This window comes from Cibotium barometz, chromosome 6 (assembly GCF_041138505.1).
Source record: "Cibotium barometz isolate CiBa-2024 chromosome 6, ASM4113850v1, whole genome shotgun sequence".
Taxonomy (NCBI): Eukaryota; Viridiplantae; Streptophyta; class Polypodiopsida; order Cyatheales; family Cibotiaceae; genus Cibotium; species Cibotium barometz.
In genome coordinates, this window is record NC_141051.1 from 57240935 (window position 1) to 57313023 (window position 72089).

Consider the following 72089-nt stretch of genomic DNA (forward strand, 5'->3'; position numbering starts at 1 on the left):
TTCTTTTCTCTCTTGTTTTTAATTATTTTTAATTATTTTTATTATTTTATTGTTTTCTTTTTTTTATTTTTATCTTTATTTTTTTATTTTTTATTTTTTTTTAAAAATACAAAGAACATGAAAATTAACAAAAAAAATAAAAATAAAAAATAAAAAAAATACTAACCTTATCTTTTTGCCACCTCCGGATCGTGCGCCGTTCGCTCCTCCTTCACGTGCCTCCTTATCTGCTGCGCTTTCTTCTGCCAGCCAGCTGTCCTTCACCGCCAGCTGCCCCTCTTCCTTCGCTTTCACACAGCCTGCCTTGCTCTCCTTCGCCAGCTCCTTCACCTCCTCACGGAGGCGGTGCTGAAACCGGCCCTGCAGACGTCGTGAGTTGTGCACCTACCCGCAAGCTGGGGCAGAGGGCTGCCGCCCGCGGACGTGACCCTGTAGCGCCACTTCTGCCTGCAGAGATGGCCCTCTGTGTCGCCCCTGCCTTTTGCGCATCCGCAGCCAGTGAGCTTCGCCGGTCACCTCCTCCGTCACGATCTTGAACAGGACTGCAGATCGGTTTTGACCTGCTCCCTCCACCCTTCTTTCGTCTGCTGCTGCTCTGTGGGTGAAGCTTCACCTTGTCTTTAGGCCTCTGCTTCTTCGTCTGCTGTGCTGCTGCTGCTGCAAGTGAAGCTTCACCTTGTCTTTAGGCCTCTGCTTCTTCGTCTGCTGCTGCAGTCTCAAGCCTCGCCGGCCTTCGCTTTTCACTTTCTCTTCAGCCTTCGCCAGCTGTGCAGCAGCCAGCTTTGCTTACTTGCGGCCAGTCAGCCAGCCTCCACGCCGGCCAGCCCCTCACAGCTGTGCAACTTCGCCTTTTGCTTCTCTTGCAGTGTATTGAGCTTAATGTATTATTCAAATTTTCGTTTCTAATCTATGAGAACAAAAAATGAACACAATGATGAAAACAACCATGGAAAGCATATACATGAATGAGAAAACAATAGCGGGAGTAGATCTCAACCGCACAAGTAAGTACTAATCTATTTTTTTTCTTCTAATCACTAGCTCCGAGATTCCACACTCATGCTAACCCTAAACCTAAAAACAAAAAGAAAGAGTGGTAGTAATGCAAGCTTCTCAACCGGTTTTGAGTCTTCTTCCCGGTAGCGGCGCCAATGGAGAGACGAAAAACTCTCTCACTTGTAGCAAGAGTAGCAGACCATGTGTAGCTCAATCCAATGGGATTTGCATCCCTTTCAGAGCTAGTGATTCAACCCGTACCGGTGCACAAAAGCTTATCCACAAATGGAGAGAATGCTTATGGCTACCATCACATGACACTAGACTAAGCACACACACAAGCTCAACTTGTCCTCATTCCTACACACCCATTCATTCACAAATACAAGCAAGAGGAACACAATCACTATGCACACAAGCAAAGAGAAAGACCTCACTCCACTCCTATCTTCCTACAAGGATGCACACACTCAAGCATCAAGCTTCCATGAAACCTTCAAATCAGCCCACATACTCAAAAACGAAATACTAAAAGCATGCATAAGAGTAAAATGATTAGAGAAGAGGATGAGAAAAACTCATGACATTGCTATTGATTCAATGAAGAGATTTATCTCATACAAAGATGTAGATGGGGTGAGAGAAGAGTCTTCACCTCTATGGAGAAGAGGGAGAGTAGCTCTCTCAAAGGAGCTCTTGCATGAACTTAGCCCAAAGTGTACCTAAGCTCTCAAATGAGCCACTTTTTATACAAAAACTCTAAAACTCCCAAAACTTCCCATGTGGGATTATTCTTAAGCCCACTCCCACACTCATCTACAACTTGGAACTCTTTACAAGAGCCCTAAATAAGAATGTCACTTGTTTTCCTGCTTGCATCTTTTTGTTGCATTCTCTTTAATGAGTTTTCATAGCTTTTTGTTCACAAGAAGATACTTCATTTGTGCAGCCCAATTATGGAACCCTTCCCTAGTAAACTCTCAATTTGACTCATTGTGCTTAACACCGTTTGTGAAGGGTCTTACCCAAGTTTACATTGAGGCAATGCATCTAGTAGCTTACAATGTGGTGAATTATGCTTAAATGCTTCCCAACAACATCCCAAATTCCAAATGATGAGATTTTATTCTTATATAAGGCTAATATAACCCAAAGGTTTCAATTTTCAAGCTCATTTTCCTTAATTTTTGCTAATAATATCTTAATAATTATGATTAGTAGTTCAAAATAGTGACTAAAAATCATGGAATTTGAAGGCTCAAATTGAGCTCATAGAAGATAAAATTGAAGGGGCTTTTACTATGGCCTTGAAGCACTTGATGAGTGGCCTTGGATGAAGCCTAGACAACCAACTCAAAAACCACCCAAATCGATGTATATCGTTAGATCTCAGTGACTAGTTTTTTGCTCTCCTGGCTTGCCTACTACTATTGAACTAAATACTTTAAGTTTTGTTTTCTGGATATCTCATAGTATAGCTAAAACACCCCTAAGAGGGTTTGGGCTGATTAAGAGCAAGGAGGAAAAACAAGCCGAAAGACGAGTCAGGATGGAAGAGAAGCATCAGGGCAGGCTCATCTCTACCCTCAAAGGGATCTGGTATGGTGCTCCCTTTAAAGAATTAATCACACAACTACGAATGCCCTCAATTAAGAGTAAGGCCGCTACTCTAGTGTGTTCATTGTGTGAAATTAGGAAACCATGACACTTCTATGTGTAGGTATCCGAGGTTCCAAACCGTAGCACAACTGTCGACACCCAGAGTGCCATTAGCCTTAACAGCACCACTCGTGCAAACCAACGCTGCTGTAAGGCAGTCAAACCCATCCTACTTACCAAGAGAGATGTTTCGGTTATAGGACATGTCACCCCTGCCACCACCTGCTCGACCGCCACAACCACCACATGCCAAAATCAACTAAGTATTGATTGAGGAGCCATTGTATGAGGATGAGATGGTGCATGAGGTAGAAATTAATAATGATTATTATGAGAAGGCCGCGGAGATTGCACTAGAGTTTTATGTCTTACCAAATAACACGCCAGTGCCAGTGTTTCAAACCACGGTACAATAAAGAGGTAAAGATGTGAACTCAAGTATGAGAAGCGGGCCACTACAATGTTTTGGTTGTGGTGGGCCCCATGTCCTAACAAGAATGTGGTCCATGCGCATCAAACTCAGCCAATGACAGCACCGCCTAATGACATGCCAACACTTACTTCTGTTAAGTGTGGGGTTGATCATTTGATCAAGACGACCTATCCATATCACGCTAGTAGTTCCGTTTCCACTTCTAACCAGGCCACTATCCGGACCATAAGTGTGCAACCTAGGAACATCACGCCACTAAATGTCCTAACATGAGCTCAAGCCAAACAAGAGGACAAAGGAAAGAGACCGACAGGTGCTACAACCTGTAGAACTGGAAGAAGGAGGAGAGTGAAAAAAGTAGGTGAGGGTGACACTATGGTCACAATCCAGGATGAGTCCAAAGAAGATACTATTGACACCGGATCCACCTAATCAAAGGAAGGTAGTGAAAGAGTGCCAAAACCAGATGAGTGTACCCAAGAGGTATAAAGAGAGAGACCAGCAACCCCTAAGGGGACTGGCAAATACCCAAATGCTGAGGAAGAGATAAGAAATCTTGAAGAAGCTAAGGCCCTAGTGGAGGAGTGCCAACAAATTCATGAAGCCAAATTAAGGGCTAACAGGGCAAGGGATACATTATATCCAAGAAATGAGCTAATAAGGGAAAGAAAATTGGATGTGCTGCATACTCCAATTCCAAAAGATTTTGAGGGAGGGACACACACTGATTTCATGGCAAGATTGTTTGAGGAGGCAGAGCAAGATATGACCAATCATTCATTCCCCAGGGGTGAATATGAGACAAACACATGGAAGGAGTGCTCATTTGCCAAGGAGTCAAAAGACATAGGCAGTCTCGTAGTCGTACTGTCTACACAGTTCAAATGCCCTTAAGACCATTGTTACACAATTCACCGACGCAGCGTGGGCAAATATAAAAGATTCGGTAGAAGGAAGATTAAACCCAATGACCACTACAGAGGAGACCCGGTCATCTCTAGCAAAAAAAGACCTTAAGCATGCAAAGGTGAGAACCCCCAGATTTGAAAAAATATCGGTCAATCAACTAGGTTGATATTATGAGAGTTATGACACACATGCTACAATCCTAATTTATCATAACAGGTACCAAGCATTGGATGGAGGAGTGGGAGTGAGCATCATTACTAAACGATGTTGGGAGAATTGGAAAAAACCAGATTTGGAAAGAGCAAATCTAATTGTCAAAATGGTAGACGGATCATCGTCAAGACCTATGGGGTTGTTAAAGAATGTACGACTCAAACGCTTTTCATTTCGCTACCATCATAGATTTGTTATAATGGACTTCCTGCACCAACCAAATTCATATGATATCATCTTGGGTATACCTTTCATGAGGGAATCCAAATTGGTGCATGATTGGACATTAGATCATGTTCGAAGGGACTCACAAATCCTAAAGATAGATCTACGAATGTGGAAAGCACATCCAATGGAAGAGCGATTGTTTGGCAAATGATTTGGTCACCACTGAGCAAATTGCACCCTTACAAGTCTGCCAACCAATGGTAGAATTTTCAAAGGAGGAGGAAGAAACTACAATGTATGTGTCACTCCCCCCTCTTGAATTCAGTGAAAATTGGATGCATGTGCTAGGCCACTATACATGTTTTGCAACCCAAAGGAACCCAATTTGTTGAATCAAGAAACTACTAAATTTGCAACAATGTGATGAGCTACGGTGGATCAAATGCTAGAATAAACATCATTAACAAAGAGATTAGATGATACTTAAGACGTGATTAGTGATGAGCAATTAACTGAGCAATTAATACGTGATTAGTGAGCAATTAACTGATAGCTTAATGTAGGCATGGATACTCAAAAACCAGCAAATTCTCATTAGGCCAATGCCTCAATTTATAGAGTTTACATATCCAAGCATCTAATCCCACTGATTTCTCCTTGATTCACTCCACCTCTTTTGCTTGATTCTCTCCACCTCTTTTGCTTGATTCTCTCTATCTCTCCTAGAATATCTCCACACCTCCTAAATCTCCTCATGCTAACCTTTATTCTCTCCCAGTAGATACTTCTCACCTTTTCATAGTAGCAAAGAGGTAAAAATCTTAATTAAATACTAATCCTAATTAGCCAAGTGATTAGCAAGATAATGGGCTCACAAATTAATGGATTCTAGGCTAGGCTCTGATACCATGGTAAATTTGCAGCAATGTGATGAGCTATGGTGGATCAAATGCTAGAATCAATATCATTAACAAAGAGATTAGATGATAATTAAAATGTGATTAGTGAGCAATTAACTGATAGCTTAATGTAGGCATGGATAATCAAAAACTAGCAAATTCTCATTAGGCCAATGCCTCAATTTATAGATTTTACACCCAAGCATCTAATCCCACTGATTTCTCCTTGATTCACTCCACCTCTTTTGCTTGATTCTCTCCACCTCTCCCAGAATATCTCCACACCTCCTAAATCTCCTCATGCTACCCTTTATTCTCTCCCAATAGATGCTTCTCACCTTTTCACAATAGATACTTCTCACCTTTTCACAGCTTCTCTCATATTTACAGATTCTCTTTTATAGCCTCTTGCCAAGGGCTTATTCCTGCACACACCCTATTCACTTGTATATTTCAAGAGAAACATCTTGACCACCTCAGTGTGCATGGTAAATGTGCAACCAAGAGGATACGGAGGATGAAGCCCCCAGCACGGAAGGGGGCTAGATCATAAAGTCGCACCAGTGCCCAATGACTCAGAAGATGGTGGCTAAAACAGAAGAGGTGTATCGCTTGACGAAATGCCATGTTACGAAGTAAACCCACGAATGCCCAGTGGTGGCTGAGATATCTCGAAGCTACTAAGGTGCATGAGGAGTTCTCTAAGAATTGGGGTGAGGAGTTGATTATGATATCCCTAGAAGGAAAAAATAATGAGGAGATCATCCCTCAAGAGCTGAAAACGCCTAAGCTCACCAAATCAAGATGCCAAAAACGAAACAAGGCTCTGGTTGAAGCCGAGTGTGAGGCTAAGAAGGTGATGGCATAGACAAAAAGAGGACGAAGATAAACCAAACCTACTCTCAGTGCTGGACCATTTCAAAACATACACCATTGACAAATGAAAAGTGGTCCAATTGATGGCTAAAAGAATGAAGGAAGATGGTCTATCCACATCATACAATGGTCCAGCTAAGGCTAAGGAAGTGGATATTGCAAAGTCGGGGAAGGAAAACAAACCTATCTATATCGCTAAGGATTGGACTCCAGCTCTGCAAAAGGAAAGAGGAATCTCAAACACTGGTTTAAAGTTCTCATCCAAAATTTGTATGTTCGGTGTCATCTCCACCACTTAGACTCCATCACCCTTACGGAGTTCATGCAGTAAAGGCATGGAGACTTTGCATTGGCCCCTTTGCTGCACTTGAGAGTCTTCAAATCACCCGCAAGATGCCATAGGACTTGAAATTTTCTCTACATGGAGCATCTTGTTTGCGTTCATCTATTCTTTGATGAGATTGGGGATATGTGTCTAATGAAATACCCAAAACAAGGATTCATGGTCCTCTTTCTTGACCTCAAATGAACCCAGCCACCAGATGTTCGTCTCAAACTGCACACTAAAATACTTTGAATCATCCCTACTGTAATTACAAAAAGCCCTATTCATAAGTGTTATTGTGACCCTTTTCGCCTTTTTCTCCTTGATAATCTTGCACTCATCAAGCTTGATGACAAACTGAAGTACACCTCCTACCTCCTCAAATGTAATATCATAGAACTCCACCATTCTCTTTTGCAAGAGCTCCAAGTCCATGAATATATTGTTGTGTTCATTGTAGAATATGCTGCCACCTCTCCCTTAAACTCTCCTACAATGTGGTATGAGTGACCAACATAGTGAAGCTATTCTGTGTTTAATTCCTCCCTATGTCTCCAAACTTTTGAAGGTGTGGGAAGTAGCTTTGCTTTAATGCCTTTGGCCTCAAGGAGGGATGACATTGACTTCTGGATGGCACTTTAACCCTTACGACTAACTCCACTTGAATCCATGGTGTATTGACTGAAACTATATTGTTGGTCACAAATTCATCAACTATATCTCGTTGAACCACCTTGAACTTCTTCTCTTTTATCATTTCTCTTGCCATTCTTGATGTCACGAATGGTTTTAGTTGCTTTGTTGGATTGAGATTGGGATTAATATTCTCTTTGTCAGGATGTATGACAACCCTACAAATACATCACTACTCATTTTACTAATATAGAGAACATGTAAATCCCAAAGAAGCCCATCAAATAAAATAATATTGATTGCTAACACAAAAGACATGTGAATGGGAATGCATTCAGTGCAATCTTACCTTATGGCTTGGATTCTCTTCTTCAGGCCTCCAGAACCGAGCCTCAAGTTCTCGACGTTTTTGAGCTTTCTTTTTCGTATATGTGCCGTCCAATGATTGTGTCTTTTTCTCTATATTTGCAGAGGTCACTTCTTAGTTTATTAATTTGACATTCTTGTTCTTCCAATCTAACTTTCTGTGTCTTGCATTCCCGAGACAAGCTAAGAAGCTCATTTGCTAAATGTTGTGAATAATGCCTTTCTCTTTTGTATGTAAGAAATTGACTTGTAATATCCTAGTAAGCCTATGGTGCCATCACCTACAAAACGTAAGAGAGTTGTGGGATTTGAAAAGGGAGGATGTGAAGCAGTACACGGGTCAATAGGATAGATGGAGCCATCACACCAAGGTCTATGTGTTGCTTCCCCGACAACCTCATATGATCTTTAACATGTGATGAGAGCAATAATTGTCCACTTCTGCGTTTTTGAATGGACACATACGTACTATCTAGATCGATGTACAGATGGTAATTTCTGTTAATGCTTTCATGATTGGACTCTTCAATATAATGAGTGTGTACATGGTTGTTCGCCATTGGAGTGTTCTAGGAATGAGTAAGTATACTATATGATGTAGAGTGAAAGAATAGGACTAGTTATGGTGAAAGAATAGGACTAGTTATGGTGAGAGAAGGCTTGTATTTGTCTTTTGAAATTGGAGATAAAGGTTCTAATTCCCTCCAAACTATCTTCCGTGTAATAATTCCTGAACTAACCTTATTCTTAAAGTTTCAAATGTATCATTTCAAAGAAGGTTCTAACAAACTTTAAGACGGCTGCCTGGGAGAAAATTCACCTCTCTAGCTCAGAGACTACACTTTTATGACTTTTACATTCTCTTTATTTTAATATTTCAAGATTTTTTCTAGAGAGAGAAAATAAGAATCGACCATTTTCTTACAAGGCCCTACGAATGACCTCCAAAATGTCCTAATGTACTCTTGGAATTCGACTTCACAGTCACAGTAAGAAAAGAAACACATGTGTTAGCTGAACAAATGTCTAGAATTCCAAATGGGGAACCTAAACTGGTGTTGATGATGATCTCCCATATGCTTTTTTGTTCAAACTAGACATGGTGCCTGAATGGAGTCAGGAGATCTGACTATCTAGCTTATGGTTTTCCGCAAGAACGACCTTTGAACAAGGATAAAATGCATCGGTTTATTAAGTTGGCTTCACCTTATCAATTAATTGTTGGGGAATTGTACAAGCTAGGTAAGGACAATATCTTAAGAAGATGTATGTAGGAAAATGAATTTGTTCACAATACTAGATGAAGCACACTCAAGAATAGCCGGAGGACATTTCACTGAGGAAATTATAGCTCGCAACAAGGTGCTTCAAGCAAGACTATGGTGGCCCACGTTATTCGAGGATGCCATGGAGTTTGTAAAAAGATGCGAAGAGTGTAAAATATTCGCTATTCCACAACAAAGAGATAGGATGCCAATCACCCCTATGATTGTAAGACAACCTTTAGGGTATTGATTTTGTTGGACCCATTAGTCTAATTGGGCATCTGTCACAACAAGCCCGATATGTGATCGTGACCACAGACTATTTCACAAAATGGGCAGCAGAGGCAAGAGCCTCTAAGCGAGCTGATGCACGAACAACAGGTAAGTTGTTATATGAACAAATCATTTCTAGATCCAGCTACCCATTGGAATTAGTCAGCGATCAAGATTCACATTTCATTAATGAGGTGATTGATCACGTAAATGTCAGATTCCTTGTGGTCCAAAAGTCATCACCTTATTATCCACAACAAATGGTCAAGCAGAGAGAACAAATAAGATTTTATGTACTATCTTGAGACGAAAACATTAGAAGCCAGCCCCCCACATGGATTGGGAATATAAGCTGACTGCAACTTTATGGGCATATCTAACATCGCGTATAAGGTAGCAATAGGATATACTCCCTTTCGTCTAGCTTATGGCATTGAGGCAGTGATGCCTATGGAGTACTTAGTTCCAAGCTTATAAATTTCATTGTACAAAAGGTTAACTGAAAATGCATTAGCCAAAATATTAATTGACTTAGAGAAACTTGATGAAACCCGACTAATTGTATCACATGGCTTATGGTCGAGAAATTTCAAAGAAAGCGTTGGTTTGACCATAACACCTGAAACAAAAGGAAGTGGAAATAGGGGACTTAGTCCTCATGTATGGTGTTGGAAGCATGAGAAAAAAAAAATTAAATATAGAGGGTTAAGACCATTTAGAGTGTTCGAAATCACCCCTCAAGGGTTGGTCCAAATTGAAACTATCGCGGGTGTGCAAATGGAAGGGTACATTAATGGAAGAAAACTTAAGAAATATTACAGACCACTGACCCAAGAGGTTCATGCAAGAGCATCTACTGAAATAAAAGAAAGATCTGGCCAAGGAAAAAATCAAGCAAGCTCAAGATGAAACCAAGGCAAAACAGAGACTCCAGGAGAGAAGATTACATGTGAACATAGCTTCAGTAACCCTCCTTGATGAGGATTACCTGGATATTAAGCCGGCATGGCTCAGTGTAAAAGCCTCTACGACGGAAAGTCATGCAATGAGCATTGCATTAATTGATACGGGATCAAGGCATAACTTGATCTCTCATGAAACATGGAAAGCACTAGACAAACCTCACCTTGAGGCCACCAATGCACAAGTCCGAAGTGTGCATTTGTCAACTACCAAAGCTGTGGGATTTTTAAATGTTAATATTTTCATAAAAAATAATCCCTTGGTTGGAAAGGTATTTGTCATGCCTATAGGATCTATGGAAGAAGAGATGATCATTGGACAATCTTAGATTTGCACGAGCACTTGTAATATCCAATGGGAAAAGAGGGCAGCACAACTCAATGAGAGCAAGGAGACCATTACCATGCCATTATGGAGTCCCTTAAATAAAGGGAAACATGCAAAGATGAATGACACGAAACCGCCAAATCCACAACAACCAACTATCGTACCAAAAGAGGCATCAATGTCCTTCCTAACCCATCGCAAGCTTCTGAAAATGTCAGTAGTATTGAACTCAAGTAGGATTTGCGCACCCATATTGATTTATTGCCTTGGTAATACCCCTGTGCAGCCAGCAAATCCTTCCTAACCCATTGCTTTTAAAGTATCCAGTAATTCAGCAGTGCATTCCTAAGGACCAACTTCAAGCCCATGAATACTATGATGCAAAAGGAGTAGCCAGGGAACCAAGGCAAAAACAAGCTACGAACAAAGGAAAGAGAAGGCCATCCAAAGACAGCAAAAGCAGTATTCCAAGGAGAGCCACCACCCACAAAATGCTTAAAAGCAATGGGTTAGGAAGGATTTGCTGGCTGCACAGGGGTATTACCAAGGCAATAAATCAATATGGGTGCGCAAATCCTACTTGAGTTCAATACTACTGACATTTTCAGAAGCTTGCGAAAGGACCATGAAGGCAAAGAAGACCACTTTATAGTTAAAGCAAATGTTAAGAAGACCTAAAAATTGGTTTAGAAAAAGAATCCCATGCAACCCACCGAACAGAAAGGAGCAACATTGCCAACTCCACCTACCAAGGTGAACGAATTAAGCAAGGTTAAGCAGAAGAAGGGAAAAGAAGGCATGCACCCACAGGCACAAGGCACACAATAGGTTCAACAGGAATCAGTGGATGCACTCTTCAATTGGATGGATAGCAAAATCAAGCACTCCCACTCTGAACTGAAGAGGTTACAACAACAAATTCCCATAAGGGCCAAGGTACCAAATTGGTTTCCGTGGCAATAAGCATAGAAGAAGTACAAAAGGTATCCATTTCTCAACAATGGTTCCAAGGTAAAAGTGTATTTAACCCTTCTCTTAATGCATGATATGAGGAATTAAGTGTTTGAGCATGTAGGAAGCATAGGGTATCAACCTTGCATGCACGAGATCAGAACAGTTCACGTCGTGAAAGGCTTAGTGCTTCACGTTGTGAAATGGTCAAAAACAATTCCTGTCATGAAACTCTTAGTGCTGCATGCCATGAAATAATCAAAATGGTTCACATCGTGAACCACCTTAGTGCTTCACGACGTGAAATGGTCAAATACCATCCGCCAACAATCGCAAGACGCCATGTGTGCTTCATTAAGTTAGCTGTCAAGGCCGACGGCGGCTGATTCATAAAATCAATTTCTTCCCTCTTTTGTGCATTTTTGCTTGTGCGATTTTTGCATTTGAGCTTCGTCATCGCAATCATGCTCACGTGGATTTGTGCTCCAACTCTTCTGTCTGTCATAGCTTGCAACTCCGATTCCAGGTGGGAGCTCGTGCTTTAACCCTTTTTCTTTCCTTCTTTCCTTTGTAAAACATTGGTACACAATCACATGTTATGATTCAATCTTGTGAAGTGTAACACTTCGCTGCATATGCTCTATTTGCATTGTACGGGTATGTTGTGTATATGTTCACCCATCATACATATGTATGTTGTGTATATGTGCATAAAATGTTTCACTCTGGCGGCAATGGATTTTTCTCATGAAATAGCAGTCTGCTATTTCACGGCATCCACTCCAATCCTTAGGATGGACCTACACACTCCTGCATATTTGTCCAAACATCTAAATCATGCCCTTGCTTACCCATAATATCATTTTAAAAAATTAAAAAATCATCAGGGTAACCCTACTAATTCACGAGTTAAAACCTGCTATCTCATGGGTTATAACCCTACTAATTCACGGGTTAAAACCTGCTATCTCATTGGTTATAACCCTACACTTTCATGAGTTAAAACCTGCTATCTCACGGGTTAAAACCTGCTATCTCATGGGTTATAACCCTGCACTTTCACGGCTTAGCCATCTCATGACTTAACCATCTCACGAGTTAAGAATCTCATGGGTTAAGCATCTCCAATGCTAAGCCATTTCATGGGCTAAACCATGTCACGGCTTAACCATCTCACAAGTTAAGCATCTCACATGCTAACTCATAGGTTAAAACCCTACAACTTCACGGGTTAAGATCCTGCACTCTCATGGCTTAAGCCTTCTAGACTGAATCCTCACGTATTCTACACCTTGTTATTGCTCACCCTACTAACACCCTTCTCATCAATATAACACACACACACACACACACACACACACACTATCATCAAATAAAAAAGGGAGAGAAGACCACATGCTCTCGTCGATCATTATGACTGACTCTCTTATCACTATTACAGATGTCATCCTCTACAGTCCCAAAATCGGAAACCAAGGAGACTCCGGCCGTCACACAGGCAAGTATCACAAGTTCACCTATGGATAGAAGGAAAAGAGCACCAAGAGGTTAGTTATCTGGGGCAATATGCACATATGTACAAGGGCTCCATAATCATCAAAGGATGTGCAAATAGTACATTGGTAAGATAGCCCTACATTATTTTAGCCCAAAATGCATGCAAATTTTGGAGGATGCGGAAGTCAAAGATAAGCTGGAGAAGGTAGGGCTAGGAAGAATGGTTGAATGCCTCCCCTACACAATCAACATAGAATTGTATGCGGAGTATTTGAAATCTTATGATAGGACAACTAGGAGGGGATAGATGACAAAGGCAAATGGCACCACTAAACAGGTCCTCCTCTCCAAAGAATTGATCTGTGAGGCTTTGTAGTTGCCGCCACCAATTAAGATACATCCTCACAACTTTGAAAAGATGCCTTTGGATGCCATGCTTAAAAGGAGTTCATACAATTTAAACAAGGTAGAATACGAGAATATACGGGATGAAGTGACAGAAAAAGCTTACAAAGCAATGTCTTTAATTATGCTAGTCAAGCCAGTCGACATGTACAATGAAGTGCCTCTAAACACAATAGCTAAAGTGCATGAGGAGAAAGAAGATGAATGGGCTTGGTACATTCACAAAGAAATGGAAAACTACTTGAAGGTGCACCAATTCAAAGTATGCATGAGGAGAAAGAAGATGAATGGGCTTGGTACATTCACAGAGAAATGGAAAACTACTTGAAGGTGCACCAATTCAAAGTATGCAATCCATACTTGTTTACAAAGGTGTTGAGTCATGCAGCAGATCTTTCGATTCTAGAAAGCATACCAAAGGAACAGGTACCACAAGCTACAGCACTGGCAAAACCACCATCACGTACCTCTAGGAAGGGCAGGTACTTCTAAAGGACACAAAGGAAATTATGAAGGAACTAAAGAAGAGGAGAATAAAGAAGACAGACAAAACGATGAGAGGGAGTCATTGAGGAACTGGAACGCCTGGAAGCGGAACAATTCTAGGATATTGCCTCTTATCAGGAAGTGGTGGAGCACCAAAAAGCAAGGGGTATTAGCTTTTTACAAATACCAGTAAGCACATATGCCAAAGTGCCTCAACAAACACCTCCTCCTAGCCCAGCTCATATGGACTTCAAAAGCCTATCACCACTTCGTAATTCTATTATATCATATCAGAATGCATCAGCAGAAATTGGTGTAGATAAAGCTCTCAGAGAGATATACTATAAGAGGATATAAGCCACAAGAATGAAGAGGCAACCTCTGCACGTCTAGAGGCCCCAAATGAAAGCCACAAAATGGAAAAAAAAATAGAGACGAAGAAGCAATAAGCCCCAACAAGCGACAACGGCTGGATGATGAAGACCAAATCCTGGTGGATTCCTTCTTGCATAATCTGGATGTTGACCGCTTCCTAACAGAGACTATGGAGGGCTTGGACGGCTTGCTGTGCAATTACCACTATGCGATTTAGATGGCGCAGCTTCAACTAGTGCTTTCATCCAGGAACACAAATAAAGAGTGTGGCGCTGCCATTTGTTAACTACTCACATGCTCAAAGACAGAAATGCTACACTTTAGAGACAAGTCCAAGAAGCAAGTGACCATGTCCAGATGCTCCACCAAGAACAAATGGCAGCAACAGCAGCTACACATAAAGATGTCATCCTCAAAGTCTTAAAGGCTACAAGAATAGGAAGCAAGATACGAGGTTTTAGAAGGCAACAACCAAGTAGTCAGCCAGACAATTGTGCAACAAATTAAGGAAAATACAGAGCTGAAGGTGCAAGTAGAGAAAGCAAGGGATTAACTTCGAAAAGAAGTCGCAAAAACTAAGGAACAAGCAAGGCAACAAGCTCAACAGCTTCATGAGGCTAACGAAACATTCCAAGCCAAAGAAGAGGCATTCACAAAGACTATGGCTACCAGCAACAATGAAGCCCTTGCACAAGTAGATTGAAGAAGCTCAAGCTTTGGAAGCTTCAAAGCAAGAAGGGAATAGGAAGCCGCCACACGCAGATTCAAGGACTTAGATGCGGCTTGAATGGTTCACAAAACGGTCATATCAGATCTTCTATCAGTCAAAGACTCAAGAATACAGGAATGGGAGCACCAGTTGGTCGTCCGAGAAAGAAGTGAAAGACAGGAATCTACAAACAAATTGCGACTACTTATTGAACGAGCCTCGGAAATAGGTTCGTTGCCAGTGACTCCTCAAACTCTAACTCTGTTTTTGCCTACACTAACCCTCTCACTTCTCCAGTATGAAATTAACTTATCTGAAGACCTTAGTCTAGGGGACTTAACACTAATTAAACAAAATACAGACAGAGATGCAGACCCAACTATCATCATGGGCATTTTTCGGGGGGGCTTAGTACTAACAAATCCAAGTGATATATTCTTCTACCCCTTGCATCCAATTGTGTTAAACCTACGTAGTTGGTGTCAGGTGTTGTAGCAATCTGACATCTTGGATAACAGTGTCAACAAACTTGACATGTTTATACCAGATGATATTCCTAATACACCGGCCAATTACGAGGTTGTAGCACAAAGCTACCACTGGATCATTAGTCATGGGTGGATAGAAATCTATAATACACACCAGCACTTAAATCTAACCGAATCCACCCTTTATCACATCCATATGGCATTCTGAAGCTCTATCGCTATATACATAAACACTTAGAAGCCATGATGACTAATGTGGTATATAACTTTGATCAAATACATATTGAATATCCTAACATAACTTCAAAAGATATCACGAAACTCCAGGAGTTTATGAAAATACACAAGCCCGCCCACCCACCCCCAGTTCACGAGAGGGCTAGGAAGAAACACATGGTTCCTCAACTCTATATAATTATCCAGTGTTTTCTTCTATCGTCAGTAAAATACTAAACCCTTATACAAGTGTTAGTCCAACTAACAAATTTGAGGCTAACTACATTTTCTCTCGTCTTCCTTCTATACCTATAGATTTTCCCACTGACACTCTTGCCCAAGGAGTTGCCACCAGCACCCCACCCGTCTCCACCACCAAGGGCGCTTCAAGATGTATGTCACATTCAATTAAGAGATGACCTCCAGCCATTTTCTGACAACAATATTCTTGAGTCCTTGTCTTGTGCAGAGTATGAAGGGATTATCAAGGAGCACGCAACCCCTTATTGAAGCCAAAGCTAATGTTCAAGGTGTTGATGCAAATCACACCGTTTGAACCAACCACAGAATCCTACCAGATGCCTATGCTACAATGACATCAAGATGGAAACCTTATGTGCCCTATCCTCTCCGTGCACCAATGCCTGATTTGGAGGTGAGGAGCTATTACCAATGGTGGCAGGAGAAGGTACATTATGGGCAAATGTGGCAAAGCATACAAAGCTAGCAATTCCCCACTTAGCAGACCTGTTGTTGGAGATCAAAAAAGAAAATCCAGTTCACACAAGGGGAGGTTACACAGCCATCATCGTAGATAATACGAATCCCCACGTTGAGGATTTCGGTATACAACCAGAATGGTGTAATGATGAATATCTTACAATTCCATAATATAGTCAGCAGTATCAGTGCTCCCCACCAACCCAAAGGGTTGATCCCCACTATGCATGCCTATCAAACGTAGGTTGACCGTGTTACAATTCCATGATGCCAAACACCGGGATTCTCATGTTTGCTCTAATTTTTCACGGTTTGCACCATCAACATTTTCAGATATTGCAAGTCAAAGGCAGCAAATGCTCACCTGGATACGAGCATTGGTAAGTCCCCAACGATGGTTATTGTCTATTGCTTCATCCAATGGTGAATGTTACAGTTCTCACTTTGGAGGTGTGGTAGCCCATAACAACTACCTACATTTTGAAAGGTTTTAAGATCTCTTTGTGAGGCTATTGGACAGGGGAGGAAACCTTAGGATTCTAAAGAGCAGATTACGGACAGGATACAACGAGAAGGCTTTAGAGGTAGAATCTAAGCATTTTTGTGTTGGGCTAGGAGTGTGTATGGTCAGCTAACAGTCAGCTGTGTGGGGAGAGGGTGTTAGGTGATAGATCAAAGGCATTGGAGGTCAATGCTTGCCATAGAAGACAACTAAGTCAACATAGCTGAAGTGGGTGGTTGGGAGGGTAGTGAAGTATCCCTTTGGGGAAGCTGAGGACGAGGGGATAGAGGATGGGTGCTCTGTTACCTACTGGTGTTGTTTTTGTTGGGGTTTGTTGCTAGTGATAGACTCCTCTCATGGCGGTGTGCTTCAGACAGAGCTATATAGAGGCAGTGTTTCTTGAAGCCATCATTATTTTGGTGCCTCCATGGAGGAGGGCTTTCAAAGAACCCTAAAAGTTGTTGAAGTGGCAGCTGTGAAGATGGCTGCAATGCTATCTTATCCTGTGTTTCATGGGCATACTAATGAGGATCCAGAGGATTTCTTGGCCGGGAGATGGAGCTGGTAACTTTTACATATGGAAAGGACAGAGATGAAAGCAAATTGACCTTGATGTCTATGTTATTAAAAGGAGATGAAAAAAGGTGGTTTCGGACATGGAGGAGTCAGGCACATTAGGGATAGACATATGAGGATGTCAGAGGAGCCCTACTCTGCAGCATTTCAAGAAAGGTGAGACCCCGGATGCCATTTGGCAAGATATATAGAAACTGGAGCATAGTTTGTCGAAGATATTTGATAGTTTTATAGACCAGTTTGAGGATTTGTGGGGTAGATGGGATGCTTCATTAGGAACAAAACACCCACCTATACTTATGAAAAAGATATGTTTATTCAATCTCTTCACCCTAATCTATAGCAGAAGGTTGAGTTAAAGAGCCTAAGTACTTTTGATGAAGTATTGAGGATTTCAAGAGAAAAGGAGTGGAAGGTTCAGAGGCTGGCTCACAAGTAGAATGAGGTTCCAGTTGAGAGTAGTCCTGCTATGATTGGTGAGAGGAGGACTAAGGAAGGGAGAACTGCTCCAAATCTAGTGGGGTTGTTGACCAAATAATGCAAGGTATTAAATCAGTTAACCCAACAAATGGAAATTTTAAATTTGAGTTTGTTACAAGGAGGCAAGAATTTCCCTAGGGTAGGAGATAGAGAAGGGATGAGAGGCAGGGGTAGAGAAGGCCCAAACCATGTCCAATTCTTTAATTGTATGGAAAGGGGACATATCTCCCCTCAATGTCCTTATCCCATAAGAATGGGATAAGGACATATCTCCCCTCAATGTCCTTATCCCATAAGAATGGGTGGAGATGTGTACCCCCTTGCACCTAGATGAGAGGAAATGCCAGATGTTAGAAGGGAAGAGGAAATTCCACACCCACCAGGATCTCAGGTTCAGCCACAACCTACAAATGGGCCGCCCAGACCAGGTGAGGTGAATCTGATTGGAAGAGATGAGGAAGCAGATATGTTAGCCAACAAGAGAACCAGGGGTGTAGAAGGTGAAGATGAAGCTGGACCATCTAGAAGGAAAAAGGGGAAGCAGATTGATGACCAGTTCAAAGAAGAGAAGAAAAAGAGCAGACCCAGGAAACGTATAGGCATGGAAGATTTTCCTCTAGGGATGCAAGTGGAAAAATATGACCTAAAGAAGGAACTCTAGTAAAAGGGACCTTCTTTGTCTTGGCCCCAGCTATTATAAATGTGTCCCAAAGTCATGAGGACCTAGAGGACCTAGAGCAAACTGCTTAGTACAAGGATTTCCAAGAAGGAGCAGAAGAAGAAAGCAAGACAGCTGAATATTGTATGTGTCAAAGGAGACAAAGATTATTTGCATGTCATGGATGCTTGGATAAATAAATTCAAAGTGCCTAAAGTGTACATTGATGGTGCCTTAAGACTTAAGGTGACTACACCATCATAATTCAAAGTAAGAATGGTCAATAATGCAAACGTTAGATGTCTGGGAATGGTGAGCAAGTTGCAAGTGACTATCCTTGGGCTAGAAGCTGAGCTGGTGGATGTGCATGTCATGCCAACAAGGACAGAGGCTTATCCTTTGATTTTGGGAAGACCATGGTTAATTACAATGAGATCAGGGTAGGATTGGTGGAGAGGGCACCTGATTTTGGGTTTGGATTAGCGTACTAAAAAGTAAATCAGATATGACATGACTAAGGGGAGAAATTAATCCTAGAGAATTCTTCAAAGAATGAAGATAAAGATGCAGAAACCAATTCCACAGATGGTTCTGAAAATAAAGGATTTTGAGACAGAAGAGGAAAGCTCAGAGGATGATGAGGGGGGAAGTTCCATTGCTAGAACCACACAGATCTCATGTGCATGTCTCTATAGTTGTGTACAGAAGAATGGGATAAGGTAGAAGCTGAGGTTGAAGAGCAGTCAACCAAAGAGGAAGTTTTACAGAAGATGCTTGCTAAAGACCTGACAGTGGTTGAGAAGAAAGTATACCTAATAATGTTGCGGCAATTTCTAGATCTCTTTATTTCTTCTTATACTCAAATTAGGGGGGTGTCAACTATACAACATGAAATACAATTGAAACCTGAAGCAAAGCCAATGGTGCAAAGACTGAGAAGATTGGGGTTAGTGCAGTAGCAAGTATTGAGAGAAGAGGTGAGTAAGTTGTTAAAGGCAGGCTTCATTTTTCTAGTTGATAACTCAAAGTGGGTTTCTCCAGTTGTGATTACTCCCAAGAAGAATGGGAAGTGGAGAGTCTATATAGACTTTAAGCCCTTGAATGTTGTGACTAAAAGGGACCATTACCCATTGCCTTTTCAAGATGAAATCTTAGATAGTGTAGTTGGGCATGAGAGGTACACTGTTTATGATGGATATTCTGGTTATTTCCAAATCTCTATAGCCCTAGAGGATCGGGAAGAAAAATAATTTCATTACACCATGGGGGTGCTTTTTGCATACAGGGTAATGCCCTTTGGGCTCACTACTGCACTTGCTACTTTGCAAAGATTTATGAACCTGTTGTTTGAGCCTTATTTGGGGTCCTTCATCAAAGTATTCCTTGATGATTTCTGTATATATAGTGGTAGAGTGGTAGAGTGGTTCATTGCCAAAAGCTGAGGATGGCATTGAAGAGGCTAGATGAACTGGGTGGACAATTAAACCCTAATAAGTGTCATTTAGCACAGGCCAAGGTCACCTTATTAGGAAATCTAGTTTCTAAGAATGGAATTGAGGCAGACCCTATAAAGGTAGAAGCTTTGCTTCTGTTAGAGGCACCTCAGAATGTGAAACAACTGATGACATTTACACATAAGGTCAGCTATCTAGCTAGATTTATTCGTCTTCTTTCTCAGGCTTTGTACCCCTTGCAACAAGCATCCAAAAAGGATCCTTTTGTGTGGCAAGCCAAGGAAGAGGAAGCCTTTTTGCAGGTTAAAGAAATTTTGAGCACTCTACGAGTTGTGATGCCCCCAATTTAGAGTAAGGAATTCTTTACGAATCCTAGTGTGGGAGAAGATGCCATGGGTGCAGTGCTGCCAGGCAAGGAAGAGAGCATTCTTACATGAGACCAGTATATTTTGTGAGCAGGACAAAGACAGGTGGAGAAAGGACTTATTCTGAGGAAGAGCTTGTAATGGTAGTTGTGGTGTTTAGCCTAAGAAATTTTAGGTCTTACTTACTTCCTAAGCCTTTCACCATATTCTTTACTTCCCCATTTGATTCAATCTGATCTTCCATTAAAAAGACTGTCTAAATGGTTGGTTGAGTTACATGGGTTCCAATTCACTTGCATAATGGAGGATAGTACAAGGACTACATTGGCACATATTTTGACATCACAATCCTTTGGTATTGGGAGAAGAAATCATGAAGAAGAAGAAGGTACCCAGGTGGCAAGAACCTAAAGCAGATCTGTCCAATGCTCTTAGTCTGTTTTTTGATGGAGCTTTTAAGAGGAGATCAGGGGTAGCCAGTGGAGGGGTTGTTTTGTTGGATCCAGAAGGTACAGTAATATATCAAGAAGGTATCAAGTTACAAGTGCAGACCAACAATGAAGCTGAGTATGCCACCACATAGAGTATAGACTCCAACTGTGTCTGAAGAGAGGGATTAGCAGACTGATTATTAAAGAAGACAATTTACTGGTGATTAGACAACTTCAAAATGTCTGGAAGGCTAAGACTCCTAAATTGAAGAAGTGGTGCTTTCAAATAAGAATGATGCTGTAGGGGTTTCAAGAAGTTCAGGTTCAACATGTGAAAAGAGCACAGAACCAAGCTGCATACACATTAGCAAGGGGGGGTTCGGCAAAGATTTGGATACATATGCTATAGCTGTAACCCACCCTAGTTATGCTGGAAGTGGGAGTTTACATGAAGTAGAAGAGTTTTTGCATACAGGTATGGTACCTTCGAGTTTATCTAGAGAACAGAAGTATGGTTTCATCATAAGGGCTATGCAATACAGTATTGTTAATGATCATTTGTACATGAAAGGCAAGGATATGGTTCTGAGAAGGGTCCCAACCAGAGAAGAGATCTTTGCCATAATGGTTGCATGTCATGAGGGGGTTTGTGGAGGGCACTTTGCCCTGAAGCTGACTTTGAGGAAAATTCTTACTGCAGGTTATGTGTGGCCCAGTGTGAGGAAAGATGTCTACCATTGGTGCGGAAGCTATGAGCCATGTCATAAGGAAGGAGAGTATTGCACCATGAGTTGAGGAAAACCATTGTTTCATATGGAGCTTTTGAGAAATGGGGTTTAGATGACATTGGCCCTCTACCCACAACTACTAGGGGTAGGACCTACATCTTAACAGGAGTGGATTATCTTACCTGGTGGGTTGAGGCTAGATGTGTAAGAAGAATTACCGCTAAGGAAGTAGCCAGGTTTGTATTTGAGGATATTTGTGCCAGATTTGATATGCCATTAGAGTTATTGAAAAATCAAGGACCTGGTTTCAGAGGCCAAATTGTTGAGGAGCTTATGCAAAAATTGCACATTACTCACAGGTTTTCAACCCCCTATTATCCACAATGTAATGGGTTGGTTCAAAGGTTCAATGGGGAGTTATGTACCATGTTAACCAAATGTTTGGAAGAACATCCCAAGCAATGGGACTTACATGTAACTTCACCTATGTGGATCTATAGGACAACTATGAGAATAGCTACAGAGTTTTCACCATACCATCTAGTTTTTGGGAAGGAAGCCCTAATTCCCATTGAAGTGGAAATCCCCAGTCTGTAGTTTCTATTAAAGCATCAAGGGAAAGACATATATAAGTATCAAGAGATGTTATTAGATCTTCAAGAGTTGCAGCTGGTAAGGGAAGAATCTTTGGAACACTACATCTAGTTGAGCAACAGAGAAGAGCAGAGTTGTTCAATGAGACCATGAAGGATAAAGGCATTAAGGAAGGGATCTAGTGCTGAGGTATAACAGCAAGTTGGATAACACTTTCCAGACAAAATTCCAAATTATATGGGAAGGCCCTTTTAAAGTTGTACACATGTATGAGAATGGAACCTACCAACTTGCAAACTTGGATGATCAACTTCATTCAAGGAGAGTAAATGGCTACAGATTGAAGCCATACTGGTGCAGAGTCATAACAGTCCAGAAGGATACATAGACATAGGATGAAGGCTTGTCTACTAATGATGAAGCTACTACAGAGGAGCATAATGAATATTGTTGGGAGCTGAATGTATTGTTTGATGAAGATTGTTTCAAAGAATCCATAGCAAGCGGTTGAGCATAAATGCTTCAACCATGGGGGGGAGGGGGTGGAAAAAGATGATGGAATTTTTTATGGCCAAGGGGATATGCCCTATGAGGATGCTCATCCCAACCACAAGAAGAATAAAAAAATGTATTGCATATAATTAAAAACCTAAGGAATCTTCAGATCTTGCATGGGCGGATGCGTATTCATAGCTCAATGTAATTAGCTCCTATTAGATTTGTTGCATGGTGGCTAGCCGCCGACAGAATTAGATAGAGTAGGTGAAAGCATGCATGGAGATAGGGGTATTGTTGCGCACTAAGAAAAGAGGGGGATAGAGTTTTTTACAGAGAGCTTTGGTATGAGAGAGCTATGTGAGAGCCTTGGTGTTGTGCTAAGAGAGCTTGCTCTGGTCTTGTGAGTTTGTTTTGAAGTTGGTTATCTACTAAGAGGGATTCTTTTGTGTTGAAAGCGACGTGGGTTTGTGAGAGAAGACTAAGGTTGTCCAAACTAGGGAGTTGCAGGAGTGGAAGAGGGTTCTTTGTGGTGGATGGTGTCCCAGAACCTGTCACACGGAGCACTACTGTTAGAACTTGGACCAGTCTTGAGGATTGCTCAAGCTATCCCCGTTGTACCAAACAAACCAGTGAAGCCTGCAGACATTTTTTGCATTTTAATGATTGATGATGATCTTGTGAACATTTGAGAATACATGTTTGGATTCCCTTGTGGTCATTTGAGAGAGTTTCTTTTGATATGCTGCCTGTTTCCTTCATCTACTCTCAAGATTGAGGCTTATTACGTGTTACATAGTCTTCTTTGAATATCCAAAGGATCAAATTGTGTGATATCAAGGGTTTCTTCTATGTTTTGGTTCAATTCTATGTTGTATGTATTGAGTTCTTTTGGTGATAAGGTTGCAAGGTGAGAGCTAATTCTGGTTGAGTTGGGCTTGGGATAGTTAGTGAGAATTAGGATTGATTCAAAGTCATCCAGGCATCATAATGATCAGCTTGTGGTATAGAGATTTTGTTCTAACTAGTATTAGTTGAGGGAAAGTGATTTTGTACATTAGCTGACAGTTCTAGACCTGTCTGAGGACAGGAGAAAGAAAGCTTGTTATTTAACAGTGTTTCTGATGTAGCAGTCTGACACAACAGGTCAGTAGATTGCTTATGAGGCTTGGAGCTGGTGTTGCTTAAGTGCTTTGAGGTCCCTATGGGATCAGCTAACAAAAAGGAGTTAGAATGTGTGTACTAGGTCAACTTGGTTAGTTGGGTAGATTCTACCCATTCGAAGGCAACTATAAGCTAGTAGCAGTTAGCAGAGAACCTAGGAGGTGATATCTTGCCTAGTTGAGAAGTCTTAGAGGGGTTATAGCTATCACAGAAGGACACTTTGAAAAGTGTCAGAATTGCTGCTGACTTTGGAGGCAGAACGGCTCTGTAGCAGAATTTGGAAGTAGTGTCTGCAGGAGGATGGTCAGAAGACAGAAGAGGGTCAAAAGGACCATCATGAAGGCCTTCAGACTGTGGATATTAAGTCCACGGACACCGGAGAGTCATAGAAGACATTGGCGAATCAAATCTAGACTGGGAGAGCCATCTGAATTCGAAGACAGTGACAGTAAGTATGAAGACAGTGACAGTAAGTGTTCTTACTTGTCTAGGACAACCAACACAAAGTATATTGTCAAACAGAGGTCCGCTGAGGGCAGTTGCCTACATTTGAAAGGTTTGAAGATCTGTTTGTGAGGCTATCACACGGGGGAGAACACCTTGGGATTATGAAGAGCAGAGTATAGATAGGATACAAAGAGAAGGCTTTGGAGGCAGGATCTAAGCATTTCTGTGTCTGTGGGGGGTGTGTATGGTCAACTAACATTCAGCTATGATGAGGAGAGGGTGTTAGGTGACAGATTAAATACATTGGAGGTCAATGCTACCCATAGAGGACATTTGAGTTAGAAGAGCTGAAGTCTTAGGGTGGCTCTAGGAGGGTAGTGAAGTATCCCTTTGGGGAAGCTGAGGACCGGGGGATAGAGGCTGGGTGCTCTAGTGCCTGCTAGTGTTGTTTTTGTTGGGGTTTGGTGTTAGTGATAGACTCCTCTCACGGTGGTGTGCTTCAGACGGAGCTATAGAGTAAGTGTTTCCTAAAGCCATCAACATCTTTAAATCTCGTTCAATCTTCACATTATCACCATCATGTAGTTTTATACTAGTGTTCTCAAGTTTGTTGATTGCACTTTGGCTATATGACATTTCATCTTCCATGCAAAGAAAATACACAAATAAACTAGCTTTTCAACGGTATTGTAGAGCATGTGGAGTACAAACGTAAACTCTCTCAAGGGAATCTAATGAAGGGGGGGATTTTATATTTTTATTTTTGAGGTCTCTCTTCCAATATCAAGGACTATAAACGCTAGCTTTTTTTAAACAATATGGGCATCGAATTTGCATTTGTGCCTTTGGACACATTTTACATGCATTTTAAGAGTTTAAATATCACATGACATAGAAACGTCAGACGACCGACGAAAAAACACAAAAATGGATGGATGGCTGTGTTTTTTTTTTCATGTTGCATTTTTTCTCTAGAGAAATGGGCTCATGGTGAAATTTTTGCAAATCAAATCAAAAGTTAGCGGAGATTGCACATTTGGAATCTACTCATTGAAACCTTTCCAATGATATATAGTATGATGGAAAATTTTGATTATTCAAGAAGTCTCCAAATTGGTGATGATGTGGCATGTTACCACATCATCACCAATTTGGGGACTTCTTGAATATTCAAAATTGCTTATCATGCTATATATCATTTGGAAAGGTCTCGAAGAGTAGATTCCAAATGTGCAATCTCCGCCAACTTTTGATTTGATTTGCAAAAATTTCACGATGAGCCCATTTCTCTAGAGAGAGGAGGTGTGGAAATCCTTAAGGGACAAAAATGAGAGTCCGTATTTTGCCTAATGATAATCTTTAGTTTTGAACTAAAGTAAGTGGGCACTTCTTGGTTTATTGAAGGATGAGGTGCTTGATCCATTAGTATGATCACATTAATGGATCAAGTGCTGGATCCTTTAATGCGATGCTTACCATCACAACTTCCTATTCTTCACAATTTCAAAACAAACTCTAGTATTCTTGAGATTTCTCAAGTGTCATTCCACCTAAAAATAATAATAATTTAAAAAATCCTATTGATTTTTGTGTAGTTTTCAAGCAAAAAATATATATAGTTTGGTTTGTTTAAATATAAGATGATTTTATGTCACCAACAACGTAGTGTAGTGGTTCATCTTTGAAGTCTGGGGGAGGAGGTCGAGCTTAGATGTGGAAAATTCCCTAATTTTTTAAAAAAATTTGATTTTCTTGCCGCCGGCAAGTTCTCCTTGGTGTGAAAACAACTTCCCTAAAAAGTCCATTATTACTTCTTGGGTCTTTCTTGCACATGTTGGCTTTGGTAGAAGATTTATCTTTGTTTTTCTTTTTTTCTTTTTTTTTCAAGCTTTTTTTGGAGTAATTTTGAACATCTTTAAATGTCCTATATAGCGTATTCCAACATTATTTGTATCATCATTCTGCACCTTTGAACGTCCTATATAGTGTATATTCGAACATTACCTTATTCCTCTCCCCAAAAAAAATCTTCAAATGAATACTTCCTTGACATCCTCACTCTTTTTTTTTGGGGGGGGCAACAAACATGCTCGTTGTGCCAATGCACAAAACACCATAGAGATGAGTAATCATGAAAATTTCAATATTGTTTTTCAAGGTAAACTATGGCTTCATTTTAATTTTGGGTTTTTTTCAAGCACTGGTTATTAGGAGTTTCTATTAATCTTTATTACTCAAGGACAGCACCCACAAGATGGGAGTATTGAGAAAGTCTATTTGACGCCATGATCTCTAGTAAACTTACATCAGAAAATGCAGAGAGGTTAATAATGCAAAGGACCATGAAAATGAGTACACAATAATATACAGAAGTTGGGTCACTCAATCTGAGGCGGGACGCTCCGACTTCTTCACCTGCTCGCTCAGCTTGTCAAGTTGCACTAGCATACCTGTGACACAGAAGAGCAGCCAATAGAGGAGGAGCGTGACCAGCACAAGGACAAGGTTGCGCTGGGTTCTCAGCAGCTGCGTGTCGCATCGGAATTGGTCCTGGGGGGAACACGTGGACGGCAGTTTGTGGTGGCACTTGGGCATGTGCATGTGCTTCCAGTAGATGTCCAGGAAGAGGTAGAAGCAAAAGGGAAGCAGAGCGGCCAGGGGCTGCAGCATGCAGTAAGAAGCCATTATGACGGCCTTGCTCAGTGGGCGGGCCGCCCACGGCAACGTGGCCAGCACTAACATAAAAGCCTCCGCGGCAGCAATCCAGCCCAGAAAATCCCACTCCCTCGCCATTCTTTGCTCCTGCACGCGGGGCGACAAAAAGAACCCCTAGACAGACAGAGATCACCATCCTCGATGGTGAAGGCATCCGCTGCTGCTGCTGCTGATGCTTTACGTGTGGGTTAGATTAGTATCTCTGCCATGCCTTTGCTTCCAAGGTGGTTTTTCTACAGATTTCTCTGGAACAAAAGATTGCTTATTTCAACAACTTACCAAAGCCCCAATAAATAATAGTAGTAGCACCCCCAAGCGCACCCAAGGATGTGCCTCTTCATTTGTACCTTTTCTTGGGGCCCTATTTAACAAAGCCTTGTGTCTCAATGCAAACAACTCAACTTTTCGCTCTCTAATTACCTTTAGTTCTTGTATTCAATTATGTCTTAATAGACTAGGAAGTCCTCACAGTGGTATCAGAGAAAACAAGCTCCAACCTGTAGGATGCCCACATCCCAAAAAGCCCTAACCCTAACCCTAGAAATCAGAAACCCTAAATCAGCTAATTAACCTTAGAATTAGGGATAGCAAGAGTTGTATGGAAAAACATGAGAGAATGCCCCATCCAATTTTGACCCCTTTGCCCAATTTTATCTAATAAGTCATTTTTTTCCAAAATTTGTCTTTTTTTTTTTTAAACGATGGGAAGCACTAGGGTTGCATCCATGTGCTAGTAGGCTACCCCGTATTCCCCTACAGGTACCATCCTAATTGACAACGGATGTTCACACAATTTTGTGGCCACAGCTATGGTGCAACGCTTGAAGATACGCACCACTCGCAGTACCCACACTTATGAGATTGAGTTGGCAGATGGATCGGGTTTTAATTGCAATATGACAGCTCCTCGACTTTCCTTTCGCATTCACCAATACCGTGATAAGATGGATTTTGAGGTTATGCCTTTGTCCCGATACGATATGATCTTGGGTCAACTATGGCTATATCAATATGATCCTATCATTATTCCACAGCCACACTTTACAGTTTGTTAAAGATGGTATGGGCATCAATCTCCAAGGTGTTCACGATCAACCCTCTGCATTACAGGCAAAGCGATGGTTTTGTAAGGCCGATTGCTCTTCAACACTCTTAATGGTTTTCTCTACAACACTCTTAATGGTTTTCTCTACAACGGAGACGGTGCCTGACCAGAATTCCAAAGTACCATATTAGGCTCAACCCTTCTTTGCCCCGCATTTGGATTTGTTTCCTGCAAAACTACCTCCAGTTTTGCCTCCTCGACGTCCTGTGGATCATCCGATTGATTTACTTCTTGGCAACTCGCCACCAATTCATACCCCGTATCGGGTCTCTTTTGCTGAATCCCAAGAAATTCAACGCCAGTTAACAAAACTCTTGGACAAGAGTCATATTTGTCCTAGTCAGAGTCCTTTTGGTACACTAGATTTGCTCGTGAAAAAGAAAGATAAGTCAATGTGACTTTGCATTGATTGTCGTGCCCTCAACAAACTGACCATCAAAAGTAAATATCCTCTTCCTCGGATTGATGAATTATTTAATCAGTTTGCTTCATGCCAAAGTATTTTCCAAGATTGATCTCAAGTCCGGATATCATCAGATCCATATTCGTGAAGGTGATGAGCACAAGACTGCCTTCCGTACGAAGTATGGACATTATGAGTATTTGGTCATGCCTTTCGGGTCAACCAATGCCCTGGCCACTTTTATAAGTCTCATGAATGACATCTTTCGACCATTTTTGGACAAGTTCGTAATTATTTATATGGATGATATTCTGGTATTTAGTGTTGCAATCGATGAGCACAAAAAGCATCTACATGCAATTTTCCAGGTTGTTTTACGTGACAATGCACTTTTTGTCAAACCCAAAAAAGAGTGAATTTTTTAAGACATCACTAGAGTACCTCGGGCACATCATTTCAGCTGAAGGCATTTCTGTTGATCCTAAGAAGATACAAGTTATTCATGATTGGCCGACACCACAAAATATCCATGATGTCAGATCGTTCTTGGGTCTTGCCAATTTTTATCACACGGTCTTTAAGTTTTCAGAAATTGCAGAACCTTTGACAGAGGTTTTGAAATCAGCACCTGCTATTCGATGGACAGATGATGCTTCTCATGCCTTTGATAAGCTAAAGGTGGCATTGACAACAACTCCACTAAAATGGCAATCGCAGACCCCAATCTTCCTTTTGAAGTTATGACAGATGCTTCTGATCTTGCAACTGGCGCAATTCTCATGCAACAAGGCTGAGCCATCGCCATTGACAATAAGCATTCACAAATTCAAAAACGATATCCAGTGTATGATAAGGAATTCTTGGCAATTGTTCATGCTTATCGAGCCTGGAAACATTATCTTTTGGGAGCAGATTCTGTTGTGAAGACAGATCATCATTCCTTAAAGTATATTTTCACCCAACCAGTTATGAATGCACGACAAGGCAGATGGGTGGAGTATCTGCAAACTTTCATATGACTATTGAATATGTTTCTAGCCTTTCTAATGTGGTTGCCGATGCTCTTAGCCGAATGCCTCAAGCCTTTGCAATGGCGATTTCTACATTTCAAATTGACATTCCAACAGCTTTTGTGAATCATTATGTAGACGATCAAGATTTTGCAAATGCTTTTCGAGTGATTACGACTCCACACTCTAGTCCTTTTGATTTGAAGATTTATGCAGCTTATTCTCTTGTTCATGGCTTATTATATTATCAAGATCGCATTTGTGTCCCTCATAACACAAGTATGCGTAAATTCTTGGTAAAGGAACATCATGAGGTTCCTTATGCAACTCATCCTGGTATCAACAAGACGTATCGGTTGCTAACAGCTTCTTATTATTGGCCTCAAATGAAGCAAGATGTTATAAAGTTTGTTACAGCATGTTTTTCTTGTCAACAAATGAAAGCCAGTAGACAAGCTCCAGCCGGTCTTCTACAACCACTTCCAGTACCAAATGAACGTTGGAAAAGTATCAGTATGGATTTCATTACATCTTTACCTCGTCCTTCGAAAGGTAATACACATATAATGGTGGTGGTCAACAGATTGTCCAAGATGACACATTTTATACCATGCAAGAAGACAGCTCAAGCTCCGGATATTGCTTCATTATTTCTTCAGCACGTTTTCAAGATACATGGATTACCAAAGTTTATTATTTCAAATCGAGATCCTAAGTTTACATAACATTTTTGGACTTCACTTTTTAAGTCACTTGACACAAATTTATTGTTCAGTTCAACCTATCATCCACAAACAAATAGCCAAACTGAAAGAGTTAATCAAATTCTTGAAGAGATGCTTCGACATTATATTCAACCTCGCTTAGCATCTTGGGAAGATTATCTACCATTGATGGAATTTGCGTACAATAATTCTCATCACACAACAATAAGAATGAGTCCTTTTCAAGCCACTTATGGTCATACACCAGTTGTGCCATCAAACTTTGTTCTTCGACACAAGGTAGCATTAGCAGATCAGATAGTTCAAGAAATGCAAGATTTTCTTCAAGTTCGAGATCAGATGATTGGAGTTCAAGAACAATATCAATAAGCATCTAATCGACGTCACCGACATGAGGAATTCAAAGAAGGTGACATGGTTCTTTTGTTCGTAGCTCCTCATCGATATAAAACAGTGAAATCAGTTTTTTCAAAGTTACAACCACGTTACTATGGTCCTTTTCGAGTTATTAAGAAAAATTCTCCTTTGAGTTATAAGTTGAAGTTACCACTTTCATGGAGAAAGATTCATCAAACTTCACATATCATGGATCAAAAAGTTTGTACAAAGCGATTCTCCCATTCCAGATATTTCAGATTATGTTCTAGAGATTGAAGATGAGCATATGATCTTAATCCCAAAAAAGATTCTTGATGTACGACAAAAAGAAACTCAACAAAAGATTATTACAAAATTCTTAGGACAATGGAAAGACTTAGATGATTCAGATTCAACCTGGCAAAGTGATGAAGATCTACAACAGTACCCAAAATTACTTGAAGAGTTCTTTCGCCAACAATCACTTATATAACCACGGATCTTATTTTAAGTGGGAATGTCACGATTATGACTTTATTACTCTTAATCATTAAAAGGACACCAGTGAAGAGTCGCACCTTGTCACATGGGTCATTATCAAAGGACACGTCTCTTCCAAGGGACACATCTATTAATGAAAGGACACACCTCTACATCCAAGACATAACTGTTCATTCAAGAGTCACACCCTTTCATCAAGGATGTGCCTCTTCATTCGTACCTCTTCGGGCCCTATTTAACAAGGCCTTGTGTCTCAATGCAAACAACTCAACTTTCCACTCTCTAATTATCTTTAGTTCTTGTATTCAATTTTAATTCTTAACAGACTAGAAAGTCCTCACACAAAATAAGAAAACAACTCTATGTAAACACCCCATCAATGATTTCCCCCTCCCTCCCCCCCCCCCCCAACCCCGGCGCCCCCCCCCCCCCCCCCCCCCCCCCCCCCAAAAAAAACACACACACACATCAATAGATGTGTTTTCTTAAATTAGTGTTTTCTGGGAGTACTCCAATAAAAACTCTACCTTAAGAGGCCACATGGCGGCAGAAAGATGGCTGTTTCCACTATAGAGGTAGATATTTATTCAAAGGCACAACGAAGCACCCATCAGCAATCATCATCATGAAAATAGTGGGCTCTTATAGCAAGCCCTATCAATAATAAAGCTAAGGAATCAAAAGTGCAACACTACAAGATGCCATGCTCGAATTAGTAAATTGAAAGCACATGCAACTACCTCATTGATCCAGAGGATCATTCATCCAAAGAAAAAGCATACCCAAAATTAAACTTCCAAGATCAATATGTAATCAAACAAGCTGCACTGCTATATTTTGGGACCATGCTTCTTAATTCAAAAAGCTAGGGACAAAGCATCTGATTTACTAGACGTGGCCAACCAAGCATCCAACTTGTCCACAACATGAAACTAAGGTTTCCACTCCAGCTTCCGCATGTTGCCATTTGTTTTATATGAAGCAAGCACATTCAACATGGAAAAGACCTTGTTCATCTTCCCATAAAACGGAAAAAAGTAAACATTTTTCATCGAAAACCACACGTACTTTTGGCCGATTCAGTATGTGCCAAGAACACAAAACCACACATTTTCAAATATTTATGGCTTGAAGAGAAACGATGGGCTTAAGAACCCATAGTGTCATCTAGAAAAACTACTTCTCACTCTACTTCACATGCCTCTACATGCAAAGAGCATAACATGGTTTCATAGCTGCTGCAGCGAACGAACTTATGCGTGTTACAAAACTGAATCTGCCAATCCTGCAAACACAGGTACTCATGTTCCTAATGATCTGGAATACTTCTTCAGTGTAGCACTTTTCATTAGGATCATATTCTGATGCTACTTCTCCACTTTGAAAATTTAGAAAGAAAAGCATGAACAAAATACCCGTGGTTCATTGCAAACTTCAAACCCTTAAAAAAACCAGAACACTGGCCTACTCCATCAATCCAACGTTTCCCTCAACATCGACTTCACCCATGCCAATATCTTCTTCCTCTTCGCTGTCTCTGTCTCCATCCACCTCCTCGTTGGCTTCTGCATACTTTTGCATTTGCTCCTGGAGAAGCCTGTCATCTCTCTCACTCACCTGCAAGTTTCCACCAATTCATTCATAGAAAATAAGTTTCATGGGAGCTCTCACAACATTGAAGGACCATTTCACAAGTCCATCCCTACGTGAAGCCACCCCAGATAGAAATCAACAATATTACCGCTCGAGGAGCCTCCCTCACAGCCAGCTTTCCTTTGTGCTTTTCAATCTCTTTCATGCATGCTTTTATTGCTGCATTGAGAACTGAAATGCCTTGTTCCTGTCATCATATTAAACAGGGATACATGCAAAACTATTATAGGCAATTGATTTGCAATGTTGATCGATCAATGCATTGCTAATTTTTACATCACCTTTCGTCTTTTCAAGACACGGCATGTTTGCCCCCCCTGCTCAAGACTATAGATATTGGTGTCACATCAAATGGACTCCTCCCTTATGGGCGCCCACATACATAAGAAGTTTTTTATACCCTTTTTTTATGGTAGGTAAATTTGTGATTAACTTACCCTCTACAATGGACTCTGGCTACAGTACACCCACTAGCTTAAGTACTCCAATATAAAACTTACCAAACAAACACGTTTCATTCCTACAAAGACTGAGTACTAAGCTTTTTAAGTTGCATAGCAGTTTGCTGGTAATGGTTGAAGCACCACGGGAAGCCTCATCAGACTGTAAGCGATATGCCCAATCCATGGCTCAGTTTTATAAAGAACTATTTGCAGCCATGGGTACTAAAACGGCCCTCTCACCCACAGACAGACATTTGTAGTTAGTGCTTGGAGGGACATTCAAGGCACTTCTGCCAAGGTACACAAAAGTTTTGGGACAAGTAAATATATGTTGCTGGATTGTGTTGGAAGAGTACTACGCATTTGTAGAATGGAATAGCCAATTTGAAGCCAACTTGCTCAGGGAATGAAGGTATGTGTACTTGGCAGCAGAAAAACAGATGATTCTTTGAAAGGCCACCCAAATGCCAAGCTTGCTCATAGGTACTGCAGGCCATACAAGATCATGCAAGGCTTAAGAAAAAAAAACATAACAATGGCACATTAATGACAACATGAACAAGACCCACTGCTTCAATATGATCTCTTAAACCAGACCAGTATCCCATTGACTGAAAAGAGACTGAAATACCAAAAGAAAAACTCTCAGACCAAACTCTCCGGAACGAGCAACGACTCGAGAGCTGGAACCCCCCTGCACGCCAGCACCTGACCCGCCATCGCCCCAGCCCTCCCTGCTCCTGTGCGCAGCCCCTGTTCCTTCACCTCTGCCACATGTGCCTGAGCCCTTCGCTGCCGGGAGGGGCGCGGCAGCGCCCCCTTCGCCCTGATTGCCTGCGCCCCCTTGGCCCTCCTCGCCTTTGCCTCCCTTCTGCCTCCACCTTCCCATCGCGCCGCCAGGCACAAACCCCCCCCCCCCCCCCCCAAAAAAAAAAAAATCTTCCCCCCTTTTCAGCCCTGCTTTGCCGTAGCCGCCCTTGTCTTAGCCCTACTAACCATGTCAGGTGCTTTCAGCTTTTGGGCTTTTTTCTAGTTGGCAAAACTCAGCATCTTCTGGTTCCGAACCCCCAAGAGGACTCCATGGCAGCCGCTCCATCATCCCCGACCAAGGCCGCTGTCCCTTGCCTCTCCTTTTCAGAACAGGATCTCTAGCTCCTCACTTCGACAGTTGCTCCTACACCTTGGTATGCAAGACTATGGGTAGCCACCCGGTGCACGGATAGTTCAGGTGTCTCTTACAGGCAAGCCTTCTTGGTGCGCCTAGAAAGATCACTGACATTCATCCCTTGGGGCGTGGCTACTATCAAGTTGAGTTCAAACTTCAATTCGCCTGTGCAACTTCAGACAGAGTCATGCACCTGAGCCCCGTCGCACTATGTACCGCCCAGGCCATCTTTGCGAGGTTGCAGCACAGCTTCGACCCAACGTCCGATCCTTGTTAGTTTGTACTTAGCCAGTATGGCTGTTTTTCTTGGTAACTAATAGAAGAATCTTTTTCCTGGGAAAAAAAAACTCTCAGACCTACAAATACACATACTTGAATTTGAATGCATTAAAGAGCTCATTGTCAAAACAAAAGTTTCCACAAAGCAGTTATTTAAGCAACCAGACCTTGTCAAGGGTATGCGTTGTGAGAACATAAAGTGGAGGAGCCACTAATTTAATTTTGACAGGGCATTCTTCGCTACCTGCTGCTTCTGCTTTTCTCATAGAATCCTACACAAAGCCATGAATCAAAGAAAAAAATGGTTCAACTGATGTTCATGTGAAGAGAGATGTACTAGGATAACCCACATTTTTAGAGAAAGCAATGGAATGAAAATTAAAATAAATTGCAACACTAAAATGCAGTGAAACTTGGAACATTCCTACTGTCCTTAGCAACAATCTACTTGTACAGAGGATGTACAAGCTGAAGACAACGAAAGATACATATCACCAAGGTAATTGATCAAAAGCTCCCTCCTTAATATGTAAGAATGACAAGGGACAAGTACAAGTCTTTATTGAGTGCAGTAAGACTTGCTTATTTTGAGAAATTCTGACGTATATACAAGATTGAAGAGAACTTTAGAGTTTATCTTTCCAAAACTATGAAACAAATATTCACCTAAGACAAGAATCCTATCTGAACTAGTCTACTCTAATAAGTCGAGGAAAATAGTTCTTTCAAGCCTCCTTTATGGAGACACATACATTACAGCACAATACCTGTATATGAAGAATTCCATCATATTGAAAACATCTAAGCTCAATATCAGCTCGAATCCTAAGCGGCTGTGGGGTCATTCTTCGGCGAATGTTTTTGATAAGTGCTTGTTTGACCTCCTCTGACATTGCTGGCACAACCTTGGTGACCTGTATTGACTTGTCACCTTAGAAAGAGCACGAAGCAACATCAAGCACATATCAACTCCAGAAGAGTCTATTTGCAGTTAACAAAAGAAGCTTACCTCCTCTCCATCCAGGCCAGTTTCCTTAACTTCTCGTGTCAAGCTACTTAACACCGAGTCTGGGTCTGTAACAATCAATTTGAATGCCTAGGAATAGCAAGCACGGCTGCGACATCAAATTGTAGCATATCACAAGAGTAAATGAGAACTTAAATTTCTGAAGTCAAGACCCACATACCTCAAATGCATGCCCATACTTTCTGTACAAGGGCCAACCAACATGCACATAGAGATCCTGCAAATACGAAACTGTGACCCTCATCAAAACCAGAGAGACTCTCATAATGATCAAAAGCCTTGTACTGTAAAAAGTTGCAAGCGATCATTTGATACAGATAAGTTTAAAATGTGAAATTCCAATGTAAAAAGAAAACATTAAAAAATAACCATTCTGAACTCAGACCAAATTTAAAGGACCTTCACGCTATACCATTTAATGAGCACCCCCCTGCTGCCCATTTTGCGCCTCCACCTCTCCCCTTTCCTTCTGAGGTGGTAGTGGTTTTGGGAGAAGGGAAATCCATAGGCACTCCTTGCTAGCATATCACCTGTCACATGCTCAATAGCCTAAAGGGCAGGTTCCAAGGCTGGATTTGGCCAAGCTTGTCTGCATTTGGTCATCTGAACAGGAGAGAACAGTGCACCCTTCGACCAGCCATGTGTGGACAGATTTATGCACTTTATAGGGTTGTGGATCAACCAACTGGCCAACTGTAGCCAACCAGCCCTACACTAGCCTGTAAAAGGGCAGGTCAAGGGTCATTTAGGTGCAAGTGTCACGTGCACGCCCGTGCCACGGCTAACCTGTGCATGAACAGTCTTAATCCCTGATTAGTCTGTCAGAATATGCAGCGGAAATGATAACCAAACTTGGGTAGACAAGAGCAAGTAGACTGCAGAAAATAAACAGCACAAGAAACACAGAGAGATAGGTGTGTAAACTCTTCTCTATACACAAGATCCCGAGAAAACTGAATGAGGGAGTGGTGGGGGCAAGGGGCCTATTTATATGCCCCTGGGAGAGCAGTCGGCCAGCACTGTACAAGTCCACGACTGCATAAATGCAGTCGGCCAGCAGAAAAAAAAGCCCACGACTGTGTGAATGCAGTCGGCCGGCAGTCCAGGGGCCTATGCATCATCTGTATGCAGTCGGCCAGCAGTAGGACTGCTATTGGGACAGTCGGCCAGCCCTGGAGTGCTCCTGCCACCCTCTGGCAACCCTCCCCACCACTAGAAAAAATGGGAAAAAATAGGGAAAAATACGGGGAGTGTGGAAAAATGATAAAACACCTTATACAGGGCGGGCACACCCACAACAGAGGCCCTGGTGTATAAATATAGACAGGAGATGACTTCTAACACCCCCTCTCAGCTCCTGGCTGTGAAACCAACCCAAGGGAGCTGGAGTGCCGCCTGAGCATAGCCTGAGGTAGAGACTTCGTGAAGAGGTCCGCCGCATTGTCCTCCGTCGAACAATAAAGTAGCAAGATGTCACCAGCCAAGATCTTCTCACGTACAAAGTGATACTGTATGCTCTGATACCATGTCAGAATATGCAGCGGAAATGATAACCAAACTTGGGTAGACAAGAGCAAGTAGACTACAGAAAATAAACAGCACAAGAAACACAGAGAGATAGGTGTGTAAACTCTTCTCTATACACAAGATCCCGAGAAAACTGAATGAGGGAGTGGTGGGGGCAAGGGGCCTATTTATATGCCCCTGGGAGAGCAGTCGGCCAGCACTGCACAAGTCCACGACTGCATAAATGCTGTCGGCCAGCAGAAAAAAAAGCCCACGACTGTGTGAATGCAGTCGGCCAGCAGTCCAGGGGCCTACGCATCATCTGTATGCAGTCGGCCAGCAGTAGGACTGCTGTTGGGACAGTCGGCCAGCCCTGGAGTGCTCCTGCCACCCTCTAGCAACCCTCCCCACCACTAGAAAAAATGGGAAAAAATAGGGAAAAATACAGGGAGTGGAAAAATGATAAAACACCTTATACAGGGCGGGCACACCCACAACAGAGGCCCTAGTGTATAAATATAGACAGGAGATGACTTCTAACACCCCCTCTCAGCTCCTAGCTGTGAAACCAACCCAAGGGAGCTGGAGTGCCGCCTGAGCGTAGCCTGAGGTAGAGACTTCGTGAAGAGGTCCGCCGCATTGTCCTCCGTCGAACAATAAAGTAGCAAGATGTCACCAGCCAAGATCTTCTCACGTACAAAGTGATACTGTATCTCTATATGCTTGGTCCGGGCATGGAAAACCGGGTTCCGAGCAACAGCTATACAACTCTGGTTATCGCACTGGATGACTGTGGGCTTCCTCTGTGGAAACCCAATCTCGCCTAGCAGCCTCCGCAGCCATACAACCTCACAAGCAGCACCACAAGCAGCCCGATACTCTGCCTTTGTTGAAGAAAGGGCAATAGTTGGCTGCCTCTTGCTGCTCCAAGAAACTGCTCCTGAGCCGAGGGTAAAAGTGTATCCTGAAGTAGACCAGAGATCTCCTTGTGTCTGCATCTCCTCCCCAATCTGAGTCACTCCAACCTTGGAGCTTGACTCCATTCCCTCCTGTGTAAAAGAGTCCCAGATCCTTCGTACTCTGCAGATACCGCAAGATCCGCAATCCTGCGTCCCAATGAGACTTCAATGGCGTCTGCATAAAAGAGCTCAACAGCCCCACGAAGAAGCTCAAGTCCAATCTGGTGTTCAGCAACCAGATCAATGAACCAACCAACTTCCGGTACTGCGAGGCATCAACTGGCTCACAAGGATCTGTAACGGTTAACTTTGTGTTCGGGTCCATCAGCGAGGTAATAGGCTTGCAGTTCTCCATCCCAAAGGCCTCAAGCAACTCATGAACATACCGCTGCTGAGAGACGAAAAACCCCCTCTGGGTCTGCCATATCTCCAATCCCAAAAAGAAGTGGAGTAAGCCTAAGTCGGTCATCTCAAACTCCTTTGACAAGGCAGCCTTCGTCACTCCAATGATAGTTTGTTATAGTTTGATAAGAGTATAAGGATTTTTATGCTTATGTGAAAAGATGAAACTTGGCAATCTATTTGTCTCACGTGAGAATGCTAGGACTAGAACACTTTTGAAAAGAGATAGGGATGTATTTAACTCACTCATTTGTAGTGTATTACTTGACTATCATCCACCTACACCAAGGTTCCACTCAAATGATTGCACCTCAATGCAAATAGAAAATGGTATGTGTTTACATAATAGAGAAATTCATGACTCTTGCAATGAAAGTATGATACTTCAAGGGACCTCTAAGAGATCTAAGGTGGTCTCCAATGTAGATCATGTTTCTCATTTCTTTGAAAGATCACTCTCTAGGGACTTGGACTATATTAGGAGTGCTCGCCATCAGAATGCTAGAAACAGGAATTTGTTGAAATCATTTTTGAGGGCATCCACATAAAGGATGATAAGTGTGACCATGCCGCGTTCCCGAAAGAGATACAGGTTCGGATCTGCAACCGATCTCTGAAATCCAGTCCGAATAAAGAAGGAATCAATCTTCTGATTCCAAGCCCCTGGGAGCCTGCTTAAGACCATACAAGGCCTTACGTAACCTATAAACCATCCCTTCCGATCCTGGAACAATAAAGCTTGGAGGCTGCTCAACGTACACCTCCTCCTACAGGTCACCATTAAGGAACGCAGATTTTACATCCATTTGATACACGGGCCACCTCTGAGAAGAAGCAAGGGCAAGAACGGTCCGAATCGTGGACATCCGCGCTGTCGGTGCAAAGGTATCCTCGTAGTCGATGCCTGGCCGCTGAGCATAACCTTTAGCCACAAGTCTGGCTTTGTGTTTGTCCACCGACCCATCAGACGCGTATTTGGTCTTAAAGACCCATTTGACACCAATGACGGACCACAGAGGACGGCAGCACCACAAGCAGCCCGATACTCTGCCTCTGTCGAAGAAAGGGCAATAGTTGGCTGCCTCTTGCTGCTCCAAGAAACTGCTCCTAAGCCGAGGGTAAAATTGTATCCTGAAGTAGATCTCCTCGTGTCTGGATCTCCTCCCCAATCTGAGTCACTCCAACCTTGGAGCTTGACTCCATTCCCTCCTGTGTAAAAGAGTCCCACATCCTTCGTACTCTGCAGATACCGCAAGATCCGTAATCCTGCGTCCCAATGAGACTTCAATGGCGTCTGCATAAAAGAGCTCAACAGCCCCACGAAGAAGCTCAAGTCCAATCTGGTGTTCAGCAACCAGATCAATGAACCAACCAACTTCCGGTACTGCGAGGCATCAACTGGCTCACAAGGATCTGTAACGGTTAACTTTGTGTTCGGGTCCATCGGCGAGGTAATAGGCTTGCAGTTCTCCATCCCAAAGGCCTCAAGCAACTCATGAACATACCGCTGCTGAGAGACGAAAAACCCCCTCTGGGTCTGCCAGATCTCCAATCCCAAAAAGAAGTGGAGTAAGCCTAAGTCGGTCATCTCAAACTCCTTTGACAAGGCAGCCTTTGTCACTCCAATGTGCTCCACATGACCGCCGGTGAGAATGAGATCATCCACATAAAGGATGATAAGTGTGACCATGCCGCGTTCCCGAAAGAGATACAGGTTCAGATCTGCAACCGATCTCTGAAATCCAATCCGAATAAAGAAGGAATCAATCTTCTGATTCCAAGCCCCTGGGAGCCTGCTTAAGACCATACAAGGCCTTACGTAACCTGTAAACCATCCCTTCCGATCCTGGAACAATAAAGCCTGGAGGCTGCTCAACGTACACCTCCTCCTGCAGGTCACCATTAAGGAACGCAGATTTTACATCCATTTGATACACGGGCCACCTCTGAGAAGAAGCAAGGGCAAGAACGGTCCGAATCGTGGACATCCGCGCTGTCGGTGCAAAGGTATCCTCGTAGTCGATGCCTGGCTGCTGAGCATAACCTTTAGCCACAAGTCTGGCTTTGTGTTTGTCCACCGACCCATCAGACGCGTATTTGGTCTTAAAGACCCATTTGACACCAATGGCAGACCACAGAGGACGGCAGCACCACAAGCAGCCCGATACTCTGCCTCTGTCGAAGAAAGGGCAATAGTTGGCTGCCTCTTGCTGCTCCAAGAAACTGCTCCTGAGCCGAGGGTAAAACTGTATCCTGAAGTAGATCTCCTCGTGTCTGGATCTCCTCCCCAATCTGAGTCACTCCAACCTTGGAGCTTGACTCCATTCTCTCCTGTGTAAAAGAGTCCCAGATCCTTCGTACTCTGCAGATACCGCAAGATCTGCAATCCTGCGTCCCAATGAGACTTCAATGGCGTCTGCATAAAAGAGCTCAACAGCCCCACGAAGAAGCTCAAGTCCAATCTGGTGTTCAGCAACCAGATCAATGAACCAACCAACTTCCGGTACTGCGAGGCATCAACTGGCTCACAAGGATCTGTAACGGTTAACTTTGTGTTCGGGTCCATCGGCGAGGTAATAGGCTTGCAGTTCTCCATCCCAAAGGCCTCAAGCAACTCATGAACATACCGCTGCTGAGAGACGAAAAACCCCCTCTGGGTCTGCCAGATCTCCAATCCCAAAAAGAAGTGGAGTAAGCCTAAGTCGGTCATCTCAAACTCCTTTGACAAGGCAGCCTTCGTCACTCCAATGTGCTCCACATGACCGCCGGTGAGAATGAGATCATCCACATAAAGGATGATAAGTGTGACCATGCCGCGTTCCCGAAAGAGATACAGGTTCGGATCTGCAACCGATCTCTGAAATCTAGTCCGAATAAAGAAGGAATCAATCTTCTGATTCCAAGCCCCTGGGAGCCTGCTTAAGACCATACAAGGCCTTACGTAACCTGTAAACCATCCCTTTCGATCCTGGAACAATAAAGCCTGGAGGCTGCTCAACGTACACCTCCTCCTGCAGGTCACCATTAAGGAACGCAGATTTTACATCCATTTGATACACGGGTCACCTCTGAGAAGAAGCAAGGGCAAGAACGGTCCGAATCGTGGACATCCGCGCTGTCGGTGCAAAGGTATCCTCGTAGTCGATGCCTGGCCGCTGAGCATAACCTTTAGCCACAAGTCTGGCTTTGTGTTTGTCCACCGACCCATCAGACGCGTATTTGGTCTTAAAGACCCATTTGACACCAATGACAGACCGCTTCGACGGCCTCGGTACCAACTCCCAAGTGTTGTTCTTCTCGATGGCATCAAGTTCCACCTGCATGGCTTTCCTCCAAGTATCCTGTGAAAGGGCTTCCTTTACGGAAGTGGGCTCTTTATCTCGCATGATACGAGACATCAAAGCATAGTTCACCTGAAGAAGCTCCGTTGTGTTGCTTTTATCTCGGACTCGATGTGATGTTCGAGGGCCGTCCTCTGTGGTCCACTCGGAGGGTAGCTCCGTGACACCCGACACCCGAAGGGTGTCTAACAACCACCTAGGTACTCGAACAGATCGTGGAGCCTCCTGTGGTCGCGGGGGCTCTACTCCAGCTGCGGGCTCAACCTCCTGTGATGACTGAGGTGAATCAACTGGAATGATAGACTGGGAATCATCATCAGACTCCTCTGGATCTCCAAGAAGTGGCGGCTCCTCGACAGTGGATGCTGGAACATGCTCGTCAAAGACCACATCCCGACTGACAACAATCTCATTCCTATCTGGATCATACAACCTGTATCCCTTGGAAAGAGAGTTATACCCCACAAATACCAGCTTGCGGGACTTGGAGTCTGTTGGGGTAAAGGCACTATGCCCACCCTTATAGTGTGTACAAGCCCATAAGTTATAGTACATAGTACACTTAGTACTTTTAATGTACTAAGTGCACTATGTGTACTAGTGCAATATACATGTGTGATAGGGGAGTCACACACTCACTTGGTGAGTTGACTTATCCCCACAACTCTCTCTCTCTCTCTCCCTTGTTCTCTCTGTGTATGTCTCCCACATGAATTAACCTAACCCTAATTCCATCTCTCCCATTCAACTGGTATCAGAGCCCTGGCTTTGTTCTCTAGTGCTGAATCACTGGCTTGTAGGGGTTTCTTCTATCACCTCTCTGACGCAGGCAGGCAGCAGCTCGACTCTCCCATTCAGCAGCCTGTGTGTGAAGAGGCCAGAAGCGACCAAAAGGCAGCTGAGCAAGTAGCCCACGCTGCCCAGCAGGCGCCTACAGCAGACGCTTGGTCACAAGCGGTGAACGTAGCAGCGCACGGGGTGTAGACTGGCGCTAGGCGAAGCATGCGAATACGTCAACAAGGCGAAGAAGCAGGCGGGCGTCAATATAACAGGCCAGCCCAAGTCGCGTGTAGCGCCAGCGCTAGGCGAAGGCAGGCAGCAAGGGTTGGTCGCTAATCGTGTAGCGAGCCACTGACGTGAGCGAAGAGGCGACGCCAACAAATGACACACGCCAACAAACTTCTTGACACATGGACGCCCTGCCTGAAACGGGCCAGCAGACAAGCTGTTGATGAGGCAAGCCCCTTCGTAAACCCTCAAACAGGCACAGACTGATCTCCATAGCCACCGCCCTTTCCTGCACAGCAACAGCATCATCACCCCCTTTTCCTACAACAACAAAATTCAACCTGCAAATTGAAGAAAAATCAAAAATTACAAGGTATTTTCCTCAATTTTTTTTTGGGATTTGCAATTGAGCAAGTACAATCAACAATTGAGCAGGTACAGGTGTCGAATTGCTCAATTTTGAGCAAAATTGGCAAAATTGGGTGACATTGGTCACAATCAGGATCAATTTGCATGAAATTGGATGTCGAAATTTGGGACTTTTGATGTAATTGTGCAATTAAGCAGTCATACATGCTGTATGATGTGAGAAATCGCACATTTGGGCAAAATTGCAGCAAATTGCAGTGCAAATCAAAGGGCTTTTGTGCCGATTGGGTTGATTTGCATGCAGGCACTCGCAGTTGATGCTGTGGATAATGTGTTGATGCCTTACAAGCACTCAATGTGCCTGTAAATCAAAGGGCTTTCATTATTTGGATGTATATGTGGCCAGGGGGAAGCATCGTGAACACTCTGGATGCCTTCATGTACCATGTATGATCAGAAATTGATCTTAAATCAAGGGGCTTTTCAAGTTCGTATGCTTGTTGAGCTTGGCAAAGCAGCAGGCAAGACATTTATGCCTTGAATCCTCAAAAATCAGCTTGCAGTCAAGGGGCTTTTGCCCAATTTCTGTTCGGGACTGTTTTATGCAGTGTTCGGGACTGTAAAAGTCTGATTTTCACTCATTTGGACAGCCAAAAGAGCATTTATTGCTATTGTACCTGCTGGTACAGATTTGGCACAGCTTTGTGCAAGTTTTGGCATGGCTGTACACTGATTTGAGTGAGGAAAAGGTTCAATTTCAGCTGCTGTACTTGCCGGTACAGGTTTGGTACATCATTTATGAGCAATTGGTACTGTTGTACAGTACTTTGGAAGGGCAATAGAGCACATTTAAGGTGCTGTCCAAAATCTGCAGCAACCAGATTTTGGTGATTTCATCACATAAAGTGGGAGAAAAGTTGCATTCTTGCTTCCGCAGTGGGAGATAAAGCTTGGGAGAACAACTGTGAGCACTTTGTGTGCTTTTGGTGCAGTGATTGCACATTTTGCAGGGAGTCAGGCATTGACAGGTTGCATTTTGCTATGGCAACCACAGGTGAGAGCTCTTCATTGCTTCACATCAAGAAGCTTGAAGGCTCACATAACTATGATATTTGGCAAACCCAATGCTATAATGTGTTGCTCCAGAAAAAGCAGCACAAGCCTATCAAAGAAAGGGGTGTAATGCCCGCTTCTCTTACTGCTGAAGAGTGGGAAGATATGGATGAGCTGGCAAGATCTACTATCATGTTGTCTGTGTCAGACTCATTACTTTTCAGCATTCGTGAAGAGAAGACAGCTTGAGGAATGTGGCAGAGATTGCAGGACTTGTATGCCCAACAAAGTGCCTCAAGCAAAGTGTATTGGTTGAAGAAACTCATAGGTCTTCAGATGAAGGAAGGGGCATCTATGACAGCCCATCTAAATGAGTTTAATGGTATTGTCAGCCAGGTCATTAATCAAAAGTTGGCAATGGACGATGAGTTCAAAGCCACTTTTCTGTTATGCACTTTGCCAGAGAGTTGGGACACATTCAGGACAGCCACTAGCAATTCGCATGCTATGCTGTCATATGCAGATGTTGAGGGTGCTCTTCTTCAAGAAGAGATGAACAGGAAAAACAACTCTGTTGGAAAGTCAAATGCAATGAATGCACGTGGGAGATCCCAGCAAAGGGGAAAAAGCCAAGAAAGGGGAAGGAGCAAGTCTCGCTCCAAAAAGGATTTGGAATGCCATTATTGTGGCAAGAAGGGACACATTAAAAAGCAACGCTACAAATGGAAAAATGATCAAAAAGAAAAGGGAAAAGGCAAAGACAAAGAGAAAGATGAAGCCAAAGATGTAAAGCCAAAGGGCAAAAGTGGAGTCAAGATTGAAGAAATCAATGTGTCACATGCAGGTGGCAGTGAGGATGAGGTCCTATTTACGTCTTCACTTGATGCCCATTCACTTCTTACAGGTGGTCATGGTATGCACTCATGGATCATTGATTCAGGTGCCTCCTTTCATGTCACAGGTTGCAGAGACTTGTTTGTCAGGTATACTGCTGGCAATGAAGGAGTGGTTTATTTGGGTGATTGCATGCAAGATTCTTGGCAGAGGTGATGTGAGGCTTGTGTTTTCAGATGGCTCACAGCTTATGCTCCATGATGTCAGGCATGTGCCTGAGATCAAGAAGAATCTGCTTTCTACTGGACAGCTTGATGATGCTGATTATGTTACCACATTTGGTCGTGGAAAGTGGAAGATTGGTAAGGGCTCACTGGTTGTTGCCAGAGGCTCTAAGGTGGACACTCTTTACTTTATGCATGGAGGTGTTTGTCACCATGCTAATGTAAATGCAACCGAGCTGCCGGAAATCTCTATGTGGCATAGCCGGTTGGGACACATGAGTGTCAAAGGAATGGAGCAATTGTCTCGTTTGGGTTACTTGCCTTCTCTCAAGTTTTCAAGTTTTCAGTTTTGTGAGCATTGTATATATGGTAGGCAACTACAGTGCCCCCACAAGAAAGCTCTCGGACAGAAAGATGCTCAGTTAGAGCTTGTGCATACAGATGTATGTGAGATGCCTCAGCTTTCTTTGGGAGGGACAAAATATTTTGTCTTTTATAGATGATGCCACACGCAAGGTGTGGGTTTATCCTCTTCGTTTGAAGAGTGATACATTCTCAGTGTTTCAGAAGTTTGTTGCTCATGTTGAGAATCAAACTGGCAAAACACCGAAGGCTTTGCGTTCCGACAATGGTGGAGAGTATATGTCCAAACAGTTTCAGGACTTTTGTGATGCTAAAGGCATCAAGAGGGAGCTCTCTACTCCTTATGATCCTCCACAAAACGGGACAGCAGAGAGGATGAACAGGACCATTCAGGAGAAGGTCCGTTCTATGTTGTCACATGCTGCATTACCTCATGGTTTTTGGGCTGAAGCTGTTATGACAGCCGTTCACCTTATAAACAGGTCACCTAACACGAGGCTTGGTGGGAAAGTGCCAGAGGAAGTATGGACAAGGAAGCCTCCGTCATACAAGCACTTGAGAGTGTTTGGTTGCGTTGCGTACGTGCACATACGCAGGGAAATGCGCACCAAACTTGATCCTAAGTCTCACAAATGCATATTCCTAGGATATGGTGACAGAGGTGAAATGGGGTATAGACTTTGGGATCCCATGAATAGAAAGATCATACGCAGCAATGATGTCATTTTTGATGAAACATGCATGTATAAGGAGCCTGCAAGGCAACAGGAGCCTGGCAGAGTCATCTTTGATGATGATGGACATCATGGACAACAACCAAGGGCTGTAAATCAGCCATTACAGCAGCAAAACCAGCCCTTAAATGGTGCTGAAAATGGTCCAAATGGACAGCCAGAGATGGCAGAAGATATCCCTATGGATATACCACAGTTAGAGGGGGCATGATTTTTCAGCCTTATGGCATGGAACAGGAGCCACCAATGGGTGATATGCAGGCTGGACAGCAACCTGCAAATGATGGTCATTGGGTACGGAGGTCCACAAGACCCTCCAGAGCCCCTGACAGGTTTGTTCCAGGGGTTGACTACTTGATGCTTACTGACTGTGGGGAGCCCTCATGTTATAAGGAGGCTTTACAGAGGGCAGACAAGGCTCTTTGGGAGCGTGCCATGAAGTCAGAGATGGATTCTCTGCACAAAAATGGAACATGGAAGTTGGTGCATTTGCCTGCAGGCAAGAAGGTTTTGCCATGCAAGTGGGTATACAGGCTCAAAGTTGCATCAGATGCAAAGCCAAGATACAAAGCCAGGTTAGTGGCTAAGGGCTTCAAGCAGGAATATGGTGTGGACTTTGATGAGATCTTCTCTCCAGTGGTCAAAATGACCACACTTAGAGCTGTGTTAGCTTTGGTTGCGCATGATGATCTGGACTTGATTCAGATGGATGTGAAGACTGCTTTTCTTCACGGTGATCTCCATGAGGAATATATATGCAACAGCCAGAGGGTTATGCAGTAAGTGGAAAGGAGAAGCTTGTATGCAAGCTGAAAAAGAGTCTTTATGTGCTCAAACAGGCACCAAGAGAATGGTATCATAAATTTGATACATTCATGAAATCACAGCATTTCAGGAGAAGTGACATAGATCACTGCTTGTACACCAAGAAAGCTTTGGATGGCAGTCTATTGATCCTCATCTTGTATGTTGATTGCTGGGAAATCTCGTAAGGAGATGGATGCCTTGAAGCAGAGGCTGCATCAAACCTTTGATATGAAGGATTTGGGTGATGCAAATCACATTTTGGGTATGCGGATACTTCGGGACAGAAATCAGCATGTGTTGTATTTGTCTCAGAAGGAATACATTGGCAAAGTCTTGCAGAGGTTCAATATGGACGGGGGGAAGAAGACTAGTACTCCTTTGCCTCCATACGTGAAACTCAGTGCTATGGACAGCCCCCAGTCAGATAGAGACAGGGCTGATATGGCCAAGATTCCGTATGCTTCAGCTTGTGGCAGTCTCATGTATGCCATGGTTGCTACTAGGCCGGACATTGCATTTGCAGTGGGAGTGGTTTCTAGATACATGGCCAACCCTGGCAAGAAGCATTGGGAAGCAGTGAAAGGTGTCATGAGATACCTGAAGGGCACACAAGATATGTGCATATGTTTTAGCAAACAGGATGCATTAGTGCATGGTTACACGGATTCGGATTATGCCGGTCATCCAGATAACCGGAAGTCTACTACCGGTTATGTATTTACATTCACAGGAGGTGCTGTGTCATGGATATCCAAGATGCAGAAGTGCACAGCCTTATCTACTACAGAGGCCGAGTATATTGCAGCCACAGAGGCTTGCAAGGAGGCATTATGGCTATCTCGGTTAGTGGTTGATTTGGGCTATACAGGGGATATTCCATTGTTGCATTGTGACAGTCAGAGTGCCATCCAGTTGGCAAAGAACCCTGTCTTTCATGCAAAGACGAAGCATGTGGATGTAAAGTATCACTTCATCAGAGAGGTGATAGAGAACAAGCAAATTCAGCTTGTTAAGATTCACACGGATGACAACCCGGCTGATCTGTTGACAAAGAGTTTGCCTCCGGAGCGGTTTGCTCATTGCAGACACTTGATGGGCATTGGATGAGGCCAGTTTCAGCCTTGATATGGCCTTGTATATTATCATGTACATGCTGATTTTTCTTTTCCTTACTTAAGGGCACTTTGCCTTTAAGTGGGAGGTTGTTGGGGTAAAGGCACTATGCCCACCCTTATAGTGTGTACAAGCCCATAAGTTATAGTACATAGTACACTTAGTACTTTTAATGTACTAAGTGCACTATGTGTACTAGTGCAATATACATGTGTGATATGGGAGTCACACACTCACTTGGTGAGTTGACTTATCCCCACAACTCTCTCTCTCTCTCCCTTGTTCTCTCTGTGTATGTCTCCCACATGAATTAACCTAACCCTAATTCCATCTCTCCCATTCAGAGTCAAGCTTCCCCCTCTGCTTCTTCGGAATATGTACATACGCATCACTCCCAAAGACACGGAAGTGCGAGACATAGGGTTTCCTGCCAAAATATGCCTCAAATGGAGTCATATGGGGTACTGAAGTCGTCGAAGATCGGTTAATGGTATGGACAGCCATTGCCACAGCCTCACCCCAAAGTGGACGAGGAAGATCACGATGCTCCAGCATAGTCCTCGCCATCTCCACCACCACAGTCCTATTCTTGCGTTCAACAACTCCATTCTCCGAAGGCGATCGGGTATTGGCCAGTTCCCTTTTGATGCCATGATCTGCACAAAATCTGAAAAATACAGTCGAGGAGAATTCACCTCCCTTATCAGCCCTGAGAGTCTTAACCTGATATCCAGACTCTTTCTCCACCATCACGTGCCAATCCTTGAACCGAGCAAAAGCCTGGTCCTTCTGAGAAAGAAAGTAGACCCACGTGAATCTGGTACAATCATCAACAAGCAGCATAAAGTAGAGAGATCCTCCCAAAGATGGTATCTGCTGAGGTCCACACAAGTCAATGTGAATCAACTCCAATGGTTTCGAAGCCCGCCTGGAAGCCTGCTTCGGAAAGGATTCCCTGTGCTGCTTACCACGTATGCAAGAGCTGCAACGCCCTTGCCTACTACCAACATCTGGCAAGCCAACCACCATCTGGTCCCGGAAGGCACGCCTCAAAGCATCCACATTTAAGTGGCCAAAACGAAAGTGCCACAAATCTCCGACCTAAGAACCTGTCAATGTGGAGAGTGCAGAGAGCTTGTAGATACCATTCTCCGCACCGCCTTCCCAAACAACCTGGCCAGTCTCACGGTCCCTTAGAGCAACTGAATGCTCCTCAAATTCCACCCGAAAGCCAATCTTGCATACCTCATGCACTGACAGAAGATGAAAACCCAAAGCAGGGACATAAAGAACACGGGAAGCATGCTTGCCCTCCTTGCCGTCGGGAATAATCTCCATCCGGCCCTCACTATGTATCGGAATAGTGGAGTTATCGCCAATAAAGATGCGACCTGACTGTCGTTTCAGATCCAGAAAGAAGTCACGGGATGGAGTCATGTGCCTGGAAGCACCACTGTCGAGAATCCATTCCCAGATATCCTTCGCGGTGAAGCCAACTGCCTCCTCGCTCGAAGATGATGAAGCATCGGAGTCCACCATCTCTAAGTGCACAAATGCCGGAGTCTTTGCAGCTGAGGCTGAGGAATCAGCACTCTACCCTGTCCGCTTAGGACATCTCCTCCAGTAGTGGCCTTTCTCGCCACAATCATTACAAGATCTTTCGGTCTTCAGCTTCTCTCGTTCTGAATCAGGCTTTTTCTCAGAAGACTTCTCCGGTGAAGCCTTCCCTTTGCCCTTGTTGTTGTTCCGGCCTTTCGACCATTGGCCAGTTAAGGCCTCCGAACCTCCGCTATAAGGAGGGTTCGTAAAACGTTCCTCCTGGTCCAAGACCATTGGCACAAGCTCCTCCCAAGTAATGGTGTTGAGCCTGCCACTCGTAATCAACGAGGAATAGAAAGCAGAATACTGACCGGGCAAGTGGGACAACAAAGTGATGGCCATGTCTTCAGATGATATCTCTTTCCCGGCTTGTAGGACTTCCTGCTGAAGGGCCTGCAGCTTGTTAATGTGTTCCCGCATCGTCGAGGACTTTGCAGGGTTCATAACCCCCATCTGCACTTCCAAGGAGATCCGTTTCATGGGTGCTACCCTGTTATACAAAGAAGCCAAGTGCTCCCATATGCCTCTCGCCAGCCGCACTAAGCCTTAGTGCACTACATCTCCACCCCATGTCACGGTCCACCCAACAAGTAAGCCATTGGAATAACAACTAAATAATTCACGCATGTCCACATATCCGACAAATCTCGTCCAAATGGATCTCCCACAAGGCAATATACCATGCGATCTGTCCCAATTCGAGATATTCCGACTATTGTCAAGCAATCTCTTCCTACCCCCAACTGGCTCATCCTCAAAGGTTGAGACCCTAGGATCTAAATAATCTTGTGATCAACCAACCGTCTAGCTAGAAGACCACAACTCACTCAACAGAGAAAGCATCTCCGAAACCGCGAACTGATGCTTCCTAAACCACTGTCCCCCAAACATCCAACGCAACCGTTATAAACTACAATTAACATTGGATGGAAAGGTACCAACACATTACTATGATGATGATGATGATGATGATGGGACTGATATTGATGCTAATGCTACTTCAAACGATACTGAGCCTAACACTGATGGTAATGAAGATGATGCTACTGATGATGCTCTAAATGCTATCCTAACTGCTGTCCTAATCAAGGATTATGTTGTTCATGCCGAAGATTAGCCATGGCACGAGCGTGCACGTAACAAGGACAGCTCAAAGATCAACCCGCTCTCTTTATGTTTGATGATTGTGCCGCAGATAATTTCATTTATGTGGAAATGGCGGCCAATTTGGGTATTGAAATAGGGGACATGGTATCAGCCCAGTGCATGTTTTGCCACGGCGGAAACCCTAACCCTAATCTTCAATATTGCCAGAATGAAGATATGCTTGCATCATCGCGAAGAGCTCGCTGAGAGGGGCAACTTTGTATCTTACAACATCTTCAAATTCAGAAACCATAACCCTCATTTTCAAGACTGACAAAATGAAGATCTGTTCGAGTCATCGCAAACAGCTCGTTGAGAGGGGCAACTTTGTATCTTACAACATCTTCAAATTCAGAAACCATAACCCTGATTTTCAAGATTGACAAAATGAAGATCTGTTCGAGTCATCGCAAACAACTCGTTGAGAGGAGCAACTTTGTCTCTTACAGCATCTTTTGGTTTGAGAGATTTTTAGGAGGATGACTTTTCGCATAAAAAGTCAATAAAGTTGCTTTTTAATTGCTTTTTTAAAAGCAAGTTACTTTTCAAAAAGTGCTTTTTAAAAGCAAAACTTGCTTTAAAGCAAAGCCTAAGCCAGCTCTATATAAGCGAGGCATGGGAGACGACTCTAGTCATAAGTGCAGAGTGGGTTTGAGAGGAGGAAGCCAAAGAAGCCTTCACTCAGTCCCTAACCTCTAGGGTTAGTACTAGGTACATAACACCAGAACAAGAAGAAAAAGGGGCGATGGCTGGTCATCAAAGAGACACCAAGGTTTTTCACATTTATTTGTCCAAAAAAGCCCAGTTGGCCAGTCCTAGCAGTAGAGGCCCTATATAAGGGTTGGGCGGCTGCCCATCTGTGCATTCTACATTCCCAGAGTACTTGCATTGAAGTTGTCAGCCAGAAGCGGGGTGCAAGAGTACATGTGTTCTCAGCCCAAGATCAGCTGCTGAAAACGCAAATCTTCATAAGTTTTCTTGGTCGCCTACAACAAAGGGTAGTCCCCTCTATCCCAGGCAGTTATCAAGTCAATGTTCTCTGTGGGAAAACCCTAATTCGGGTCAGTTCTCAGATTGGACAGCAAACATCCATTTCTTTGTACTCATTCTCTTGCAGCAATACAAGTAAATAGTCTTTTTGGGGGGTTTGTTTGAGGGGGGGGGGGACCCAATACCGTGTATTGTGCATACTCCCTATTCTCTTTTGTGTCTTTTCCATTCTCTCTTCCCAAATCAGCAAGTTAACACGCGCCTTAACCATCATTGAAAGCTTCCGCTACACCACATGTAACACTTCAAGACAAGATCTCTTGTTTAAATGTCACCAGTAAGGACACTGGAACAAGTCCATTGTCTTTGGGACACACAGCCAACTCAAAGGCATGTGTGATTGGACAATACAACATTTTTTTCGAGCATTGGCCTGTCCAGTAAGGCTAGATCACAGCTGTACAACATAGTTGGAACCGGACGCGTCCGATTGAAGATTCCAGACGTATGATACGTTGGATATCATACGCGTATGGAAAACAGTTTCAGACGTGGCCTTTTTTGGGGAAAAAAACGGCGTGCCCGATAAAGTTGTGTTAAACAATTCTGGCTGGAGTCGTACGTCGTGTCGCTGTCATCTGTGGGTGCGCTTCTCGACAAAGGTGCCGCTCTCGACGATTGAAGTTGCAGCCTTGCAGGCTGCAGCCACAGCCTCCACCTCCTACGGTCCTACTATCCAAGTCCTCATTCTTCAAGCAAGTGCGTGTTGGTGGCTGGCCCTCTCATCATCCTTCCCATGGGCAATCACCAAAGCTGAAGGCTTGGAAGTTGAAGGAGACGTGCGTTGAAACGCAGCTCCTTGCACATTGCAAGTTGCAACCACAACTCCCACGCACGAGGGCTGGTCCCTGGGCCTGAATTTTGCTCTCTTCACTTGCCCAAAGCTCCCAAACTATGTCTCGGGACTCTACAGAGAATTCTCTGTCTGTGTGACTGTATCTCCCTCAACTTTCAACTTTCAAGTTCTCTACATTTCAATGTTCATGATTTCAGCCTTCATATTCTATAATTTCTATCGAAGTTGATTTGTTTCTTGACTCAATTGTCCTCTCTTTGTGCATACAGAGTCCAGGACTCCAGACCACAATCTTCACTTGCCCAAATGGGAAGAAAGCGTGGAGCTGAATGGGAGTTTGTGGACGCAGTCAAGCCCTTGGGAAAGGGACAATACACATGCAAATGCAAGTATTGCCCGCATCAATGGGATGGAGGACCGCTCCGTATAAGGGCGCACATGCTTGGGTTGTCAGGCTTGGGGGTTGACAAGTGTACCAATCCACCCCAAAATGTCAGAGATGCTTGCCGAAGGTTGCATGCAAAGGCGGAAGTGATTGATTTGAAAGCAATGGTTGATGCAAAGGTGGCTGATTTGGGGGCTGCTAGTTATGTAAATATTGATGCAGAGGGGGCAGAATTTGTTGATTTGGGGGCTGCAAGTGCAAGTGCATCATCAGGTCAGCCTTTGCAAAAGAAACAAAAGGTGTCCAAGGGAGCTTTCGCTGCAGCATGGGAGTCACAGGCAAGAAAAGATGCATACATTGCTCTCCGTCGTTTTTTCTTTGCAGAGGACATTCCTCATTGGAAGGTGAGGAGTCCTTATTTTTTGGACATGGTTCAGGCGATTGGGAAAGTTGGACCTACCTTTAAGCCTCTAACATACAGAGCTTTGCGTACTACGGAGTTAAATAATGAAGTGGTTTGCATAGAGCAAGAGTTGCTAGACCTTCAAGAGAAGTGGAAAAAATATGGTTGCAGCATTGTGTGTGATGGTTGGTCTGACACTCGACGTCGGCCTATCATCAATGTGATGGTGTCATGCATATATGGCTCTGTGTTTTTGAAGGCAGTGGGTACAAGTGGGCAGTACAAGTCAGGGGAGTACATTTTTGAGATATTGAAGGGTGCAATTCAAGTTGTTGGCCCTGATAATGTGGTGCAGGTATGTATGGACAATGCCTCTAATTGTGTGCGAGCAGGAGAATTAGTGGAGCAAGAGTGGCCCATATTTTCTACACTAGGTGTACATGCCATTGCCTTGACCTCCTATTTGAGGACATTGGACAGCTTGCATGGGTGAAGCCAGTGTTGGCACATGCCACTAAGGTTGTGACATTTGTTACACGGAAGCACACTGTGTTGGCATTGTATAGGATTTTCAGCAAAAAGGAATTGGTGAAACCTGCACAGACTCGGTTTGCCTACATGTTTATCATGTTAGCAAACTTGTTGGATGAGAGGGTATACAATGGATTGCGCCGCATGCTTGTCAGTGATGAATATTGCAGGAAGAAGGTGTCACGTACTGTGAAAGCACAAGAGGTGTCTTCTATTGTTTTGGGCTCTTCATTTTGGCAGGATGCTAGGGTCATTGTGAAGATTTGTGCACCTATTTTGAAGATCCTTCGCCTTGCTGACAGGGAAGGGGCCACCATGGGGCTTGTGTATGAGCTTACTGATCGAATGGTGGAGAAGATACAAAGTGTAGAAGGGGTTGAGTCCTCTAAGTTGGCAGACATCAAAGCCTTGTGTGTTAATAGGTGGGATATGATGCACTCTCCATTGCATGCAGCTGCTTTTGTTCTCCATCCTATTTGGAGAGAGAAAAATCCTGATTCTGACAAGGAGGTACATGATGGGCTGATGGATGTTATGGAGCGATTCACAAAGTTTGATGTTGAAAAGCAGGGCATATTATGTGATGAGCTGGATATTTATAAGTCAATGGCAAGCACATTTGCTCGTACCATTGCAAAGGATCAAAAGAGGATGCATCAAGGGGTGAAATGGTGGGAGACATTTGGGGCACACACACCAAAATTGCAGCAATTGGCTCTTCGAGTGCTCTCGCAGGGCACATGTGCTTCTCCTTGTGAGAGGAATTGGAGCACATTCTCTCTTATCCATACTAAAAGAAGAAACAGGTTGCTTCCTAAGAATACGGAGAAATTAGTGTACATCCACACTAATTTGCGTCTCATCTCCAAAATCAAGGAAAGGGGATTTGAAAAGATAGATTACCTTGGAAATGATCAACAAGGAGAAGGATGATGACAGGCTGCTTGCTTTGCAGGAGACTACAGAGGGAGACGAGGAGATTACAGCTCCTTTTGTTGCAGGAAGGATGGGTGGTGCTGCAGCTTCAAGTAGCTCCACTCCTTTCGAGTCCCATGGCGAAGAGGCAACCGAGGATGTTAGTGAAGACTCTGCTGAGGATGATGAGGATGAGGATGAGGAGGAAGAGGAAGTTGCTGGCATTGATGAGGATGAGGATGACCAGCCTTCAGTATGTGGATGATGAGGATGCATCATGTGTGTGACATGCAGGCTGCAGCCTGAGACTTGAACATGCTAGCCAGTGGCACTGGGCAATGGGCACTGGGCAGGCTGCAGCTACTTTATGAGTCATCATTTGTGATGCATTTTGGTGTTTGATCATTGATGTTTTGGTGTGGGCCCTAGGACCTAGGCTGTAGCCTGGGCCCTGTAGCTATTTCTTTGAAGTTTCATATTTTTGTTGTAGCTAGTAGGCTGTAGCTACTATTTCAAAATTCATGTTGAACTGTTTGAACTTTGAAGTTGAACTTTGAACTTTGAACATCAGTAACCAGTTGGAACTTGGAAGTTTGAACTTGGAAATTGGAATTTGGAAGTACTAAAGTGTCTCTGAAGTTTAAATGTGTGCAAATTAAATTGTATATTTTCTTGTCTTTTTTCATGGAAATTAGGGTCACGTATGGTTCAGCCCCAGGGGCTGAACCATACTCCAATCATACTTCCGTACACGTATGCGTTTGCCATATGGTCCCGTATGGAAAAAACTATGCTGTACAATAGCTCTAATCACATCTATAATGCTGTGGTTGTGGGGTCGTTGGATTGAAGACGTAGTCAAACCTAGTCATCAGCTCCAGAAAATTGGTATGTTACTTGATTAAGTGCAACATCAGGCCTGAGGACAGCACCCAAGAGGGTGACTGCCCATCTTTTGGTGTGCACAAAGATCATGCTTGCATCATTTTGTTTTTGATTAAGCAAATTACTAAGATCTTACAGACCAAACATGTTACATTAACCTTGGTCAGGCTGCACATGACGAGATCGAGACTTTAAACAATGTCTTTTATTACTGTCTTCACATCCAGCCAGCCAGCCAGCCCACGGCTATACCTGGGTTCCCAACTCTGATGTACCCACCAGCCCAGATGTGCTATCCGGCCGCACATGGCTGAATAGCTGTCACTGCACCTGCCATCCCGAAATCCCCATGACATACGTTGCTGATGGCAACTGAGCACCAGTATCATGCACAAGCTTCCTTTTCGGCCAGGATCACTGGACATGTGATGGCATCTGTCAATTACTCTGTCCTTACAAACCGTGGAGTCTTCTCAAATTCGAGAGATTGCCTCAGACTTCCTACTTGTGACCAATTTAAACTCAAAAGAGAGGCACGCAACTGGCAAATAGATATAGCAGCTTACTGGGCGGATAGTCCTGCGAAGTCCCTCAAGGCATTTTAACTGCATTGTGCAGCTGCTGTAGGCTAGCACAGAAACATTGGAACAATTCGGACCCTAGCACGGAAACAGAAAACCTCGAAAAAGAGACGAAAGCCTAAGTTTAGCACAGCAACAGAGACTTCTACCCTAATTTTAGTACAGAAACACGATGAACCCTGACCTCGAGGTCGGCATCCATGGTGTCGGCGACGTGGCGCATGATGGAGTGAACCATCTTGCTCTTGTTGAAGCGCTCTTCGCATGCCTGGATGTCCTCTTCGGACACGCGGCGCTTGCTGAGGTCGATGTAGCCCTTCTCTTTGTCCACGCGCAGCACCATCACGGGCTCCTGCCTCCCGACTTTGATCAGGCTGCCTATGCTGCGAATGCGACGCCGCGACAGCTCCGACAGCAGTATCATGCCCTCGATCCCGTTGTACTCCAACAGGGAGACGTAAGCCCCCATCTCTGCTATGCTCTTCACCTGCACCATCACCACATCGTCCATCTCCGGGTACCTGGCCTCGTACATCCGGCAATCTGTGACCGTCATGACGGCTGCTTCTGCTGCTTTCTCGAATGTGTGTTGTTTCTGCTCTATAAAACCTCACGCTCGTTAATCACCCAAAAGCTGCTTTCTCGAATGTGTGTGTTGTTTCTGCTCTATAAAACCTCACGCTCGTTAATCACCAAAAAAAAAAAAAACAAACAAACAAACAAACAAACTAGACTGCTTGGTACAAATAAAAATCTCGCATTACAAAAACAAAAAAAACAAAAAACTAGAATGCTTGGGTGCGACTTGTCAAAGAGCTTTGAAAGAACGTGTCATCTTGAAGTGCTTGAATGAACTTGAATTTGAAAGCATACTTGGTAGAGGGATGTTAGGGCGACATCCGCAATTGATGAACCTCAAGCCTATGCTTATATTTGGTGGAGATTTCAAAGTTACAAATTCATTACCACATTTGAATCTGAGTTCTATGCATTACTCAAGTCATAGCACTTTTGTGCTTGTTTGTGTGAGTGAGGAGAAAAAAAGACCGTACATAAAGTATGGTAAGGAGTTGGCACAGTTCTCCCCAAAAAATAATAAACATAGAGGAACGTGCCCTTCCCTCGTTTCCAAAATAACACTTTTGATATCGAAAGTGGACCAAAGATACACCTTCAATGTTGAAGGTGGCCACCATACCTTCACCGCTCTTGAAGTCTGGTGCACTCCAAAGCTTGAGAATTTGATACGCATCTTGCACATGCTCCAAGAAGGTGTCGTGCTTGTGCCAGCACTCTAGCACTCCTATCTTCCGTAGCACCTCCATAAACCCTAGCAAAGTCGGATCTATAGCGTCGGACGCTCACAATTTTGCTGTCTTCAGCACCTCCCGCATGCTCCAGGAACATGAATCTATAAACATACTTGGAAAGGGTGCTAGAGCCACGTTTGCTATCAATGAACTGCACGCTTATGCATGCTCCAGGAACATGAATCTATAAACATACTTGGAAAGGGTGCTAGAGCCACGTTTGCTATCAATGAACTGCACGCTTATGCTAATCAATGGAGATCTTGAAGTACCTTGCAAAAAGGATAATTACAAATTGATTAGCACATATGAATGTGAGTTACACATCATCGTTCAAAGTCATACGAATTTTGTGCTTGTTTGTGTGAGTGAAAAAAAAACCATACATAAAGTATGGTGGGGAGTTGGCATAGTCCTCCCTAAAATTTTATAAACATAAGGGAACGTGCCCTTCCCTCATTTCCCAAATAACACTCTCGGTATCAAAAGATACACCTTTAGTGTTGAAAGTGGCCATTAGTTTGTTCGAATATAAAAGAGAGAAGAATAGGAATACCTTTGTCAGCTTGCGATACTAAAGTCAATGATGCGACCGTGTAGTGTTGATGAGTAGGGAACTAGAGCGAAGATCGCTCTGTCTCTATCGCTCTTCCTTCCAAGATTTCTACATGTCTAGGAAGTTAAGGGAGAGCTTGAGGGCTTGAGAATAGGCTGTAAATCCTAGATATTTGGGGGGGCTTCGGCTTCACTGGGGAAAATGAACCCTTCTTATGGTGGACCGTGGCGGTAAACCAATGTACGACAAGGGCTCCGATGCCCAGAAGCAACGCCGACTTTTCAATACAACACCCATCTCTCTCTCAAAAGCCGGTTGGGATACATGAAAACCCAAGGGGGTAAGGTCTTTCGAAACGTGAGATGGACGACTTGGCTGCCTGCAATGCAAAGAGTGGACAACGAGAAGCTGAGATCACATATGTGTGTTGCTGGAGCAAAGGCATTGTTTGATGCTGCTGTAGTGAAATGAGAGAGAGAGAGAGAGAGAGAGAGAGAGAGAGAGAGAGAGAGAGAGAGAGGACTTCTCCTCTCACACTTTAGCACCATATCAGTGCGCAAAGGAGAACGCATTAGGCTATATGTTCGGGGGAGTATCCTTGGCTACAAGAAAGTCCAACCAGTACCTGAGTACCTCCCTTCTACACCTGGGAAAGAGGATCGCCTACGTTTACAAGGCCAAAATTAAGAAGAATAGCACCTTGTTGTACTGGCCAGGTCACCAAGTGCCATGGCAAAAGTGGGGTTATCTGTGGCCCCTCCCTTCTCTCTCTGCATTGGCCCCATCAAGTGTCGAACTACACCCCCGCTCTTTTCTTTCTATGCACGGTGCTAGCATGCAGGTGTCGAGCTCCACACCTCCCTTTTCTTCGTTCTCTGCACACGAAAGCCTTTCTTGCTCTTTGCTATAGATAGAGCTTCTCCCCTCTCCAGCCACAGGTCCCTTCTCTTCTTGCCCTTCACAGCCACCAAGCGGCGATCCTATTGGGTGGTGAGGCATAGGGCGAAGAGAAGCAGGTCCATGAGGGGGCCTAGGGGTTTGTAGAACACGGTGTCCTGCCCGCGTCAATCCAAATTTACTTTTTCTAGAGTGTTGGTTTTTGTCCTCTGCCACATAGACCTTTGAGCGAGCTTGCTTTTCTACAAGGATCTTAGGCTACCCAAGGTTTTAAAAAATTAGGCAGCTTCCATTTCTAAGGGTGTACCTTAGGGGGACATTAGTGTTTTAACATACCTTAGTCAAGTTTTTTTCCCCGAAGATATTACACACATGCACTTCCACTCCTTAGTGCAAGTACCCTCACTCTACACAAGTCTATTGACTCTTGTGTGGTATAAAAAATATAATTTTTGTGAATCTATTATTTGCTATTTATTCCCATTCTCTGATTGTGGCTTTGGAAGATGCATTAATAAGGGGGTGATAATAACTGGGTTAAAATTGAGGGGTGGAGATCAACTGGTTATACAATGCTTTGCAGATGATTCATTGTTGTTTCTGAAGGCTGATAATGATCATCTAAGACTTGTGGTGTGCATGCATGTTGTCACTTGGACATATCAAAAGTTTATACTTCCGATCAAAAACTCTAGGTAGAATTAAAACTTAGTTTGCAGAGCCATCGAGCTCTAGGTGTAACATTCATAAATCTAGGATCATTAGTTTGATTGAGGAAGATGACTTTGACTTGGAGAGATGGGGATGTAGGGGCACATTGGTGGCCATATCTAATGTGGTGCTACATGCTTACGTTATGTTTCTTTGTCCTATGTTGGATTTTAGAAAATGCCACTGGAAGAGGATTGTAGCCCTAGTCAAGAATTTCTTATGAAAAAATGGTGGAAATGACAGAAAAGCCTCAACCTGGTTAGGAGGAAATGAGCTTTCCTAAAAAGGTAGGAGGCATTGGGATCTTGCATCTGCCCACCCATGCTAAAGTAAGGGTAGTTACGAGTCTACCTAAATGTCTTCAACAAGAGGAGATTTGGACCAGGTTGGTAAACGAGGTTGTTGAAGGTTCCAATGTGCAATACAAAGGCAGATGAATGGGACTAGACTGGAAAGACAAGCTTCTATCTTATGCCCCCTTGAAGATTCCAATGTGCGATACAAAGGCAGATGAATGGGACTGGACTAGAAATACAAGCTTCTATCTTATGCCCCCTTGAAAATTACAAGTGCCCCCTTCTGCAAGTTCTTATGTGCTAATTGGAAGGAAGTATTGGGTTTGGTGAAATGGGATGATTGAGCCACAAGGAACTCTCTCTTCAGTCTTGGATTATGGTGGACCCACAAATTTACTCCTCCTTTGGCCCATCTAGATGTCACAGGATAGCTAGGAAATTGAATAAAAGAGGATTGAGAAGGTTGGCTGATTGCTGGCACACTGGATTCAGGTTGGGTGGAGGGAGTTGCGACAGCTAAAGGAAGAGTTCAGGCTTCAACAAAGTGAGTTGCAGCAACTAGTAAATCATGTTGTGGTGGAAGAGGAGAAGGGTTGGGTATCTACTTCATGAGACCTGCGTGTTGAAAGCTTGGGCATGGATTAATGGAGATGTGCAAGAGTGAGGTGAATGTGTTGTACTGCAATAAAATCTAGAAGGTCAGATGGAACTCTAGCACTTGGATGAAGAGATGGAAGCTTCTATGGGAAGTAGATATTCCTGTGAAGGCCCATTTTTTCTTGTGGAGGGTCTGTATGTGGGCTTTGCCTATTGGCTACAAACTGTTACAAAGGAACTTCATGGGTTATGCCTTGGATGCAAATCATGATTGGAGGATAGAAGACATGCCTTTGGGATTATCTTGCCCCATTAAAGGGGCCTGGGGCAAGATTGGTAAATGGGTCTCAAGCTGTATAGGGGAATTGGTTGCTGGGAAGATTGTCTCAAACTGATGGGGCTGCTAATTTGGTCTTCTGCCTTATTAGATACTGTTGTTCGTGGGAGATATGGAACTCTAGGAATAGTATAATACTTCAGAATGGACCAAGCCATGGAATAGATGTAATAGAGTTGATGCATAGATGTGTATATAAATGCTGGTTAATAAAATGAGTGATTGTACTTTTGTTTAGTTGGTTTAGGGCCTTTGAACAGGGATTAAATGAGCTTCTCTCGGGCCGAGGCGACACTTGTGCATACTAGGGTGTCCTAACAAATTTTGTTATGTAGTAGGGTTATACGAGGAAGATTTTGAAGGCAAGACCTCCCAAGTTTGGGCCAAAAACCAAGAGCGATATGGTATTTGAAGGAGAAGCAACCAGTATACACCTTTATAGTCTTCTTTGAGAATCCCTTGGGTAGGAGACCTGTGGTGAAGGTATGGATTGAAGGAGATTGTATAGAGGAACAAACTCCAAAAGGTTGTACTACTCAACCTTTGCTTACATTATGTATGCACTTGGGCTACCATGTCTCTTAGAAGCATTCTTCTTTTGTTTGGGAGGATGAGAGATGGGATCAAATATGCAGCTTGTTGAATAGTGAAAAGGTGGAATGAGACTCATGAAAAAAGGAAGTCGTACAAACAACTCTTGTATATAGTTGCTCTTAAGTTTTTAATATAAATATTTTATGTTCCCAATATATATATATATATATATATATATATACATATATATATATATATATATACATATATATATATATATACATATATATATATATATACATATATATATATATATATACATATATATATACATACATATATATATACATACATATATATATACATATATATATATATACATATATATATATATATATATACATATATATATATATATATATATACACACATATATATAACTTTTTTTGTTGATGATGCATTTAATAAGGCAAGCCTTTTTTAATCAAGCCCAGCTTTGATATATAAAAAAGTTTTTGATAATGTTCTTAATTATTTAAAATAGGCGAATAGAATCATCATACCTTTTAAAATCCTGCAAAAATCTCTAGATGAAGGCCTGAAACAACACAAATTTCAAGCCTATTCCATAAAGTCCTTACACCAGGAAATGCATATGATTTATCATGTGATGTCCCTTCATAATTCTCACAAGTAAGAGGTGATTAGTATCTACATATAGCTACACACCACCATCTTACTCCTCGATCATGAAGAAGATGGTCTCTACACTTTTGGACTGACTCTATCATTTCCTAGAGTCTAATCTCCTGGTTTACCCATGTTTCTAATTTTTTCAAACAAATTTTGGTTTCATTTAGAAAGCACCCATATTTTTGGGTCCACCCTGCCACCCACTTTCCTTCGACCAGATCCATAGGCATAGCCTAGACCCCATTCCCTTGGATCTAGCTTGCTGCCTACCACCACTGGGCCTATGGAGCCGGCATGAACACCCATAATTTATATTCCTCGCTCATTATTCACACACCCAACTTTCTACCCTTATTCATTAACTTATCTTTAATCAAATTTTTAAGGAGATAAATTCCATTAGTATGGCATTCTCTCTCTAAAATGACTAGGCCCTTTATCGATTTTAGGGTCATATTCACATGGCCTCTTTACCATAATTTGTTAGGGATTCTGATGTGGAATAATCCCATTATTTTACTAGCTCTTCTAAGGATTTTTTAGGGATTCTAATGTGGAATAATCCCATTATTTTACTAACTTTTCTAAAGATTTTTATGGGCAATATTTAGGGTATGAGTTCACAGTTCACATGCATAATTGTGTATTTGACTTACACCCTTTAGGCATGCTTAAACCTCATCTTTCTAGGCTTAGCCTCTTTTTTATTTAAAAAAAAATTCCACTAAGTCTAAGGCTAGATTTAGAGTTTCTTCTAAGCTAAAATTAGCACTTACAACTAGGGTAAACGACTTTAAAAATGTAGTTGGAATGGGAATAACAGCCATCTTATGTGCATTTTCTAAGGTGCACAATTAGAGGATCTAAACGAACACAAGAATCTTCTAAATCCATTCGATTTAATTTATTATTAGGCTAAATTCAATAATTAAAATAACCTATGGTCTTAGTTTAATAAAAGATTAGAACTATTTGTGGAAGGGGGATAAAACTAGTTTAAGTGCACAGTTTTAATACACTTGGAAACTCCAATTTTTTGATATCCTAAATAATTACCCTTTTATGGCTTCAATGATTCCAAACACCTAAGATTATTCTATTCATATCCAAAGTCAAAAATTAAGGTATGCCCATTTACAAGCATGCTTCCAAGGCTTCTTAGTAAGATTATCAAAAGATAGTCTATGTTTTTATGCTAAGGTTCACTCTGCAACAATAAATAATTGCAGAGAGCATAAATGATAAAAAGAAAGCATATGCAAAGGTTTGGTCAAAGGCTTATCCTATGGGTGATTGTTTAACAAACAGTAAGGTCAATTTATTTTGTTGTATTGCCCGTCAAGAAGCCAGCAAGATGAGGGAGGAGAAGAGGGCTCTTGTTCACCACGCAGCCATAGAGGAATGTAGATAAGAATCCACACTACCAGGCTTATGTAGTGGCCTGCTAGCCCACACTTTCTCGACCACCTGTGGTCTTGTGACCCAAGCACCTCACCCCTGAACCTTAGACACTCTCGCTTATGGCTCTCCGCAAAGGCAATTGGGCTCCCTGTCCAGTCGAGTCCTACATAGCTGGTTACAAGCTATGTGACATTATGTCCCTCTTAAGAAGGGTTCTCATCATAGGAGACGTAACATTAGCAATAGGAGTGGTTAGACGTGAGTCTAAACAGTGGTGCAAACTCCTGAGGATGGTCAAATTTTTATTTTGATTTTGTTCTAAGGTTTGGGTCCTGGGCAAAAAGCTGCAAAATGGACTCATGTGAGACCTCCTGCTCCGAGACATCCCGAGACATCAGCCTTAAATCGAGCATCGAGATCTACATCTCCAAACTCTTCCTCGTTCAGGAGGTCATCATCTATGCCCGCGTCCAACAATGTATTGCCTCTGGCGGACGAAATCATGGGGTCACCTATGATGTCAAGGACAGGGTCAGGGACGTGCGCCCTATACCACTCAACTCCTGTGCACCAAGTCGTGAGGTGGACGGCCTTTGTCTAGCGTGAAAGGACAACTCGCCACATGTGAGCAAGCTCGGCCTATGTATGGCCAAAAACAAGTGATAATACTTGAGAAATACCCCCCAAACTTCCTAAGATAGGTATGCTACCCTCGCTCGAAGCTATTTTTTAAATAAATAAAAATTATAAAAATAAATGCAAAAAACTTTATGAAGTGCACAAATGGAACCAACTACCCGATATGTCTGGGAGCATACCAGCACAGCAGCCGATGGAAGCTTGAACTAACGGCGTGATGTGTTGATGTCGATGGAACATCAAAGCCAATGGCACTCCAAACTTTGTCGAAAGCACCTCGAGCTTACTCGTATTGTCCCGGATGCCCATAGACAAGCACACGAGGGGTACGAGCATAGAAGTTGACCACACACATGCCACTTGAGGTGGGAGAGAGAGAGCACTCGTTTCATGTGGAAAACTAGCTCTCTATCTTTTTCTCTCTGAAGATGTGCTTAGAGATGTGCCTCACTCAGGCTAGCCGCTCCAAAAAGGGGCGCACTCCTCCTAATTGAGTGGGGGTGTGTGTAGAAAGAAGCTCACACACGGTTGCAGAAGGCGCCTAGTCTTTTTAGCCCCTGGCGTCATCATCTTGCTGGTGGTTGGTGTTGCATGTACCCAAATGCACCTGGGTTTTTTTTGGCTTGTCCGGCTATGTGTGTGCCGTGTTGTAGCGCAACCCTGCTATGTGTGAACCTTTGGCGTCACCACAGGATTCGAAGTGCGCATCTTTTTTCAACACAAAGCCTTGCAAGCACTCGAGTTAACATCTCTAGTGATGATGTTGAGGAGATGGCTATCAAATGCTCCACGTTGCTGGCAGCCACCGCTCGTGCCTTTCCTTGGGCTGTAAGGCGTGATTCGAGAGAGAAAGCCGATTGGAACCCGGCTCGCATCTTTGATACCAATGTTGCATTGCCTGTCAAGGAAGGAGGGAGGAGATGAGGGCTCTTGTTCACCACCCAGTCCATAGAGAAATGGATAAGAATCCACATTGGCGGGCTTATGTAGTGGCATGCCTACCCACACTTGCCGGTTGCCCACGATCCTTTGACCTGGGCGCCTCACCCCCGAACTCTCGTTGTGATTGCTCGGGCTCCATGTTTGGTCGAGCCCTCCTACGTAGCTGGTTACAAGCTATATGACATATTTAAATTGGCCTATTTAACGATTATGCCTAAGATAATAAAGTTAATTTTTATTTACTATCAAATAAAAAGAAAATAATTAAATTGAAAAGCAAGGATAAAAAACATCAAAAAAGGGTACTTGTACTTTACCAAATTCAATTATTTGAAAACTTAGATGATTTGCTTACTTATAGAGGTGAATAAAAATGATGTTAATGCACTACACTAGATATAGAGGACCCTCCAAAGCCTCTAGAAAAACTTGCTTCCTTTTGGCCTTGGAATCATTGCCCCCACAAGCTTCAATGTGAAATAGACAACTAGTTTGTCCACTTTTGCTCATACGATGACATGTAAGGGTACTAGGGGAGTACTGCAACAAGGATATTGATGATGAAAATACTAGCTTAGGGGAGCATAATAGCAGGCATGGAGATTTAAAGCAAATGGTATCCCTTTTTATAGATGATAGCCCCTTCACATGCATGTATATGACCCTATTTGGTATAGCCTCCATCTAGGCTAGTTGAACTCACACATACTCAAGTAAAAGGTGGATTTACTAATATTAGCATGCATTGGTCTAAGGTGACTCTACTAAAATAAACTCAAGTATCTCAAGTCTATCTAAGGCAAGTGAGCTCGCCTACTCTAGCAAACCATAGTTCTCCAAAACCATCAACCCATTTTCACATGTGTGTAAGGCCACTTACCACTTACCACATTCCACACACCACTTGCCCAATTCCCCCTGTATTGTTCAAACCCATGGTTTTCCAACCTTTTTCCCTTAAACCATACTCTAATTTATTTATTTATCCACGGGTGCATACCAAATCTAGGTTAATTTTAATTTATTTTTTTTCCAAGTGCTATCAACATTCTAGCCCATGCTACTGGCCCTAGGGTAAAACCCATGTGCCAAACTCATCTATGGAGTCGGTTTTTACAAATTCTTTTAGAATCAATGAGCTACATGTGTGCATTTGCGTACATGTGTGCACTAATATTACTATTTGTCCTTCTTTATAAAAAAAATCACTGCATGTGTGAACCTTAGATTTTTAGGTCAAAATTAATTCTCCTATCTTAAAGTTTATTTTTCTAAGGCTTTTACTCAACTCAGACAATTTCCCATGTGTCCACTCGATTTATTTCACATTTTATGTCACTTTAAAAGTACACAATTTTGCCATTTTTTAGCTTAAAAACCTCTTTTGATAATTTCTTTTAATACGGGCAGGAGGGATCTTACACTCTCCTCCACTTAATCATTAAGATGTCCTCATCTTGCAAACTAGGGATAGTGTTTGGCTTGATCCTCCTCTTTTTCCAAAGTTACATCCTCAATAGAAAAAAACTTCCACTTAACCAAATATTCTCTCACAATCCTATTTCACAAAGGCTTTTCTCTAACATTTGGGATTTCTTCACGCTCTAGTTCTATTTGTCCTTGTATTGACATTATGATATGATCATCCTCTAAGATGTCTAAGATGTACACAAGGTTTGGATGATACTTATTCAATAGACTAATAGGGAAGATATTATGAATGTTAAGACGTGGGAGAAGAAGCAACTCATAAGGATAAAGAACTCCTCTTGGGTTGTACATAAAGAGAAACTGTATCGCCTTCATTGAATTCATGACTCAACCTCTTTGGGTTTGCATATTGTTTGTCCGTCCTGTGAGTAGCTTTGATATCCTCCTTATGGATTGCATATGGTTATCCATTTCATTAAGCATTTGCCTTGAGACTTCTACCTGAATAAGAGGGTCAATTTAAGAGTGTAAGGCAAGCTTGTCCATACAAAGCTTTGAAAGGACTCATACCAATACTCTAGTGATAGGAAGCATTATAGCTAATTACACCAGATGTAGGTAATTCAACCATCTTTTCTGCTCACGTCCACAGAAAGATCTAAGAGTATCCTCAATGACTTGATTAACCCTTTCAATTTGGCCATCTGTTTCCAAATGATAAGACGTGCTAAGATCTAAGGAAGTTCCAATTGCTTCAAAGAATGATGTCCAAAATCGAGAAGTAAACTTTGCATCTCTGTCGCTTATTATTCTATGAGGTAATCTATGTAAACAAAAGATTTCTCGCAAAAATATCTTGGCAAAATCTGAAGCAGTAAAGTTCTTCATTACTAGAATAAGTTGTGTAACTTTTGTGAGCCTGTCAAGACTACAAAAAATATGGAATCATATCGGGAATTTATTGGCAATACGATGATGAAATCCATACTTATGCACTCCCATTTCATCGTTGGAATATCCAAAGGATGCAATTTGACCCTTTCAGCTTTAATCTTTTGATAAATAAGGCATTGAGACGGACATAATTCAATACATCCTTTTTTAAGCCTAGCCTGAAGAAGCTCTTCTTGACCGTTAAAGGTCTCAGGATGTCTTGAAATTAGGCTATCATGAGCCTCAACTTAGATCCGGTGCTTGAATTCCCCATTGCTTGGGACACATAAGTGATTGTTATAGTACATGCATCCATCTTCGAGTTTGTATCTTGCACTTTGTTTATCTTATGGACAGTTTTACTTTCCTACATCAACAAGGCCATAATTGGGGCAAAGAATACAACTGTTCCAATCTTCATCTTAATTTCTATCGGGAGTAGATTTGATATGACTATAGCAAGAAAGGATACTTTCCAACTTAGGGCATCTGCAACAGCTATATTTTCTCTCTATTTTCTTTTCCTGACTTATATTTGGTCTCTCAAAGTCAAACTCTTGCAATATTTGTATCCATCTCCTTTAATGCATTTTGAGATCACTTTGGGTAAATATCCTTTTTACCAGAGGAAAACTTTGTCTAAGAAGGTAATACCTCCATACCTTCAATGCATGAGTGACTGCCAAAAGTTCCAAGTCATGGACTACATAATTCCACTTGTAAGACTTGAGCTTTTGTGACTCATAAGCTACTGGCCTTCCATCTTGCATAAGAGTTCTACCAACTATAAAGGCATTACATGAGTGATCACCTCAAAAGGCTTGCCAAATTCTAGCAACTTTAGCACGGGGTTGGTCACCAAGGTAGTCGTGAAATGAAAGAATGAGAACTTCCAAAATCAATCAAAAGCTCAAACTACTTACCTTGGTAATTAGTAGGCACTTAAATGATAGAGAACTACTGATTTTGGCCTTGATGCTCAATGGTCGCATGAATTTTATATTTATCATCCTCTTCTAAATCGGCAACAACTATGACAACTCTAGAGGTAGCTGACTCTTTGGTTGCTTTGGATAGATGCCGCGCTGACGTTAGAAAGCGTGGTCTTGCAGTGCTTTGCATTCGGATAAGTTATGACTGGCACATTGGGACATCTTCGTTCCCTTCTAGGCTGTTGCATAGATCCATCAAATATTTGAGAATTTTCTCTTCTTGGCCCCACATCTTGGAAACCTTACTCAGATCTTGAGCCTTTTTTCTCTTTATCCTAGATAGATTTTTTATTTCTACCTGCTCTCTTGATGATTTCTTTGGAGAAAGTAGGAGAAATCTTCTAGATTGACCTTCTAGACTGAGGGCTCTCTTTTGGGAAAACCTTGTGAACTCTTCTGCCATATGCATCACTTGAGGTATAGAGGCTCACTTTTGGGAAAACCTTTGCGAAATCTTTTGCTATATGCATCGCTTGAGCTATAAAGTCTGGCTTAGCATTTTTAACTAGCTTATCTATAGGTGAAGCAAGCTTGAGGTATAGAGTCTGGCTTAGCATTTTTAACCAGCTTATCTATAGGTGAATTAGGCTTTCTGACAAATCTATGGAGTAATGTGGTATCATCCCATGGATGGAGCAAACTGCATCCAATTAGCATAAGCTTGATGATATGCATTAGATTTACCATTCTCGACTAATTTTAAGAGCTTGTTCATCTTATCTTCTTCGTATCCTGGTGGTTGGGCAATATCTTTGGAACAAATATATCTTCAAATCATCCCACTTTAGTTGGTCTTGATTAAGGTGGTTAGCCTCAACATGGTTCTTCTAGCCTAAATGCCAAATCAATGATCTTGAGATTTGCTAAGGCCATCTTGCTTTATTTATTATAACTGATAATATAAAAATACACATATATTACATCTATCCAGTTACAACTTTGGCCAATTTATTCCCTTTACCATGGAAAGGTGCTGGTTGAGATTCCAAGATATTAGAGTGCAGAGTAGAGCATTGATTTAGTCTCAGTATGATTGTTTTTAGGTGGCTAGATTAGAGAAAGGAATGGAAACTTATACAATTTCTTCTTTTTTCAAATGGCTCAGTCGATTCCCTGCCGTTCAAATTACTAGAGTACCCTAGATCATCGAGGAGTTGGATCATATTGCCAACTGTTTTGAGCACCTATTCTCTCGAGATCTAGAGTCGTGGTCCACTTTGATCTACCATTGCACTGACTAACCTCACGATCGAGGACTGATACTACTTATGGTACTATGGCAAATAAGGGTGAATCCATGCCTATTGTAGCTTGACTTTCAGATTCTTGGAGAATGTTGCATTAATGATGGTACGCACATGACTTGGAGTTATTCTTTAGCTAGTATTATGTTCTACCCTTACAGTAGATCACATTCTTTAGTACAGATTATATAGACTACCTAGGGATTATATAGCCCCATATAGGATAGTTATTCCTAGGTGGATGTAGACTTTATATGAGTTAATTAAGTATATAGCTGACTCTACGTTGTACATAAATAACATGTATGTGTGTGTGTGTGTGTGTGTGTACATACACACCTACTGTTTTTTTGTTTGCAAAATTATCTTTCATTTTATCTTCTATCTTGTTAAGTTATAAGTAAATGATAATTATAAAATGGCACAATGTCGATCCAAATCTGTTCTTATTAAGATAGTTGACAAGAAGGGTGGTAGTTTTAAAAGAAAGTTGTTTCGAAATAACAAGGGGCAAGGGAACCAAGGTGAGCATAGAGGAAAAGGTGGGTGTTGGGCGAAGAAACCACGCAATTCTAAAGAGAAAAACCAAACCAAACTCTTGAAGTAATAGCAATATGAAAAAGCTAGAAAAGAAAATCTATGTTCGAGGGCGGGGCATAGCAAGGTGGCTTATCCTAAGCTAGGCACTAGAGGGACTAGTGATACCAAGAAGGATATAGTAAATCCTTTAGGTAGGTACATACTATCCAAGGATTACCTCTTAGTTCCGAAGAGTTCAGAGAGGTCACGGTTTATCATACAGATAGTGTTCATGATTGCTACGTGACACAATCTATGTGGCAGCCATCATTTGGACCACATGATTTGGTTTGATTATATAGTAGGATAGGTGGCCATAGAGCCGCCATCATGATTAACGATGGTGCCACCATAACTTTCTTAACTATGCGTTGGTTAAGAAGTTGCAATTACCTAAGACTAAGAGTGACCATAACTCGACCATAAGTATATGGTCTTGTTAGCTAATGGTCACGATAGTACCATTTGGGACACAGTGGTCTTAAGGATATCACTAGCTATGCAGGATTACGAGACTTCGTTAGACTTTTAGGCCATGCATTTGGCTAGAGTCGATATTTATCTAGGCAGGGAGTGGTTATATAACCTAGGCAGGGAGTGGTTATATAACCTAGGCCCTTATTTCATCCCTAGATGTGTTGTGTTGTGCCATCGACACCAATGATATTCATGAGGTATATCTTTGTACCCTCTCACATAATTTTGTTTCCACCGTAGATGAAACATATGTTGATAATGTTGTTTCCATAGATGAAACAAGTGTTAAAGTTAATGTTTATGTAGTTAAATCTGGTTTAAGTAATGAAAACTTAAACAACCTTGGAAGATACCCCTGTTTGTTAAATATTGTTTTGTCATCTTGTGAACAAGATTTAAAATCCAAGGCAAAAACTGAGATAATAAAGCTGACAAGTATGCAGCTACATTGAGTTCTTTATTGCGAGAGGTTAAAGACGTCTTTCTTGATTATTTGCTGGATGGTGTTCGACTATCTAGGGATATTGACCATAGCATTGAGCTTCTCCCTTGTTCGAAACCTATAAGCAAGCCTTCTTATTACAGAACTAGCCACTCCAAAGCACATGAGGTGGAACGTGAAGAAAGGGTTCATAAGACCAAGCTCTTTACCATGGGCATCACCTATTCGTTGGTAAAAAAGATGGGCCTATGCGGATGTGCATAGACTATCATGCTCTTAATTAGATTATGATTAAGAAAAAATACCCAATGCCACAGTTGTTTGACCAACTTAATGGTGCACGATAGTTTTCTAATATTGATCTTAAATTGGGGTACCACTAAGTTAAGATAAGGGAACACGATATTCCCAAGACCGCATTTAGGACTTGTTTTGGACATTATGAGTTCCTAGTTATGCCATTGGACTTGACGAATACAATGACATTCATGATACTGATGGACAATGTGTTACATCCATACTTAGGAAACTTTATTGTAGTTTTCCTAGACGACATACTAGTTTATTGTAAGTCCAGAAAGGAACACTTACAACATATGCGTTTGGTGTTCGAATTGCTTAGGAAAAATAAGTTATTTGTAAAGG

General features: G+C 42.6%; 2 protein-coding genes across 4 annotated transcripts; one reads left to right on the forward strand and one right to left on the reverse strand.

Annotated features, from left to right (window-relative positions):
• The first annotated feature begins 28653 nt into the window (after nt 1–28653).
• LOC147637890 (uncharacterized) lies at nt 28654–30373 on the forward strand. The gene is made up of 3 exons (XM_086799074.1): nt 28654–28976; nt 29308–29685; nt 30055–30373. Exons 1-3 carry the CDS (start codon nt 28654–28656, stop codon nt 30371–30373), a joined length of 1020 nt encoding a protein of 339 aa, XP_086655200.1.
• Nucleotides 30374–31950: 1577 nt separating this feature from the next.
• LOC147637891 (eukaryotic translation initiation factor 2 subunit alpha homolog) lies at nt 31951–57110 on the reverse strand. Of its 3 annotated transcripts, XR_015266108.1 has the most exons (9): nt 56618–57110; nt 56419–56511; nt 35590–35646; nt 35412–35498; nt 35170–35316; nt 34570–34674; nt 34317–34456; nt 32604–32702; nt 32441–32479 (listed from the first exon to the last, which is right to left on the reverse strand). XR_015266108.1 is itself a non-coding variant. In XM_086799723.1 (8 exons), the coding sequence occupies exons 1-8, from the start codon at nt 56987–56989 to the stop codon at nt 32327–32329; spliced, it is 1113 nt and encodes a 370-aa protein (XP_086655849.1). In that variant the 5' UTR covers nt 56990–57104; the 3' UTR covers nt 31951–32326. The 3 variants fall into 3 exon arrangements, 2 of the variants coding, with proteins under 2 accessions (XP_086655849.1, XP_086655850.1); XM_086799723.1 differs by lacking the exon at nt 34317–34456 and having other exon boundaries at nt 31951–32479; nt 56618–57104; XM_086799724.1 differs by lacking the exons at nt 34317–34456; nt 56419–56511 and having other exon boundaries at nt 31951–32479; nt 56618–57100.
• Between the last annotated feature and the right edge of the window lie 14979 nt (nt 57111–72089).

What these genes read in the sequence shown, in the direction of transcription:
- LOC147637890 (XM_086799074.1), top strand. Translation starts at nt 28,654, where the DNA reads ATGCACTTTTTGTCAAACCCAAAAAAGAGTGAATTTTTTAAGACATCA. An exon ending in ACAACAACTCCACTAAAATG is followed by an intron (nt 28,977 to 29,307) that starts GCAATCGCAGAC and finishes ATATGTTTCTAG; the next exon opens with CCTTTCTAATGTGGTTGCCG. An exon ending in ATGAAGCAAGATGTTATAAA is followed by an intron (nt 29,686 to 30,054) that starts GTTTGTTACAGC and finishes TTTATTGTTCAG; the next exon opens with TTCAACCTATCATCCACAAA.
- LOC147637891 (XM_086799723.1), bottom strand. Translation starts at nt 56,989, where the DNA reads ATGACGGTCACAGATTGCCGGATGTACGAGGCCAGGTACCCGGAGATG. An exon ending in ATGGAATTCTTCATATACAG is followed by an intron (nt 34,675 to 35,169) that starts GTATTGTGCTGT and finishes GGCTTTGTGTAG; the next exon opens with GATTCTATGAGAAAAGCAGA. An exon ending in CAACGCATACCCTTGACAAG is followed by an intron (nt 32,703 to 34,569) that starts GTCTGGTTGCTT and finishes ATATGATGACAG; the next exon opens with GAACAAGGCATTTCAGTTCT.